The sequence below is a fragment of the Megascapheus bottae genome, chromosome 1, assembly GCF_031878675.1.
Source record: "Megascapheus bottae isolate mThoBot1 chromosome 1, mThoBot2.hap1, whole genome shotgun sequence".
In the NCBI taxonomy this organism is placed as follows: Eukaryota; Metazoa; Chordata; class Mammalia; order Rodentia; family Geomyidae; genus Megascapheus; species Megascapheus bottae.
The window spans coordinates 30,022,093-30,094,181 of record NC_143509.1 but is presented as its reverse complement, the minus strand read 5'-3'; the positions used below and the strand labels follow the sequence as shown (position 1 = coordinate 30,094,181).

Below are 72,089 nucleotides of genomic sequence, written 5' to 3'. Positions count from 1 at the left end.
GATATCGTTTGTATTCAGACTGTACCCAGAGCTTTCACTATGTTTCCAGGAACAACCACAGTGACAGAGGGATTCAGGAAAGGAAAGAAAAAAAATAGAAAAGAAAAGAATTATAACATTGAAAAAAAAGGTGTAGGTAAAATCGTAAAGAGAAAATAAGAACATATAAAAATGCAAATAAAAAAGGGGTTGGAGAAAATAAGAAAAAATACAAAGAAAAAGAACAACAATAAAAAGGGGTTTTGTTGGGGGGGAGCAGGGCAGGATAGGAAACTTGTGTCTCCACTAAATTCGGGATCTGAACACTTCAGAAAATCCTTTTCTCTTGTGATTTGGCTTTGAGGTTTTTCGGATCCAATTGCTTGTTTGGGAAAACAAAGCTGAAAGATCCTTGGGTGGGTTTTGTGTACCAGGGCTGTGGCCTGGCGCAGGGGAAGGACTTCAGCAGCACTCGGGCCAGATTTCCAGCTAAGGGATCTCTGGGAAATCCTTTGCCCTATAGATTGATGGCGCTGTCAGCAACACCTCTCAGGCTCCAATTGCTTTGGCCAGGTCGTTGCCAGCAGTCAAGATGGAGCTGCTCTCAGCTGGAGGGGGAGGGGCTCCCTCCCAATGCCCATCCGTGAGCAGAAGTGGAAACTTCTCCTCGGAGCTACTCACAAATTGCTGGATTCTCCGGTTCCGGTTCCGTGAAGCTGGCAGGTCCGTGCACAGCCAGGTGTCAGCTCTGGGTTCCCGCAGGCTCTGTGTGGCTCTGTCTGCAAGCGGGTCTGAGGCGCTGTCTTCTTTGTGCTGGATCCGCCTTTTTCCTCTGTGACTGAGGTCTTTGTATCACTAAAGCTTACTTAGGATTGATTTGAAGTATGTACTGTCCCCTGTGCTGCCCAAACTGGTATCTTGGTGAGAGCTCAGAAAGACTCAAACTGAACTGCTGCCATCTTCTGGCGCCTCCCCTTAATATGATCCTTAGAAATTGTTTTGTTCAATACTTCCAGGTTTTCTTTTGCATTAACCCTGAGTCTTTTTTTTTTTTTTTGCAGCCCTTCTCTATGTGTCTATCTGGATCTCTCTTTCTGTTTGGCACTCTTCATTTACATCTCCCTCTTCCTCCCCACCCCACACTCTGATTTCCTGATATAGCTGTATGAATGGCTTCCATACATTCCAAAAATTCTTTTCAATGTAGGAACATAATATATAAGATCTTTTGAGTTCCTCTTCAGATTAAAGTCTGTAATTCATCATACTTTGATCCTCCATACCTGAGTATAACTTTTAATTTGTTATTTAATTGCTTTATTAATTTGGTTTATAGAAATGTTTCCATTATTTCTTGTAATGGTATTACATTTTACAATGTTGATGCATGGGCATATTTTTTGAGGGTTGATTTTTTTCATATATTGTTATTGTAATTAATAGAAGGGTTACATTATGTTCACCACATAGAAAGTGCATTACTTCATAAACATTGATACCCTTTCTTATGTCTTGGTCCCCATTTCCCTCCCCACACTCCTACCCCTCATCTTGTTTTCCCCCCCTTCCCTATCCTATTTCAAATAACCATATAAACATATATATACTATATCAGATAACAAGGTAAAATACTGTAACAATATGAGATAACCAAGAGATGAGAGATAACATAGTACATTAAGGACAATAATCACTCATTTATTTCTATATCCTGGAGGTCCTTTCATTTAGCATCATACTATATGGCCTTATGTATCTAGGTTGCATAGGCATTTTTATCTGTCACCTTTCAAACTCATAATTTGATTACTTATTTTTTGAAATACATCAACTTAGCAGTTCATTCTATTTCTACACAATCAAATATTGAAGACATATGGACATAATTGCAATTGTTTATTTTCTGTTAGAAATTTCATACCATAATTCTTCTGATATTAGTTAAATTTATTCCTAAAGTAAGTACCTACACTGTCCCTTAGCTTTTTCACTCAAGGCTCCTTTACCACTTGAACCACAGCTCCAATTCTAGCTTTTCATCATTATATGGAAATAAGTGTCTCATGTCTTCATCCTGACAATGCATTTTTAAAAAAGAGAGTCTCAGGAACTTTACTGGCTTGACTGACTTTGAACCTCTTCTCACATTTACATTTCTAATAAAATGCCAGCTATAGATTTAAATTAATTAAGTATTTCATAGAAAATATAACACTTTATTGCAAAAATACTGAGTGCATGTTCCTCTTTGGAGGAGCATACGAAAGTGTAATTATACTGTATATCCCACGTTCTCAGTGTGTTACTCAAGATATGATCTATGATCTACTCATTAGTTTCTCTTTTTTTGCAATTTTTATTGTAATTAATAGAAGAGTTACATTATATTCACTAGATAGAAGGCACATTACTTCACAAGCATTGATATCCTTTCTCATATTTTGTCTCGATTTCTATCCCCCCACCTTGTTTCCCCTTGTCTATTCTATTTCAAATAAACAAATAAACATATATACAATATACAAGATAACTCTACTCATTAGTTTCTATTGAGTTTTTTCTTTCAAATTTATTTGAGGAATTTCATTATTAGGGTTGTGTTCATTTTATTCAGTAAAATACTGAATCCTCCTTGTGTGATATGAAGATATTGGGAGAATATTTGATTTTAATGCTTTGCATAACATTTGTTATTCCTTGCTCATTTCTTCTTCATTGAGATTTCAGTGAACTTACACAACACTCTTCCTTTCAGTGAAGGAATGAAGAGAATGTACACATGGATGGATAATGGTTTGAAGCAGAGGGGAAAGTATGGCAGACAGAGAGAGAACTAATGGCACATAAAAGAGAAGTTCCTGGATAAATAGAAGGACAGGAGTTAGAAGAGAGAACATGGAAAATGTAGCCTCATAAAATTATTATTTTTTGTATTACAATAAAACTATTCATCAAAATAGGCTGGATTTTGCCTCTGAATCATAATTAGGGAAATAAAAAGAATAATAGAATTAGTGGGCCAAAAATGAATCAATTTGAGGGTCACACTAGAAATGAACTTTACAAGTCAAAGTCAAGAGAGAAGCCTCAGAACTGACAATTGTATTGACCAACTAGACCAAACAGACATCTGCAGAATATTCTACCCAGGAACAGCAGAATATATGTTTTTTTCTCAGGATCACATGGAACATTTTCCAAAATAGATCATGTTTTAGGACAAAAACAATTCTGTGTGTATTGGGGAGGGGGAATACAGGAGAAAAACATGGGAGAAAAACAATATTCAACAAGAAATTTACTCACTACCTTTTGTTTGTAACTGTAATCTCTCTGTTTATAAATGCTCTGTACCCTGACCATAAAATTAAATTTAAAAAATCCATAGAGTGGCTTATCTCAGAAAGAAAACTATGCCCTCCATTTTTTAATGAATACCAGCACAAAAGTTCTCAGTAAAATTCTGGGCAAGCAAATACAAAATTTCATCAAATAAAATTCCGTAAGCTGGGGCTGGGAGTTTGGCCTAGTGGTTAAAGTGCTTGCCTAGCATGCACGAAGACCCAGGTTCGATTCCTTGGTACCACATATATAGAAAAAAAAAGCCGAAAGTGGTGCTGAGGCTCAAGTGGTAGAGTTCTAGCCTTGAGAAAGTCCAAGGACAGTGCTCAGGCCCTGAGCTCAAGCCCAGGACTGGCAACAACAAAAAAAAATTCCATAAGGTGTGATTAAACAGGATTGATTCCAGGCATGCAATATATGCAAGACTATTAATGTAATTCTATACATCAACAACAACAAAAAAGCATTGACAAGGTCCAGCAGCCCTTGATGATAAAAGCTCTGGAGAAGCTAGGAATCCATGGACCATTCTTCAATATAGTGAAGTCTGTATATGACAAACCCACAGGCAGCATGATTCTTAGTGGCGAAAAGTTAAAGCTATTTCCTCTAAAATCAGGAACAAGATAAGGTTGTACACTCTCTCCACTTCGCTTAAGTCTAGTATTGGAATTCCTACCCAGAGTACCAAGGGAAAAGACAGCCATTCAGGGGATCCGAAATGAAAAGAAGTAAAATTTTCCATCTTTGCAGATGACATGATCCTGTACTTAAAGAACCCAGTAGACTAGCAATCATCTGAAACTTGGGGACTCGAGAGTCAGGAAGACAGTTATGGGGAAGCAGTGCATAAAATTAACCTACATAACTCGGTGGCTTTTTTGTATGCCAACAATGAGATGAATGAAACTGAAATCAGGAAAGCAACTCCATTTGTAGTAGCCTCAAAATATAAAATAAGATATTTATGGATTACCTTAACCAACATCAGGAAGAATTTGTCTGATGAAAACGTGCAAAACCTGAACCAAGAAATTAAAGCAGATATAAGGAAGTAAAAAAAAAACCTCCCATACTCCTGGATTAGGGAGATTAAAATCTTGAAAATGACAATACTGTCCAAAGGTGGCTATAAAAAAAACCTATGCAATACCCATCAAAATTCCAAGAACTTTCTTCAATGATATAAATGAAGCAATCCCAAAATTTATATGGAATAACAAAAGACTCTGAGCTTGGTACTGTCTGAGGAACATGCAGAAGGACTAACAGTACTTGGTTATTTGAAACTGGATAGGGAAGGGGGAAAAACAAGATGAGGGGTAGGGTGAGGGGAGGGAAATGTGGACCAAGACATGAGAAAGGGTATCAATGTATGTGAATTAATGCACCTATATCTGGTGAATATAATGTAACCCTTCTATTAATTACAATAAAAAAATATATGAAAAAAAAGAATAGAAGAACCAGAAATCAACCCACAGAACTATGGCCACCTAAACTTTCATAAGGGAACTAAAAACACCCAGGATGAAAGAAAGACAGGCTCTTCAACAGGTAATGCTGAAAAAACTGGCTAAACACGTGCAGCAAACTGAAGATAGATCCTCATTTGTTTTCATCATTTGTAGTAACTAGAATCTATCCAGGATATTCTTAACAGAGGATCCCAAATAGCACAATAGCTATGTGCAGATGACTATATAAAATGATTTTCATCAAAATCAACTCCAAGAAATGGAAACAAGAGAGTGTTTTATTGTAATTTTTATAGATATTTCTGTTTTCTTTTGTTGTTTTCACTTGGTTTATTCCATGTTTATCTGATTTGGTGAAAGAAAGGAGAAATCACAGAAACAGCAAGAAAAGGGTGAACCTATGCAAGAGTGATACTAGATGCTATGTTAGAAATGAACTTTACACTTGGGAGTAGGGGACTCAGGGCACAGGGGGAGAAACAGAAGGAAGGGGTAGAAGGAATTAACTACAGCTAACATAGCAAATCTAATAAGTCTTTCTTGAAATTTGACATCATGTGACACATTTGATTGAGGTCTACATCCATTGATGTTGCTGTAATGTTTCTTAACTTTAATAAAAATAATAGTGCTTCGGCTGGGAGTTTGGCTTGTGGTAGAGTGCTTGCCTAGCATGCACAAAGACCCAGGTTCAATTCCTTGGTAGCACATATATAGAAAATGCTGGAAGTGGTACTTTATGAAGTTAAATATTTCTGGTGGATTTCCAACTGCCAGCAAATAATTTTTGTTTCAATGTCTCTGAGTTACTGTAAACTTATGATTAAATCCTTCCAGATAAAAAGATATCAAGTAAAAAAGATAAAATGTATTCCATGTTTGTATACATTGCTATTATTTTTGCTGGTCCAGGGGCTTGAAGTCTGGGCTTAGGTGCTGTCTCCTGGACTATTTGTGCTCAAGTCTAGCACTATATCACTTGAACCCCAGTACTTCCTGCAGCTTTTTCTCAGTACTTTAGTAGAGATCAGATTCTCACATACATTTTTGCCTGGGCTGGATTTGAACCACAGTCCTTAGATCTCAGTCTCCTAAATAGCAAGGACTTAAGGTGTGAGTCACCCAAACGCAGGTTAGAAATTTGTGTAATTACAATCTACACATACTCATAGCTAATTTTTCAATACAGTAAATTTAGCATTGCCTTATATATCTCTTCAGTATTAGCAAAAAATGACCTACTGAACAGCATTATGCATATTTTCCTGTCATCTAGTTTCATTCAACTTTGCTATTAATATTTTAGCAGGATGAGGGGCCAGTAGTTTTGCCTAGAGGTAGAGTGCTTCTCCAGCATGCATGAAGACCTTGGTTCGATTCCTTGGTACCACATGTATAGAAAAGCCAGAACTGCTGCTGTGGCTCAAGTGGTAGAGCACTAACCTTAAGGAAAGCCCAACGACACTGCTCAGGCCCCTAGTTCAGTCCCCAGGACTGGTAAAAAATTAACAGGATTGATCTATGTTCATAAATGTAGTGGTGGTGATAAGCCAGAGCTAGGCAACTCAGAACTGTCTCATTCACTGCTATTTAGCTGGTATTAGTTTCTCTTCCTTTTCTGAGTGACAAAAATTAGAAATGATAATTTTTATTTTTTCTTGTGGGATATTTCATTAGGTACCTGACCTAGCTTTGAATTCTAAATCAGAAGTTAAAGGCAATAAGGACTTTTTCTTAGTTTAGGTTCTGGAATGTAATTCACCATAAGATGTATCTCAAAAATGAAAGGACCTCCAGGATATTGAAACAAAAGCCGTATAACGAATGATTGTTGTCCTTAATGTACTATGTTGTCTCTTATCTCCTTTGCTGTCCCTTGGGTATCTCATATTGTTACAGTATCTCACTTTGTTATCTGATATATTGAATTTATTTGTATTTGGTTATTTGAAATTTGATAGGGAAGGGGGGAAAACCAAGACGGGTGGGAGGGTGGGGGGAGGGTAATGGGTACCAAGACATGTGAAAGTGTATCAATATATGTGAATTAATGCACCTTCTATCTGGCAAATATCATGTAACTCTTTTATTAATTACAATAAAAAATTTAAAAAAAGATGTATCTCTATTAGTTGCACACTTTTCTGAAGAATATCCAAGTTTACAATCCTGCTCGAGGTCAAGTGATTTTGAATGAGAGAAGGAAATTAGAGCCAGAGTATGACATTTTGAACATTTGCAATTTTCCAGAAGGTCTTGAACTTAGGGTGGAAGCAGGAATGTTTTCTTCAAATGTTCTCCATGGTTATCAACTGTCTTTATCTGAAGATATGGTAGACTGGGCCATAGAAACTACAGAGGTGGGTTGAATCTAATTATAATGATTTTAAAGACATATATGTGAGCAAACATCTACATTTAAATGTACACCTGACTGGTTCCCAGCAACTTTCTCCTATGTTGCTAGATACAAAGAGAGCTGAGATAAGAATGGCCATGATCAAGAAATCTAATGACAACAGATGTTGGAGGGAATGTGGCCAGGAGGGATTACTACTACACTGCTGGTGGGAGTGCAAACTCATTTAACCACCCTGGAAAGCGGTATGGCGTTTCCTCAAAAGAATAAACACAGAGCTCCCCTATGATCCAGCAATTCCACTACTTGGCATTTACCCAGTGGCCCAGAAACAAGGACATACTAAGCCACTAGCACAATGATGTTCATTGCAGCACTATTTACCATAGCAAAGATATGGAACCAACCCAGATGTCCCTCAGTTGATGAGTGGATCAACAAGATGTGGTATTTATACACAATGGAATTCTATGCTGCTGTCAAAAAGAAAGACATTGCCCCATTTGTAAGTAAATGGAACGACTTTGACAAAATTTTATTAAGTGAAATAAGCCAGACTCAAAAGAACACAGGCTCAATGGTTTCCCTGATTTGTCATAATCAATAGAAACCTTGGGGTCTCATAGCAGAGATTTACAGTAGAGCCAAAACTAGATACATAAGGCCATATAATATGACGCTAAATGAAAGGACCTCCAGGATATAGAAACAAAAGCCATATAATGAGTGATTGTTGTCCTTAATATACTATGTTATTTCTCATCTCTTTTGTGGTAGCTTGGTTATTCTCATATTGTTATAGTATCTGATCTTGTTATCTAGTATAGTGTATATACGTTTATTTGTTTATTAGAAATGGGATGGGAAGAGGGAAAACAGATGAGGGTAGAAAGTAGGGGGAAGAAAATAGGGACAAAAATATGAGAAGGGGTATCAATGTTTGCATCCTCTATCTGGAGAATATAATGCAACCCTTCTATTAATTAAAATAAAAATATTGAAAAAACTAAGTTTGGATTTTTATTAGAAATCTAACTGTGAAAAGAGTTTCAAAGTGAGCCTAGCCTGGAAAGTTCATGGGACTTTGATTTCCACTTAAAGAACAAACTAGAATTGGAGTTGTGGTTCAAGTGGTAAAGGAGCCTAGGCTGAAAAGGCTCCATGCCTGTGCACGCACTTAGTTCAAGAATCCATGAACAACTAATATCAGGTGAATCATGTTTCAAAAATCAAACGGACAAGAAATGAGTGAAATTATGTCCATGTGTCTTAAACATGTAGCTTTGTAGAAACTGGATGAACCAACTTAGCTAATGTAGTAAAAGAATAGTTAATGCTGTTCTTATCAAATTAAGAGTTTGAAATAAGACAGATAAAAATTGTTCTTCCATCAAGAGATTGTAAAATGTGATACCATTACAAGATATAATGTTATGTATAATTAATGCAGACACTTTGATATACCGAGTAAATAAAGATTAAAAAGAAATACGTGGAGAGGTATATGCCAGTATGGAGGGGAAAAGTGTGATACATTAAAGGCTTTAAATTAAGAGAAACTCCAAAGATCTTGACCTTGTAATCCTACCTTGAAGAGAACTTTTTGGAGTGTATGGATGTCATTCCTAATGCTGTATCAGGAAAGCAGAATGAGAGGGAGGAAGAAGAGAGAGGAGATGGACAGTGGAAAGCAGAAGGACTGACTGAGACAGACACATAAATGTGCCACAAAAGAGAATCAGGAATAATGGGAAAAAGCAACGCTGTACCGAGAAATACACAAGTATTAAACAAAACCATCAGCAAATATCCTATTAAAGGGTGAAACTTTGTGAAGAAGAAAATGCTTATGAAATGTATTAGAGGTGTACACAGCATGGAAATGTATGAAGGGGATTTCAATCTTCAAAAATCTAGAAAAATGGACAGACGAGGAAGGAAGATGGCGCCGAGACAATAGGGACGCTGCTTAGCTTTCTCTGACAAAAAGAGAGAACCAGGGAGTCCCACGAGCCAACTTTCTAAAGAAATCCACGACAACAAACTCAAAAAGCAACGGAGAAAGACTCAAACCGGAAAAGAAATCCAGATAAAGCTCACATCCAACTTTCTCAAAGAATTCGGAATGCGAGGACCCCTCCCCCACCTCTCGCCCAAAGCCACGGAAAGCCGCGCCAGACCAAGCTGCGAAAAGCGGCTTGAGCTGGCACCGGCTCCACGCGGGGAAAGCGGGGGCGGGCACGGGCTCTAATCCACGAAAAGCGGCAGCAGTGGAGGGCACCAGGCTGGGAACCCAACGGCTGCAGAAACCAGCACAGAACCGGGCCAGCGAACGGCGGAAACAGCGGAACCCCGACGCGGAACCCCTACGCGGAACCAGACAGCAAGCAGCGGGACCCAGACGCAGAACACAGGCGGCGGCAGAGACCCGAGGGGAGTGAAAGACTCCCCACCACAGACGGACGCAGAGGCGTGAGTAATACAGCGCGTCCCCAAACACATCGGGAAAGCGGAGCGGGTGCCAAGCAATAGAACTTAACTCAGACCCCAATACCCCGCCCCGAGAAAGACTGGCGGGAGCAGGGGGGCAAGGAATTTAGAATCCTGTCCCTCCCCTCAACAGCCCCCTCCCTCAGGCCATTGACTGGAGATTGACAGGCGGGCTACCCATAAGACCCAGCATCCCATCAAGGGAGGCGGGGCTGTCCCAACTCCCACCCGCCCAACAGGCTCAACCCCCAGCCCTCTGACTGGAGACTGACAAGCGGGCGGACCCTAAGACTCAGCACCCCACCAGGGGAGGCGGAGCTGTCCCAGCTCCCACCCGCCCACCAGGCTCCTCACCCAGGCCACTGGATCTGGAGAGTGGAGGGCTTTGAGACCCTGCCTTACAAAAGTGGGTAGGGGGTGCGGGTAAATAGGAGCCAGCATCTGCCCCCCCTCAATTCTCGAGCGGGGCATCCTCCAACTGGAAACCCTGAGCAAGACACCACCTAGGGCCGCCCCCACAGTCACAGACTCTGACAAAGCAGTGGAAACACAGCAGGGATCTGAAGGGCCTACCAGCAGCCAAGCTCCCCTTCTGAGAACCAAAAAGGCGCGGCTCCGCCCTTGGAGCCCACGCCCCCAGCTGGGCCCCGCCCCTGGGAACAGAGGGGCCTCCTGCTGGTCCTGCTGAGAGCTCCTGAAACTCTCAATCCCCAGACCCTTGGCTTGGGGCCGCCCCTGGAAGCAGCACAGGAAAACGTCCGCCAACCGCGCTCAGACAGAAGCTCGCAGATCCATCCCATGGTCCACAGTGAGGCCACTGGTTGGGCTAAGAGCTAGTCGCGCAGCAACACATAAGTTTTATTCTAATACTTTCCAAATACTCTACCTACTTACCCCCTGACCTCTCTCATTCTATTTTTCTATCTCTGGACCTCTGCTCCTCTTTCAACCCTTATACTGCATGGATCTACACTTGATAGCTGTTGAGCAACATTGTATATCTAGGTGTTTAATTATCCTCTAGGCTCAGAGGGACTTAAAGACAATAGAGATTGGATTGAGAGGCTTATTGTTCTGAATATAAATTGCTTATCAGTGAAAAATTAGACTAGTCGGTAATTGCACGAAAAGAGTGATAACACCAATCAAAACTCGTGAACATCTAGAGTCTGCCAGCTACAGAGGTCTAGGTTGGTTATATCTGAAAAACTATAATCGTGTTTAGTATTAATCTTGCTCCCATTTTCAAATGGGCAGAACAAGAAACTCAAGAAAAATGTCAAATCAAGAAACAACACCTCCCACCTCCCCCACCCAATGGAACAGTCACTGGCAAGCCTAGAGGAGAGTCTTCCAAGTGCTGTACAAATGCAATTGATAAACATCATTAATGAAAAATGTGAAAATATAAAGAAAGAGATAAGGGAGGAAGCCATAGCTGAACAAGAGGAAACCATAAACAAGGTGATAAGTGAAAAAGAAGGAGCCATAAAGGAAGCCATAATAAAGGCTGTTCAAAGAAAGATGGATGAATTCATAGAATCCACAACTAAAAAGGTGACCGAACTCCAGCAAATGTTCAAAGAAAATAAAGCTACTGAGCTAACCACTCAAATGGAAATCAAGGAGCTAAAGAAATCCATACATGATCTAAAAGAAGAGATGCAAGGCATCAAAAATGAGCAATTAGTAGCAAGGGAGATGAAAAATAAAGTAGATAGCTTTGATAGCAGGTTAGACAATGCAGAGGAGAGAATTTCCAGGGCTGAAGATAATTTAGTTATTATAGAGAAAGAACAGAAAATGAGTCAATCCAAATCTAGGAAAAATGAGAGAGCGCTTCAGGAGGTCCAAGATACAATTAGGAATCCTAATTTAAGGTTAATTGGTATTGAGGAGCGTCTGGAGAAAGAGGTCAATGGTATTGGAAATATACTTCAGGGAATCATCTCAGAGAATTTCCCAAATATCCAGAAGGGCATACCCATCCAGATACAAGAAGCTTTTAGAACCCCAAACAGACCTGACCAGAAAAGAACATCTCACCGCCACATCGTAATCCGAATTGGATCAGTAGAAACCAAAAAAAGGATCCTAAAGGCAGCCAGGGAAAAGGGTTCAGTAACCTATAAAGGAAAACCAATCAGAATCACACCAGATTACTCAGCAGAGACCATGCAAGCAAGAAGTGACTGGAAGCATATATGTCATGCCCTTAAGTCAAACAACTACCAACCAAGAATACTGTACCCAGCTAAGCTCTCATTCATAAGTGAGGGAACAATAAAAACATTCCATTACAGGGAAAAGCTGCAACAATATGTCGCAACAAAACCAACACTACAGAGAATTCTGCAAGATGTTCTATACATAGAAAACCAAAATAAAGGCAATATAGGGAAAGAAATGGCACCTAAACAGCATACCACATAAGGACCACAAGAACTGTCAAGACACAGGCCCAAATAAAAGCTTTTAGAAATGGTAGGACCTAATAAATATCTCTCAATCCTAACTCTCAATATCAATGGACTCAACTCTCCAATTATGTGGCATAGGCTGTCTAGTTGGATCAAAAAGCAAGAGCCATCGTTCTGCTGTCTTCAAGAGACACATCTTACCCAAAAAAACAAGCATCTTTTGAAAGTGAGAGGTTGGAATAAACTCTATCAAGCTAACGGCCCCCATAAACAGGCTGGAGTTGCCATCCTCATATCAGATAAAATAGACTTCAAACCAAAATTAGTAAGAAAAGACAAAGAAGGTTACTACATACTACTAAAGGGATCTTTCCTCCAGGAAGACATAACGATCCTAAATATTTACACACCCAATCCCGAAGCTCCAAACTTCATCAAGCAAACTTTACTTACACTGAAACCATACGTAGATGGAAACACAGTGCTTGTCGGGACTTCAACACACCACTCTGACCTATGGACAGATCAACAAGGCAAAAATTCAACAGAGAAACCTTAGAACTGAACAACTATATAGACCAACTAGATCTAACAGACATCTGCAGAATATTCCACCCAACAACAACTCACTATACGTTTTTCTCAGCAGCACATGGAACATTTTCCAAAATAGATCACATCTTAGGCCATAAAACAAACCTGGACAGATTCAGAAACACAGAAATTATTCCATGCACACTCTCAGACCACAAAGGCATCAAACTTGAACTGAACACACACCTCCACCAACGAAAACCCTGTAACTCATGGAGACTGAACAACACATTGTTGAACCACCAATGGGTCATTGAAGAGATCAGAACATAAATCCAACAGTTTATGAAATTTAACAGTAAGGAGCACACAAAATACCAACTCCTTTGGGACACAGCAAAGGCAGTACTCAGAGGAAAATTTATAGCGCTGAGTGCCTACAACAACAAGTTGGAAAAATTACAAACCAACAAGTTAATGTCCCACCTTACGCTCCTTGAAAAAGAGCAACAAACCAACCCTAATCCCAGTAGAAGAAAGCAAATAATTAAAATCAAAGCAGAATTAAATGATTTGGAATCCAAAAAAACTATAGAAAGAATCAACAAAACAAGGAGTTGGTTCTTTGAAAGAATTAACAAAATTGACAAGCCCTTAGCAAATCTTACCAAAAAAAGAAGAGAGCATATCGAAATAAACAAAATCGCAGATGAAAATGGTAATATCACGACAGAAATTACCAAGATCCAGAATATCATGAGGGAATACTTCTCAAACCTTTATGCCAACAAATTTGAGAACCTAGATGAAATGGATGAATTCCTAGCCAATATTAACATACCCACACTGAACCAAGAAGAACTAAGCCAACTCAACAGGCCTATTTCAAGCTCTGAAATAGAAATGGCAATTAGAGAACTTCCACCTAAGAAAAGCCCAGGGCCAGATGGATTCACAGCTGAATTCTATAAGGTCTTCAAAGCAGAGCTCACACCAATACTCCTCAAGCTCTTCAACGAAATTGAAAATGAAGGTTCCTTACCAAACTCATTCTATGAAGCCAGTATAACCCTCATCACCAAACCAGACAGAGATTCATCAAAGAAAGAGAACTATAGACCTATATCTTTGATGAACATCGATGCAAAACTTCTCAACAAAATACTGGCCAACCGTCTACAACAACTCATCAAAAAAATTATACACTATGAACAAACTGGATTCATCACAGGGAGGCAAAGCTGGTTCAACATACGCAAATCAATTAATATAATTCAACACATCAACAGGAGCAAAGACAAAAATCACATGATTGTCTCAATAGACGCGGAAAAGGCATTTGACAAGATCCAACACCCCTTCATGTTAAAAGCTCTGGAGAAACTAGGAATCCATGGAACATTCCTTAATGTAATAAAGGCTGTGTATGAGAAACCTACTGCTAGTATTACACTTAATGGTGAAAATCTAAAGCCATTCCCTCTAAAATCAGGAATGAGACAAGGATGCCCACTCTCTCCACTCCTCTTTAACATAGTACCAGAATTCCTAGCCAGTGCAATAAGGCAAGAAGCAAGCATAAAGGGGATCCAAGTAGGGAAAGAGGAAATAAAACTATCCCTCTTTGCAGATGACATGATTCTGTATTTAAAGAATCCTATAGGCTCTACTCCCAAGCTCCTTGAGCTGGTTCAAAACTTTGGAACGGTAGCAGGCTATAAAATCAACCCTCAAAAATCAACTGCCTTCCTTTATGCCAACAGTGAGAGGAACGAGGCAATAATCAGGAAAGAAACTCCTTTCACAATAGCCTCAAAGAAAATAAAGTACCTAGGAATTAGCTTAACTAAGAATGTAAAGGACCTTTTTGACGAAAACTTCAAAACCCTAAAAAAGGTAATTAAAGCAGAACTAAGGAAATGGAAAAACCTCCCATGCTCCTGGATTGGAAGAATCAACATTGTGAAAATGACAATCTTGCCAAGAGCTATCTACAAATTCAATGCAATACCCATCAACATACCAATGTCATTCTTTAAAGAAATAGAAGAGGCAATCCAAAATTTCATATGGAATAATAAAAGACCCCGTATAGCAAAAACACTTCTTAGCAGAAAGAACAGCGCTGGAGGAATTTCAATTCCAAACTTTAGACTCTATTACAGAGCTATAATCCTCAAAACAGCTTGGTACTGGCACAGGAACAGGCCTGAACACCAATGGAATAGAACTGAGGACCCAGATATTAAACCACAGACCTATGGCCACCTAATCTTTGACAAGGGAGCCAAAAAAATAGAATGGAAGAAAGACAGCCTCTTCACCAAGTTGTGCTGGCAGAACTGGTTAAGCACCTGCAGAAAACTAAAGCTGGATCCTTCTTTGTCACCTTGCACTAGAATTAACTCCAAATGGATCAAAGACCTGGAGGTAAAAGCTGACACACTGAAAACTCTACAGGAAGGAATAGGAGATACAGTAGGCCTCCTTGTCACAGGTCGAAACTTTCTTAATAAGGACCAAGAATCACAACAAATAAGAGAAAGGCTGGATAAGTGGGACTGCATTAAACTGCAGAGCTTTTGTATGGCAAAGGACATAGCTAGTAAACTAATCAGGAAGTCTACAGAGTGGGAGAAGATCTTCACCAACCAAACAACGGACAAAGGCCTCATATCTAAAATATATCAACAACTCAAAAAATTGAATCACTCCAAAACTAACCTCCAAAGTAACAACCATCCCATTAAAAAATGGGCCAAAGACTTAAAGAGAGTCTTCTCTGAAGAAGAAACAAAAATGGCCTATAGACACATGAAGAAATGCTCAACATCTCTGGTCATAAAAGAAATGCAAATCAAAACAACTCTAATATTCCACCTCACTCCAGCTAGAATGGCCAGGATTAGGAAAACGAATGACAACAGATGCTGGAGGGGATGTGGCCAGGAGGGATCACTACTACACTGTTGGTGGGAGTGCAAACTTGTCCAACCACTATGGAAAGCAGTGTGGCAGTGCCTCAAAAGGCTAAACATAGAACTCCCCTATGACCCAGCAATTCCACTACTTGGCATTTACCCAACCATCCAGAAACAAGGACATACTAAACCCACTAGCACAACAATGTTCATTGCAGCACTATTCACCATAGCAAAGATAGGGAACCAACCTAGATGTCCCTCAGTTGATGAGTGGATCAACAAGTTGTGGTATTTGTACAGAATGGAATTCTATGCTGCTGTCAGAAAGAATGACATCGCCCCATTTGTTAGGAAATGGAAAGACTTAGAAAAAAATCATATTAAGTGAAGTAAGCCAGACTCAAAGGAACTTAGGCTCAATGGTTTCCCTCATTCGTCATAATCAGTAGAAACCTTGGGCTCTACTAGCAGAGATTTGCAATAGAGCAAAATCTTGATACATAAGGACATATAATGTGAAGCTAATTGAAAGGACCTCCAGGATAGTGAAACAAAAGCCATATAATGAATGATTGTTGTCCTTAATGTACTATGTTGTCTCTCATCTCCTTTGCTGTCCCTTGTTATCTCATATTGGTATAGTATCTCATTTTGTTATCTAATATATTGAATTTATTTGTATTTGGATATTTGAAATTTGATAGGGAAGGGGGGAAAACCAAGTCGGGTGGGGCTGTGGGGGGGAGGGAAATGGGTACCAAGACATGTGAAAGGGTATCAATGTATGTGAATTAACGCACCTTCTATCTGGCAAATATCATGTAACCCTTTTACTAATTACAATAAAAAATTAAAAAAAATCTAGAAAAATGATTGAGAAATCCAACGGTGAAAGCTAACTGAAGAAGATTAAGTGCAGATTACACAGGAGAAGAAAAACTATACAAACTATTGGAATTCAAATGGTTATCAATATGACTTATGATTACCAATACTAGAAAAATAGTAATAGAATCTAACTCATTGAAGTACATATTCCACAGTACAAACTAATATATCAATGGAAAATTCCTGTAGATTTACATCACATATTCTTTTTTCTGAGAGAAATTTGTAGTCTTTTTTAAATTTTTTATTGTGAATAATAGAAGGGTTACATTATAATAACCAGATACTTCCAGTTGTTTTTTAATTTTTTTTTACATATTCTGTTTTATTATAATTAATAGAAAGGTTACATTATATTCGGCAGTCAGAAGTAATTCGCTAGAATTACTACACAAATATTAATACCCATTCTCATGTTTTTGTCCTAATTTCTCTCTCCCCACTCCCACTCCTCATCTTGATTCCCCTCTTCCATATTCTATTTCAAATAAACAAATAAATATATATATAATGTACCAGATAACAATATACCACATACTCTATCACAAACCTATCACTTTAAGCATAAGAGAGCTAACTCCTTTGTCTAAGTCTTTTATTTTTGACTCTATGCAGAGATTTTCTGTTGGGCATTAACATAACGATATAACACTTTGGGGCAAAAATGCAGCCCAGGAGCCCTGCCCCAGAGGCCAAGATGGAGAAGACCTCCACAGCCACCATCACCTTCCCCTTGGCACTGTGGTAGACAGGCAGGAAGGTGAGCCACACACTGCAGAACACCAGCATGCTGAAGGTCAGGAACTTGACCTCATTGAGGGTGTCAGGCAGGTTCCTGGCCAGAAAAGCCACCGTGAAGCTGGCCAGGGACAGGGAGCCCAGGTAGCCCAGGACACAGTAGAAGGCAGTGAGGGAGCCCTTGTTGCACAGGATGATGATGTGGCCATGTTCAGAGTGTGCATCTGTGTCCACAAAGGGAGGAGAGCTTCCCAGCCAGAGGCCACACAGACTCACCTGGATGAGGGTGCAGATGGGGATGAGGAGGTTAGGAGCCCCGGACGCCAGCAGCCACCTCATCCTCCTCCCTGGACAAGTGGCCTTGAAGGCCAGGACCACAGTCACTGTTTTGGCCAACACTGTGGAGACAGCCACTGTGAACACAACTCCAAATGTGATCTGCTGCAGGATGCAGGTGGCAGTGTAGGGACGGCCGATAAAGAGCAAGACACAGAGGAAGCAGAAAATGAGGGAGATGAGCAGGATGTAGCTGAGAGCCCGGTTATTGGCCTTGACAATGGCAGTGTCTTGGTGTTTCACAAATAATCCCAGCACAGCAGCAGTGAGCATAGAGCAGCAAAGAGCCATGCAGGCCAGAGCCATGCCCAAGGGATCTCCAAAAGCCAGGAAACTTGCAGCTCTCAGGAGGCACTCATCTCTCTTGTGTTGGCATATTGATGATCTACACACCTCACACACTGCTCCATATCTGGAGAGAAGTGTAAGCTACCATTAGTTCTTGTTATGAACTTGTTGTTCTTTAGAAATTTGGAAAGTGATCATTTAGATGTCCTGAAAACTATTTTCTACACTTTCTCATGGACTTATTAAGAGCTAGAACTAGGCCCCGTTCTGCTATTCAATTGGAAATTATTAATAATCCAGCTTAAATTTTCCTACATATTTTTATCCCTGTGGAATATCCTTGTGTTCATCTCGTATTTTCTCCCCTATTCACATGTGAATCAGGATAAACAAAGGAATCACTCTTGGACACTCTATATTTATTATCACTTCATAAACTTATCCACTTTTGAACTTTTGCCCTGTGGCATTAGCTGTTCTAGGCAAATAGCCATGTTTTATTTGGGGACAAAAGGTAGCTTTTTTAGATAAGCAATGCCCTAATAATATTTGTGCTTAATTTCATGTTAGCATTTACATTTGTACTTAATGATTAGGGATAAGTGGATACTGCAGATAATTTATCCAGATAACTAGACTAGAAAATGTTAGTAAGATGTAACTCAAATGCATGATATGTCATCTTCCAACTAACAATACCATCTGTTATAAAAATTAAGTTATTAACCGAGAGAGGGAGAAAGGGCTCTGTACTCATAATATACAACTTTAGCTTTGACTTGTTTTGATTGAGGAAAACTAGGGAAAGATGCAGAATTTCTTCATAAACTATGGACTTACCTGAGTCATTAGCGATCTCATTCTTAGGACAATGGGTGCAATCAAAGCAAAAAGCTGCCTTTCCTTCCTGAGGAGATTCCCTATATCCAGGAGCACAGATCTCAGTGCAGACATAGTGAGGAGTCTGAGGAAATTGAGGGATATGTTGGTAACTGTTTAGACTTATATTTAACACTCCAAAAAGTTGTAAAGAATCAGATTTCGAAGCATGGTATTTCTATGCAGGTAAGTGCAGTCGATTAATTGAATTGTGTCATAGCTTGCAAACTCCACGATACCCAAAGTTTTCTGTGCTACAGCCTGGGTTTCCTGCTGGTGGAATTATTGAAAAGTATGGGATCCTAGCAGGTGGAAACTAGTGGTGAGAAAGTCCTGGCCAGTGTGCAGCCCATGGAATTTCCTGAATTCATGTCATTGGATGTTGTCTCCTTGTCATCTGTGACACGGAGAAGAGCCAGGAGGAAGACCTCACTTTCACAGTGTTACCTGAACTCTAGGCCCATTGTCTCTTCCTCCTTGTTTTCACAGTAGGCACTGGGTGAGAATCTTCTCACAGATGCCTATATGGCAGGTCAGCTAACCACTGAATGAACCTCCACAGAAGGGAGCAAAATAAACCTCTCAGCCACATAAAGCCAACCATCAGGTACTTTCTTACAGTGTCAGAAATCTACTAAGAATGATGTAATTCATATTTTATGAGATTTGGAAGCATATTTACTTTTTGTGTTCTATCTGGGGCCTTGAATTCAAGGTCTAGTCACTCACCATTAGCTTTTTTTTCTCCCTCTCTCAATTATAATACTTCTACTTGAATGACAGTTCCACTGCCAGATTTTTGATGGTTATTTGGAGATAACAGTCTCACAGACTTTCCTGTTTGGGTCAATTTTAAATGAAGATATTCAGATATCAGCTATTCTAGTGGCCAGGATTATAGGAGAAAGTTGCTTCCACTTAGCCAGGTATAAAGGTAGAGGTTGATTACTGGTATTTAGTATGTACTTAAGATGATTATGATTAGATCCAATGTACCTCTGTAGTTTCTATGGCCCATTCTACCATATTTTCAGATAAAGACGGTTGATTACCATGGAGAGCATATGGAGAAAACTTTCCCAATTTCAAATTGTCAGAAGGTTGTACTCTGGCTCCAATCTCCTTGTCTCATTCCAAATTACGTGATCTTTTTAAGTTGTGTGTGTGTATATATATATATATACATATATATATGTATATATATATACATATATATATATTGATATGAGGCCTTTGTTGTACGGATAGCGAAGATCTTCTCCCACTCTGTGGGCTTTCTATTTAACTTACTAGCCATGTCCATACATAAGCTTTGCAGTTTAATGCAGTCCCATTTGTCCAAATATTCTTTAATTTGTTATGGTTCTGTGCCTTTATTATGAAAGTTTCAATCTGTGTCTAGGAGTCTTAGTGTATCTCCAATCTCCTTTGTTTTCTTTAATCTGCTGATTCCAAGTGCCATGTCGGTGAGCTAGATTGTATTTGTATCCAAGTTTACTTTGTCTATGTGACACATTGAGTTCAGATTGCTTCATCACATACAACAGATTTGTTCACTCATCACAATAATTTATAAATCCTCCGCTGAACCATAATATCACCCAAACAAGGACCAAGATGTAATAAATACAGAATCTCACATGTTCAACTAAACCTCTATGTAAAATAGAACAATTAAAAATAAAACTATAGCCAGATGAGGTGGCTCACGACTGTAATCCTAGCTACTTAGGAGGCTGAGATCTGAGGATCTCAGTTCAAAGCCAGCCTGGGCACTAAAGTTTGTGAGCTTCTTTTCTCCAATTAATTAACAGAAAACCAGAAGTGGCACTGTGGCTCAAGGAGTAGGGTGATAGCCTTGAGCTGAAGAGCTCGGGGATAATGCCCAGGCCCAGAGTTCAAGCCCCTGACCGACAAAATAAATAAATAAACAAACAAACTACAAAAGTAATAAAAGCACACAAAGCACAATACAGCTTTTATAATTAGTGATCTAATAGGGAACTTTTGGGAGTGCTGGCAAAAGTCTGAACAATTTCCAACAAATATCTTATTTTCCTCAGATTTTTCTCTCTGTCTGCAATTAGATTCCTGTTTCTGGTTTCAGGAAATCCCTTCATGAAGGAAAGGTTGCCTGTTAATTTGATTGTACCTCTTCCCTGTGGAATTAGAAAGTTAATGGCACAGGCAAGCCCATGATTTAAAAGGAAAGTCTCCATCTCTCCCTAATATTCCTCAAGACAACCAAATTAATAGAAAAGTTATGTGGGATTGCAGAATTCCCTTTTCACAATTATTTTGAGGTAATAAAAATGTAAAAAAAGTATCCATCCTATTAGCTATGTAAATTTCAGTGTAGCAAACCATTACAAAAAAGCAGCACGGCTCATTCAAAACTTTACAACAATTCAACAAATAAATATAAGCAAATACAAAGATATGAAAAAAAACCGACATGCTAGACAAATAAGTCAAAATGTTACATTTTGAAATGATAAATTGCTTTAAGAAAAGGTACACTTTGATGAAAGAATTAAATAAATAAATTCAAGATCTGGATGAAACTTTCAGCAGAGATAAACACTTTAAAAAAAGAACTAGAGTGAAATGGAACAGAAATATCAACAAACAAAATTGTGCAATGAAAACCTACACAGAAATATGAATATTCAAATATAGAGGACTTGGCCACACCCAAGTTGACCTGACATAAACAAGAGCTTTCCCAGGTATGTTACAGATAAGACACCAAGATTGTAATACAAATAAAACCAAAAGCAAGCTGTAAAAGAGAAACACCAAGATTATTTTAAAAGTCATCTTTATCAGGCCTCAGAAGAAACCCTAAATGCAAGAAAGGGATAGAATCATACATTCCAAGCCAGTGAAGACCTTCTCTTACTCTCTGGGCTTTCTTTTTATCATGCTACCTGTGTCTTTTGTCATAAAGAAGCTCTATAGTTTAATGCAGGCCCATTTGTCTACTTTTCTTTGATTTTTTTGTGTGTTTCTGGCTCTGTATTAAGAAAGTTTTCATATATGCTATTCACTAAAGACCGATAACTACCAACCAAGCATACTATGCTTAGCTAAGTTCTCATTCATGCCTGAGGGACAAACAAAAATTTTCTACTGCAAGGAAAAATTGATACAATTTATCTCTACCATACCTGCATTACAGAAAACTCTCCATGACATTCTACACATTGAAAACCAACACAAACATGATACTGACAGAGAAATGGCACCTATGCAGAGTACCAGGCAAATATAGCAAGAATCAACAAGGCACAATCCCTTAAAAATGGAGAAATGACAGGAACGATCACCTTTCAGTCCTTACTCTCAATATTAATAGACTTAACACTCTAATTAAATGATGTAGACTGACTAGGTAGATTGAAAAGCAAGACCTACCTTTCTGCCATATTCAAGATGACACATCTTCCTCAGAAACATTCTTAAAAGGAAAGGCTGGTATACAATCTATCAAGCAAAGGGTGCCCATAAACAGGCCAGAGATGAAAATCTAATATCAGTAAGAAGAGATAAAGAAGGTTATTTCATACTAATGAAAAGATCTCTCCTACAGTACGAGATAAGCATTCTAAATATCTATATGCCTAAAGCTGGAGCACCCAACTTCATCAAATATTTCTTACACTATAAACACACCTAGATCCAAACACAGTGAGCGACCCTTGGTGACTTTAACACATCACTGTCACCTCTGGATAAATCAACAAGGAAAAAACTCAACAGAGAAACTTCAGAACTGCATACACCAAGTAGGCCTAATAGACATCTGCAGAATATTCCACCCAGCAACACCAGAATTTATGTTCTTCTCAGCAGCATATGGAACATTTTCTAAAATAGATCACATTTTAGGGCGCAAAGAAAATCTGTGTAAATCTGAGTGCATTGCGCAGCAGAGAGTGTGAGAGTAAATTATGGGAGGAGTTAATAATGTCCAACAAGACATGTACAGTGCTTGACTAGCATGCACGAAGACCGGAGTTCCATTCCTGGGTACCATATACATAGAAAAAGCTGGAAGTGGTACTGTGGTTCCAGTGTTAGAGCTCTAATCTTGAGAAAACCCAAAGACAGGGCTCAGGCCCTGGGTTCAAGCCTCAGGACTGGCAAAGAAAGAAAGAAAGAAAGAAAGAAAGAAAGAAAGAAAGAGAGAGAGAGAGAGAGAGAGAGAGAGAGAGAGAGAGAGAGAGAGAAGGACGAAAGGAAGCAAGGAAGCAAGGAAGGAAGGAAGGAAGGAAGGAAGGAAGGAAGGAAGGAAGGAAGGAAGGAAGGAAGGAAGGAAAGAAAGAAAGAAAGAAAGAAAGAAAGAAAGAAAGAAAGAAAGAAAGAGACTCATCACCTTGCATGTGTAACTGTATTTCTTCTGTATGTGAACCCTCTGTACCCTGGGAATAAAATTGAATTTAAACACACACACACACACACACACACACACACACACACACACACACACACCTTGCCCCAATTAAAATGGCCAATATTCTGTACTTAGACAATGGTAAATTCTGGTTGGCTTGCGGAGAAAGAGGAACCTTATTGCACTGTTGGTGGGAATGTAAACTAGTTCAGCCACTCTGGAAGGCAGTTTGGAGGTTTCTTAAAAACTGAAAATAGACCTTTCCTATGATCCTGACATACCATTCCTGGGAATCTGACCTGAGCATCATAACTTAGGATATAAGAACACCTGCCCAACCATGTTCATCCCTGCACTATTCACAATAGCCAGGCAATGGAAACAACCCAGATGCCCTACTGCAGATGAATGGATACAAAAAATGTGATAGATACATAGTTACATAGATATACAATGGAATTCTACATAAACAACAGACAAGATAAAATAATGACATTCGCTGGGAAGTGGATGAATCTAGAGCAAATTATGTTGAGTGAGATAAGTCAAGACCAAATGAACAAAAGGGATATGGTATCCTTAATATGTGGATATTAGATCCAAACATTCCAAGAGTGATGACTCAATATTTGCATACCCAATGTTATGGACATGGTCTTGCGAATATAAACATAACTACATACACATAAAAATCTATTTTGGGCTATATACTCTATAGACATAATGCTTTATTACATACATTCATATGTACTTATGACATACAAACCCTCAGCCTAATTTTAATGATGTTCTAAAATCTAAGTGCCAGTGATTGTATATAGAGATTCCCTTCTTGAATACTTGTTTGTTAAACACGACATTTGAAATATGATGTAAAAATCAATGTTAAATGCTTTAATTAAACACACACACACACATACACACACACACACACACACACACACACACGGGACAGATGTATAGCCTAGAGATAGAGTGCTGTCATAGCATTCACAAAGCCCCAGATTTGATTCATTTGTACCACATAAACACAAAAAGCTGGAAGTGATGCTGTGGCTGAACTGGTAGTATGGTAGCCTTAAGAAAGCTCAAGGATTTAGTATGCCTTAGTTTCTGGATGGTTGGGTAAATGCCAAGTAGTGGAATTGCTGGGTCATAGGGGAGCTCTATGTTTAGCCTTTTGAGGCACTGTTATATTGCTTTCCATAGTGGTTGAACGAGTTTGCATTCCCACCAACAGTGTAGTAGTGATCCCTCCTGGCCACATCCCCTCCAGCATCTGTTGTCATTCGTTTTCCTGATCCTGGCCATTCTAACTGGAGTGAGGTGGAATCTTAGAGGTGTTTTGATTTGCATTTCTTTTATGACCAGAGATGTTGAGCATTTCTTCATGTGTCTATAGGCCATTTTTGTTTCTTCTTCAGAGAAGACTCTCTTTGGCCCATTTTTTAATGGGATGGTTGTTACTTTGGAGGTTAGTGTTGGAGTGACTCAATTTTTTGAGCTGTTGATATATTTTAGATATGAGGCCTTTGTCCGTTGTTTGGTTGGTGAAGATCTTCTCCCACTCTGTAGGCTTCCTAATTAATTTACTAGCTATGTCCTTTGCCATATAAAAGCTCTGCAGTTGAATGCAGTCCCACTTATCGAGCCTTTCTCTTATTTGCTGTGATTCTTGGTCCTTGTTAAGAAAGTTTCCACCTGTGCCAAGGAGGCCTAGTGTATCTCCTATTCCTTCTTCTAAAGTATTCAGTGTGTCAGCTTTTACCTCCAGGTCTTTGATCCATTTGGAGTTAATTCTAGTTCAAGTTGACAAAGAAGGATCCAGCTTTAGTTTTCTGCAGGTGCTTAACCAGTTCTGCCAGCAGAACTTGTTGAAGAGGCTGTCTTTCTTCCAGTCTATTTTTTTGGCTCCCTTGTCAAAGATTAGGTGGCTATAGGTCTGTGGTTTAATATCTGGGTCCTCAGTTCTATTCCATTGGTGTTCAGGCCTGTTCTTGTGCCAGTACCAAGCTGTTTTGAGAATTATAGCTCTGTAATAGAGTCTAAAGTTTGGAATTAAAATTCCTCCAGTGCTGTTCTTTCTGCTAAGAAGTGTTTTTGCTATACGGGGTCTTTTATTATTCCATATGAAATTTTGGAAACTAGGGCATACTAAATCCACTACCACAACAATGTTCATTGCAGCATTATTCACTACAGCAAAAATATGGAACCAACCTAGATGCCCCTCAGTTGATGAGTGGATCAACAAGTTGTGGTATTTGTACACAATGGAATTCTATGCTGCTGTCAGAAAGAATGACATCGTCCCACTTGTTAGGAAATGGAAAGACTCAGAAAAAATCATATTAAGTGAAGTAAGCCAGACTCAAAGGAACTTAGGCTCAATGGTTCCCCTCATTTGTCATAATCAGTAGAAACCTTGGGCTCTACTAGCAGAGATCTGCAATAGAGCAAAACCTTGATACATAAGGCCATATAGTATGAAGCTAATTGAAAGGACCTCCAGGATATTGAAACAAATGCCATACAATTGATGATTGTTGTCCTTAATGTACTATGTTATCTCTCATCTCCTTTGCTGTCCCTTGGTTATCTCATATTGTTACAGTATCTCACTTTGTTATCTGATATATTGGATTTATTTGTATTTGGTTATTTGAAATTGGATAGGGAAGGGGGAAAACCAAGACGGGGGGGGGGGGGTGGGGAGGGTAATGGGGACCAAGACATGTGAAAGAGCATCAATATATGTGAATTAATGCACCTTCTATCTGGCAAACATCATGTAACCCTTTTATTAATTACAATAAAAAAAGAAAGTAAAAAAAAAAGAAAGCTCAAGGAGAGTGTCCAGGAATTCAAGCTTCAGGACTCAAACACACACACACACACACACACACACACACACACACACACACACGCAGTGCCCAGAAAGAAATCTGTACACCCATTTCTTTAATGAACATGGATGTAAAAGTTCTCAATAAAGTTCTGGCTACTGAATTCAAAAACTCATTAAAAAATTCATACAGGTTGATTAAACAGGATTGATTCCAGGCTTGCAAAGCTGGCTCAATGTATGCAAACCCATGAATGTAATTCAATGCGTTAACAGGAGTAAGACACACATAATCATCTCAATACATGAAAAAAAATCCTTGGAAAAGATCTTGAAGGCCCTTTATGATAAAAGCTCTGGAGGTGCTAGCAATTCATGGAATATTCCTCAATATATTATAGTCTATGTATGAGAAATCCACAGCCAGCATGATAATAGTGAGAAGCAAAAGCCATTTCCGCTAAAATCAGGAACAAGATAACATTGTTCACTCTCTCCATTCCTCTTAAGTCTAGTATTGGAATTCCTAGCCAGAGCACTAAGGGAAGAGAGAGCCATCAAGGGGATAAAAATACAAAAAGGAAAAGTAAAATGCTCCATCTTTTCAGATGACATGACTGAGGATTTAAAGAACCCCATAAAGTTCCAATTACTTGAGCTCATTTGAAACTTTGGCAGGGGATCAGTGTATAAAATTAATCTGCACTTTCAGCAGAGGATCACAATGGCTCAAAAGTGATGTACATATGGCCATACAGAATGAGGCTAAGCAAAATTAACTCCAGGATATGGAAACAAGAGTTTTCTCTTTGTGATTGTTGTTCTTACTATACTATGTGAAGTTATGTCTTTTTATGTCATTATATTGTTACTGTATCTAACTTTGGTATGCATGGTGTATTGTGCATATGTTTATTTCTTTGTTTGAAATAGGGAAGGAAGGGGGAACACAAGATGATTGGGAGGGAATGGGAAGAGGGAAAGGGGAAAGAAAACATGGGAAGGGGTATCAATGTTTGAGAAGTAATGTACCCATTACCTGATGAATATTACTGTCACTCCTCTTATCCTGATAATAAAATACAATAAAAAAAGAAAAGAACTGGCTCTTTATGAACAGCAATGTGAAGTTAGATCTATGTGTTTTCCCTCCTTTGTAATAACTAAACTATATCTAGGATATTCTTAGCAGAGATCACAGTGGCTCAGTAGCTATGTAGATATTACTATATAAAACGATGGCTATCGAAATGAAATCCAAGAAATGGAAACAATTGGATCTTTATTGTAATTTGTGCGGGTATTTCTTTTTTAATTTTTATTTTTTTCCTTTGGTTTATTCCCTGTTGTCACTGTTTTATTTCTATTCCCTTTGTCTTATAAATAGGTTTATCTTAATTAGGGAAGGCAAAGGAATCCCAGAACAGTGGGACAAAGAGTAAGCCAATTCTACAGTGAAATTCACTGGACACTATGTTAAAAATGAATTTAATACTTTGGATTGGAGAGTCCGGGCACACAGGGAGAAAGTGAGGGAAGGGCTAATGCTGTGAAAAAGAAAACCTAATGTACTCGTTGCCTTACTTATGTAAATGTAACCTCTATGTTCATTACATTCACAAAAAATGTACATTACAAAAACAGAATTCCAGCCATGGCTGGTTATATTCCACAAAAACATCTCCTAAATTCAGTCTCACAATTAAATTAATTTATAAAATACTATTTGATTAAATTTATAGAAGCAATATAATACTAATATGCTCAACTATGATTGGAAACACTGTTCAATTTATACTTCCAAAAATACCCTTTATTATATTATAAGTATTATACTATTTATATATAGGTTTATAGAAATTCCTTATTACATTATCAATGAATATTTTAGCACATGCAAATAACCTGAAAATGTTTATCTACAAAAAATCAAATAACTTTTTAAGAAAAATATTATTACAAACAAATTCATTGGATGCTATATCATAAGATTATCACACATGTTCACATAATGGAAATTATTTTTATTTTCTTCTATTCATTATTTTGTCTAATTCTGTTTCATATCACCAATATTATGATTGATCCAATATCCATGATTGAATTATGGGTTTCTATTAATTGTTTCTTGTGGGATTATAGCAATGTTTTAGGGAAAATATAAGAATATTGCCTTTTAGGGTGGTATGATTTAGCACATGAAAATGTATTCTATTATTTGCAATATCCTCAATATGTTTATCAAATTAGGAGAAAATTTTGCTTCTAATGATCTTATTCTTCATATTGCTTCTTTGTTTTAGAGAATCCTCATTTCTGTGACATACTTGATGAGGGTATTGGGAGAATATTTGGATTTAATCCCTTGTATAATATTTGGGTCAGTCTTGAAGGTGGAACAATGGGATTCACCTGTCCTCGATCTTTGAGCTCAAGACTTGTGCTCTGCCACTGAGCCACAGCTCCACTTCCAAAGTTCTAGTGGTTAATTGGAGATGAGAATACCCTGCACTTTCCTGCTCAGACTGAGGCAATCCAGTTGCATCATTCCAAATGCCTTTCAGGCCAAGTTTCCTGACAAAGGCGGTGAACAACAAAATCATCCACGCTAACTCCATCTCTGGGGCCTCACTCTCTGCGGTCTTGGATGAACTCATAACACCTGAGGTGAAAATCCACAAACATGTTTTCTAGCTCATGTTTTCTCCTGGATGAAGGCCACAGATGTAGGACCTCAGGAAATAGTTTTACACATAACTTTGGGGACCCATAGGTAGCTGTGATGAAATGTGGGCTATAGTACAGGTCTCTATCAATAAAAGGATGCTTATACACATGGAAGGAGATATATGAATATACACACCTGAAACACTGGGTCTCAGTCCCAGACAGACTTGCAGCTTGGCAGATGCTTCAGGGATGTGCCTTTTGACTTGCACACTCCTTCTCCTCCAGCTTCCCCTCTTTGTCAGGTCCTTGGATGGCACCAGCTGCTTTTCTACCATGAAGCACCTAGCACACATGGATGGAGATGTGATGATTGCTGGGTTTTTCCCTCTCTATGCTTTGGGAACAGATCGTAGCAACAGCGATGCTTCCAGTCAAGCAGAGCACAAGCCGTAAGTAACTCATCATTTTCTTCCCATTTCCTGTTTTGTTCTGAGTGTGGTGGAGGGCTGAGGGAAATCTGAGTGCACACATCAATATTCTCTGTCTCCTCTACACTGACCTCCATCCTTATTGCACCAGAAATAGCTCAGTTTCATTATTTTGTCTTGCATCTAATGTGGAGTGATTTTTTTTTCTGCCTCCTACAAGTTCATTACACTGATTAGTTAGCCAAACTTGCCAGATGACACATAACACATAACTGATGATTTAAGTGAAGGATTAATTTTTCCACAGATCAAGCTAGTTTTCCTCAGACAAAGGTAACAGTATGTTTTGTGTCTTTTGAAATCCTAATCTGTGAATGGACAGCACCTTTTTGTTTTGTGCATTGGGGCAGTAAAGAACAGCAGTTGTGAATCTCATTCAAGACATATTCCCTTCATGTCTTTACCTGACCTATATACCAGATTAGGCCAATACACTCTCATTCCATCCCAAATGGGGGGAATGTTATAGCATACTCATTGGCAAAGAAGTAAATATTTATCAAAGTCATGAGTTTTGAAATACCTGTCCTCAGTATCTGCGTTCATTATGCAGGTTTATCTTCAAGAACTATCAGTTGATTTTGGCCTTGGCTTTTGCTGTTGAAGAAATCAACAAAAACCGTGATCTTTTACATAACCTCACTCTGGGATTTGATATTTATGATGTACACTTTGGAGCTTGGACAATATTGAAGAATCCCTTCATTTGGCTCTTTGGGAAGGACAAGATTCCAAACTACTCCTGCATGAGAGACAGCAGATCTATAGCAGCACTTACAGGATCTTTAGGAATCACGTCTGCTGAGATTGGAACAGTGATGGAACTCTACAGATTTCCACAGGTGAACATTGGAGGGGGGAATGATATAAAAATATCTCATTTGATGCCATTTTGTGTGTTAGAATGATAGAAGAATGAATTCATGAACCTATCAAATTTTGTGACATCAACAAGTAAGTACTCAAATATAATGGGATACATAAATTCCCACTGTCTAGAAAACAAGATGGAAACAAGAGTCAGGCAAATGCAATATTTATTATTTCAAAGTTTGTCAATAATTTTCTTCAGCACAAATGCAGAAATGGAAAATGACTTTCAAACGTGAAGATATGGTACGGGTGGGTGACAGGGGTAATCTTAGTCACTCAGGAAACTTATCTCCAATTAAACAGCAAAAGGCAAGACCTGAATGTCTGGCTCAAGAGGTAGAGCCCCATTCTTGATGGAAAAAGCCAACCAAGTGCACGAGGCTCTGAGTTTGTGCACATGTACAGGCATGCACATACTTATACACACATACACACATGAATGCAAGATGTTATGATGCATAAAGTAATGAAGGTTCAGAAAGAGAAAGGGGCAAGAGAGTTAAATCTAAACTAGGAAAATGTAGTATAAAATCAATAGGCAACACTACACAAGTGTTTACATATATACATAATCAATCAGACTGAGGTATGTACATACTTACACATGTGTTGCCTAGCAATTTTATACTGTTTCCCTAGTTTGGATTTAACATATACATGGGGTAGAACTTCATAGTGCCCCATTGCTGATCTACAGACAGTCCTCAACAATACACATCACAAGGCTGAAGCATACATGAGAAGAATGGATGTTAAGGAAAATTTGCAGAGGAACAAGAGATGGATGCATGTGAAAAACAACATAAAATTCAATATGCATATGTGAAAAATGGAATTGGGAACTCAGGGAGTGGGTGAGGTGGATGTAGATGGGAGGACTTGATGCAACAAGGAGAAAGATCAAGAGGTAGTTTAGGAGCTAGATGTGGTGGCTCTCACCTGTTATCCTACTTACTCAGGATGCTGAGATCTGAGGATTAAGGTTCAAAGCCAGCCTAGGCCCAAAAGGACCTGAGACTCTTATCTCCAATTAACCTCTAAAAAATGGGAAATGGGGCTTGGCTCAAGGGTAGGGCGGTAGCCTTGAGCTGAGAGCTCAGGGACAGTGCCCAGGCCAAGGTCAAGCTCCATGACCCGCAAAAATAAAAGAGGCACTTTAGGAATAACTTGATATATTGTACAACTATTAAAAATGAATTCTTGTTTTCAAAAACAGAATAAAAATTACCTCCAACAACTTTAATTGGTTCTTAATACTTCAAGACTGACTATAATGTATGAAAATTTTTATTACAGAACATACAATTTTTTTCCCTTTAGCTAACCTTTGGGCCTTTTGATGATGCCCTGAGTGACCACAAGAAGTTTCCTGCTCTCTATCAGATGTCCAAGAAGGACACATCAATAGCTGCCGCCATGGTCTCCTTACTGCTTCACTTCAGCTGGAACTGGGTGGGACTGCTGACCTCCCAAGATGAGAATGGTTTGTGGATTCTTTCTGAACTGAAAGAAGAGATGATCAAGAACAGAGTTTGTGTGGCTTACGAACTACTGATCTTAAGCCAAGGTTTGCAACAAACATTCAAATTAATGGCAGTATATAATGAGATAAATAAGTCTTCAGCAAATGTTCTCATCATATATGGTGATAATGAGTCCCTACTATCTTTACTGATATGTATTGAGCAACTTTTAATAAAAGGCAAAATTTGTATCACAAACTCATCATGGGATTTAACCATAAGGAAGAGATACTTCATGCTAGGCTCATTGCACGTGCCTCTCATTTTTTCACACCATCACGCAGATGTTTCTGGATTCACAGATTTTGTCAAGGCAGCTAACCCTTCCAAATACCCAGAGGACTTTTTCCTTGCCAAGCTGTGGTTTCTCTCTTTTAATTGCTCAGCTTCTGAGTCTGACTGTGTGACATGGGACAGTTGTCCTCATGACTCCTCCTTGGATTGGTTGCCGGCGTACATGTTTGACACAACCATGTCTGCAGACAGTTACACTATCTACAACTCTGTGTATGCGCTGGCCCAGGCTCTCCATGAGATGCTTCTTCATCAAACACAAGAACAAGCAATGGGAAATGGAGAAGGGACAGTGCCTTTTGCTGCACAGGTAATTTGTCTATGTTACAAGGTGCACACTATGAGCAAAGACACTTCACTGGGTGAAATTAAATATTTGAGATGTTTTTCCTTATCCCAGGAAATTATTTTGATTAAATGTCTGTGAGGTATGGTATATATGAGAGTAACTTCTCTCACATGAAATAAATGGTTTGTACAAAGGATAAAATATATTCTATCTTGTATAAATTACTTATTTTTTTGCCAGTCCTGAGGAGTGAAGTTATGCCCTGGGTGCTGTCTCTAGGATGCTCTGTGCTTTAGGATAGCCCTCTATCACTTGAGTCACAGCACTACTTCTGGCTTTTACTCAGTATTAAACCACAAATAAGAGTATCACATGTGAACCTGGTCTGGATTTGAACTGCAATCCTCAGATCTCAGTCTCCTGAATACTTAGGAATACAGGTAGGAATCACCCACACAGGGTTTGAAACTGTTTATTTGCAAATATTCTGTATGTAGTCATAACTAAATTTTTCAAAACTGTAAATTCAGCTTTTCCCTCTATGCCTCATCAATACTAGCAAAGGATGACCTGATGAACAGCATTATACATACTTTTTATGTCTTCTAGTGGCATTCAACTTTGGTATTAACAATTTAGCTGGATCAGTCAATAGATATTCATGAATGTATTGATTGTGACAAGCTATAGGTAGACAACTCAGAATTGATTCGCTGACTGGCATTCACCTGGTATTGGTTTCTCTTCAAAAAAGGCCTTATAATCTCCTTGAGTGACAGCGCAAAAAGATTCTTTTTATTACTCCAGAGATTTCTATCTGCAGGATTTCTTTAGGTATTTGACTGATCTTTGAATTCTAAATCAGAAATTAAGAGCTATCAGAAGCTTTTCTTAGTTCAGGTTTTCTGTCTCGGTTCTGGAATGTTTTTCATCCATGTTTTGTATCCATTTTAGCTGCACCCTTTTCTGAAGAACATCCAATTTTACAATCCTGCAGGAGATCAAGTGATTTTGGATGAGAAAAAGAAATTGGAGCCAGAGTATGACATTCTGAATATTTGGAATTTTCCAGAAGGTCTTGAGCTTGGCGTGAAAGTAGGAAAGTTTTCTCCTTATGCTCTGCATGGTAACCAACTGTCTTTATCTGAAGATATGGTAGAATGGACCATAGGAACTACAAAGGTGGGTTGATCTAACCATAATGATTTTAAAGACATATGTGTGACTGGTTGAGTCCCAGAAACTTTCTTCTATCTCCCTAGATACTCATAGAGATGAGATTTAAATACCATTGTGTAAGGTCAGCCAAAAGAGAGAATTTTATGAGGTTCTTTCCTCCAAAGAACCATCAAAAAAATATTTCGAAGTAGACCTGTGAATCAAGTAGTAGATGCTAACCTTGAGGAAAAAAATAAAGCTAAGCCACTGCCCAGACCTTGAAGTTCAACTCTAGGATTAGCAATGAAAAATTAAATGTGTTTCTAAATACTGATTCAGAATATTGTTATAAACAATAAATTACATCATTGCAGGAGGTTTCCTGCACTGTGATCAATTCCCTGAGGATCCTTTTAGGTGCTTGAAAGGTTTACTTTGTTCCCTTCTATGGAAGGTTCATTCCATGCTTAGTTGACTTCCAACTTTGGCACCTTTGGGGACAGGAAACATTAAAGGCAGTTCTGAGAAGATGCTTACTGCTTGGCCACTGGAAAACTAAGAGGAAGACACGATGGGCCTGGGGGTTTCAAAATGCTGTAAAGAGGAGGACTTCCTCCTTGCTCTTCTCCACTTCACAGATGTGTAGTGACTACAGATAGTGACGGGAATATAAGAAATTCTTTAGTTCTTTACACTAGGACTGACTTCCTCACCATTAGTTTCCACCTTTTAAAATTTCCATACTGTTCAATATTTCAATAGGCTAGAAATCCAGGTTGTAATACATATGCCTATGGTCAGTGTGGGATATGTAATCTATAACAGAATTCAATTCACTGACTGCACATAGCTACATAAAATCATAAAGCTTACTAACCCAATTTTTTCTAACAATAGATCTCTGGATTGTTAGCTCTGTAAACCTGCACAATTACTGACAAACCCCAAATTTCCCCAGACTCCTCACTCTGTCTGCAGTGAGAGTTGTGGTGTTGGATTCAGGAAATCTCCTCAGGAGGAAAAGCCTGCCTGTTGCTTTGATTGTACCCCCTGCCCACAAAATGAGATTGCTAATGAGACAGGTAAATCCGTGACTTATGAAAATAAAGATGCATTACTCCCCTAGTTTTTCTCAATCCAACCAAGTCAATGCAAAATTTGTACATTATGATTGCACAGCCTGTTTTCTTTTTCTCTGTTAGTAATTCAGTATTGACAAGTGTTGCTATTGCTATTTGAAATATGGTACATCATGAGCTTTAATTACCTATTTTAGTATATTTTCTTTTTTTGACAGTCCTGGGCTTGATCTCAGGGCCTGAGCCATGTCCTTAGACTTTCTCAAGGCTAGAGCTCTACCACTTGAGCCTCAGCACCCCTTCCGGCTTTTTTTTTCTATGTACGTGGAACCAAGGAATCCAACCCAGGTTTTCATGCATGCTATGCAAGCACTCTACCATTAGGCCAAACTAACTGCCTATTTTCTTTTTTTTAATATAAGAACTTTTATTCCTTTTCATACTGGCAAATAGTTTAAGGATTGATGATCTTCAGTGCTTATATGGAGAAAGCATATCCTGTACATGGAAGTACATTACTATTCATTATTATTGATTTGGAATTAAATTTAATGCTATGCATTAAATCTGAAAATGTGGGTGCTCTGAAAAAATTACATAGACTTCTTCAATATCTTCATAGGATTCTCTGACTGGTACACTGTGTGCCTGCATGGGGTGAGAGTGCAGGAATACAACTCATACACAAGAGTGCAATAAATTGACCATTAGCCAGGGTAGAAATAGAGTGGTAAAAGGTCGAGTTGATTTGTAGGAATTGGACGAAGTCTTTTATCCTGGCAGTGCTGAGCTTGGAAGTCCACTGTTACAATGAAGGTGATCTATTGTCATTCAGTTTTATTGTTTGTAAAGTTTCTTGTTAGCAGAGACAGTGAAATGCTGGTACTTAAGTGGACTTGTCTGTGATGGGACAGATATTACCTATTCTTTTGTTTGTTTGTTTGTTTGTTTGTTTGTTTGTTTGTTTTGCCAGTCCTGGGCTTGAACTCAGGGACTGAGCTCTGTCCTTGGGATTTCTCAAGGCTAGAGCTCTACCACTTGAGCCTCGGCACCACTTCTGGCTTTTTCCTATGCATGTGGTACGGAGGAATCGAACCCAGGTCTTTATGCATGCTAGGCAGGCACTTTAACCACTAGGCCAAACTCCCAGCCCCACACTACCTATTCTTGATTCCAGCTTATATTCTTCTATTCTTGCTTCTTTATGATCCCTGATGACAATCATAGGGCCATCTTACAAGGAAGTAATTTTTACTTAGGTTGGCTGACACAAAGAACTGTCATTAGGAAAATGGACTCTTGATTCAGCATAAGAAAATATTGTCTTTAAGTAATCATAAAAAAGGGTTTCAATTCAACATAGCAATCTGTGATTACAATGCATCTTGATCACTTTCACATCTTCATGATTTTCTCAGTCTCTCCCTACCCCACCCATTCCCTTAAAGTACCTACTTCCATTCTCCCACACGTACATTAAATATTATGACTGCATTAGCCCACTCTTTCATTTGTCTGCCAGCACTTCCCTTGATCTTCCTCTTCTTGATCACACCTTTCATCTTTCTGATAATTAGTGTGTAAATGGATGCATTAGTTATAAAGGTGTAACACCATTCCATATGCAACACAGCACACAGTATGCTTATGTATATCTGTATATGTTTTCATATCTGTTTATAATTTGGATATAACTTCAACATATGAAAGAAAACAAGTTCCCTGGCTTCACTTAATATAACTTGCTTCACTTAATATAACTTTTCCTAGGTAATTGCCATGATAATATTCTCATTGATGAGTGAGTAAAACTCGATTGTGTGGGGGGTTTTTTGTATACTTTTATTGTAATTAATACAAGGGTTACATTGTATTAACCAGATAGAAGGTGTATTTCTTCACGTACATTGATACCCTTTCTCAAATCTTGGTCCCCATTTCCATCTCCCTACCTCCATCCCTCATCTTGTCTTCCTCCCTTCCCTACAAATAACCAAACACATATATCCAATACATCAGATAACCAGGTGAAATACCGTAATAATATGAGATAACGAAGAGACAGCAAAAGAGATGAAAGATAATGTAGTATGTTAAGGACAACAATCACTCATTATATGGCTTTTTTCTATATCCTGGAGGTCCTTTCATTTAGCGTCATTCTATATGGCCTTAAGTATCTAGGTTTTGTTTTATTGCAAATCTCTGCTAGGAGAACCCAAGGTTTCTACTGATTATGACAAATGAGGGAAACCATGGAGCCTCTGTTCCTTTTTTTATAATTTATTTTTTATTGTAATTAATAGAAGGGTTACATTATATTCACCAGATAGAAGGTGCATAACTTCACAAACATTGATACCCTTTCTCATGATATGGTCCCCTTCCCCTGCTCTTTTTAATTTCCCCCCTTCCCTATCCAATTTCAAATAACCAATTAAGCACATTTAAATATATCAGATAACAAGGTGAAAATTGTAACAATATGAGATAACCAAGGAATGGAAAAAGAGATGAGAGATAACATAGTACCTTAAGGACAATAGTCACTCATTATTTGGCTTTTGTTTCCTTATCCTGGAGTTGCTTACATTCAGTGTCATACTATTTGGCCTAATGTCTCTAGATTTTGTTCTATTGTAAATCTCTGCTAGGAGAGCCCAAGGTTTCTACTGATTATGACAAATGAGGGAGACTATTGGGCCTATGTTCCTTTGAGACTGGCCTACTTCACTTAATACGATTTTTTCTAAGTCTTGCCATTTCCTTACAAATGGGGAGATGTCGTTTTTTCTGACAGCAGCATAGAATTCCATTGTGTATAAATACCACATCTTGTTGATCCACTAATCAACTGAGTGACATCTGGGTTGGTTCCATATGTTTGCTATGGTAAATAGTGCTGCAATGAACATCATTGTGCTAGTGGATGTAGTATGCCCTTGTTTCTGGATGGTTGGGTAAATGCCAAGTAGTGGAATTGCTGGGCCATAGGGGAGCTCTATGTTTAGTCTTTTGAGGAACTGCTGTACTGCTTTCCATAGTGGTTGAACAAGTTTGCACTCCCACCAACAGTGTAGTAGTGATCCCTCCTGGCCACATTCCTTCCAGCATTAGTAATTAGTTTTCTTGATCCTGGCCATTCTAACTGGAGTGGGGTAGAATCTTAGAGTTGTTTTGATTTGCATTTTTTTATGACCAGAAATGTCAAGCATTTGTTCATATGTCTATAGGCCATTTTTATTTCTTCTTCAGAGAAGACTCTCTTTAAGTCTTTAGCCCATCTTTTAATGGGATAGCTGTTTCTTTGGAGATTAATTTCGGGGTGATGCAATTTTGGGGGTGTTGATATATTTTAGATGAGTCCTTTGTCTGTTGTATGGTCAGTGAAAATCTTCTCCCACTCTGTAGGCTTTCTAGTTAATTTGCTAGACAGAAGCTCTGCAGTTTAATGTAGTCTCACTTATCCAAACTTTCTCTGATTTGTTGTGTTTCTGGTTCCTTATTAAGAAAATTTTGAGCTGTGCCAAGGAGACCTAGTGTATCTTCTCTTCCTTCTTGTAAAGTTTTCACTGTATCTGCTTTTACCTCTTAGTTTTTGGTTCATTTGGAGTTAATTCTGGTTCAGAGTGACAAAGCAGGTCCAACTTTATTTTTCTGCAGATGCTTAACCATTTCTGCTAGCACAAATTCTTGAAAACGCTGTCTTTCTTCCATTCTATTTTTTGGCTCCCATATCAAAGATTAGATGGCCATAGGTCTGTGGGTTAATATCTGGGTCTTCAGTTCTATTCCATTGGTATTCAGGCCTGTTCTTGTGCCAGTACCAAGCTGTTTTGGTCCCTATATCTCTGTAATAGAGTCTAAAGTTTGGTATTGAAATTCCTCCTGTGCTGTTCTTTCTGTTAAGAAGTGTTTTTGCTATACGAGGTCTTTTATTATTCCATATGAAATTTTGGATTGCCTCTTCTATTTCTTTAAAGAATTACATTGGGATATTGATGAGTATTGCGTTGTTTGTAGATAGTCCTTCATACTTTTTTTCTATGTCTGGTCCTCTGTTCATCCTTCAACTTTTATAATGTGCAGATCTACAGTCGATGGTTGTTGAGTAATACTGTATATCTAGGTGTTCAAAGAACAAACTGCTTTTATGGTAGTCAGTGCTCACATATCAGGACTATATCTAAATGAATACTTTCCAAATGTCTTTGAAGAAAATGGAGTTCACAATGTTGACTGATGACAAATTACCTCTCTCTCCAGATATGGAGCAGTGTGTGAGGTGTGCAGATCACCAGTATGCCAACACACAGAGAGACGAGTGCCTCCTGAGAGCTCAAAGTTTCCTGGCTTTTGGAGAGTCCTTGGGCATGGTTCTGACCTGCATGGCTCTTTGCTTCTCTGTGCTCACTGCTGCTGTGCTGGGATTATTTGTGAAACACCAAGACACTGCCATTGTCAAGGCCAATAACCGGACTCTCAGCTATATCCTGCTCATCTCCCTCATCTTCTGTTTCCTCTGTGCCTTGCTCTTTATTGGCCGTCCCAACACAGCCACCTGCATCCTGCAGCAGATCACCTTTGGAGTTGTGTTCACAGTGGCTGTCTCCACAGTGTTAGCCAAAACGGTGACTGTAGTCCTGGCCTTCAAGGCCACTAGTCCAGGGAGAAGGATGAGGTGGCTGCTGGTCTCTGGGGCTCCTAATCTCCTCATCCCCATCTGCACCCTCATCCAGGTGAGTCTGTGTGGCCTCTGGCTGGGAAGCTCTCCTCCCTTTGTGGACACAGATGCACACTCTGAACATGGCCACATCATCATCCTGTGCAACAAGGGCTCCCTCACTGCCTTCTACTGTGTCCTGGGCTACCTGGGCTCCCTGGCCCTGGCCAGCTTCACGGTGGCTTTTCTGGCCAGGAACCTGCCTGACACCTTCAATGAGGCCAAGTTCCTGACCTTCAGCATGCTGGTGTTCTGCAGTGTGTGGCTCACCTTCCTGCCTGTCTACCACAGTGCCAAGGGGAAGGTGATGGTGGCTGTGGAGGTCTTCTCCATCTTGGCCTCTGGGGCAGGGCTCCTGGGCTGCATTTTTGCCCCAAAGTGTTATATCATCATGTTAATACCGCATAAAATTTCTCTACATGGCTTCAGGGATAAAAAACACAGTAGTAGACATTAGTATTCTTATGATTAAACTCATATTTTTGATTTGTGTATAGAATATTTCATGTATGTAAATCTAAGGACTTTTTCATACATTTTATTGTAATTAATAGAGGGATTACAGTTATATTTGTCAGAAAGAAGGTTCATTACCTCACACACATTGATACCCGTTCTCATGTTTTTGTATCTATATCCCTCCCTCTAATCCCTCCTCTTATCTTGTGTTCCCTCTTCCTATTTCAAATAAACAAATAAACATATTTACAATATACAAAATAAAAGGTAAGAAAAAAAACAAAATAAAAGGTAAGGTTCTGTAACAATATATGAATAACCAAGGGACAACAAAAGAGATGAGAAATAACATAGTACATTAAGAACAAGAATCACCCACTATACAGCTCTTGTTTCTATAGCCCAGAGGTCCCTTTATTTAGCCTCATCCTATATGGCCGTATGTGTCTAGGTTTTGAGCTATTGTAATATTCTGCTAGGAGTGTCAATTTTGGCCTAGTGGCACAGTGTTTGCCTAGCATGCATGAAGGCCCAGGTTTGAGTCCCTGGAACCACATACTTAGAAAAAGCCAGAAGTGGTACCGTGGCTCAAGACCTAGAGCTCTAGTCTTGAGAAAGCCCAAGGACAGTGTTCAGGCTCTGAGTTCAAATACGGTTCATTACCACTAAGCCAACATAGCAGGAGATATTGAAAGGAATTCAACCCAACGTAAGGAAGAGTTGCAGTCATGACAGCTCAGGAGAACAAGTCCTGTGAAGAAACAAGAAACATAAGAGAATTATTAAAGAAACAAATATGCTTAATGTGGTAAAGCAAAAGACTCCTCCTATGAATAAAGACCAAAGAAAAGAACAGGCACTCCCTGAGAGGAAAATCAGGATGACAAGAACCAGCACTGTGTCCCTTCATGGTGGATCCACAGCATCAACAAGGTGAAAAGGAACATGGTTCTGGAGATCAAATGTAGTTATTGCAAACTTGTAAAAGTTCCTAGCACTTTTATCACAGGAGTAAACAAGCCTAATACTAATGTGGAAATAAAAATCTCCAGCTTGCCAGGTTATGGTGGCTTGTGTCTGTAATCCTAGCTTCTCAGGAGGTTGAGAACTGAGGATCATGAGTTGAAGACAGCCCACAGAGGGAAAGTTTGGGAGACTCTTATCTCAAATAAATTACTCAGAATGCAGCCCTGTTGATCAAGTTGCAGATTGCTAGTCTTGAGACCAGGAATCTCAGAGAAATAGTCCAGGTCCCCAGTTGAAGCACACAGACAAAAATACACACACACCACACACACACACACACACACACACACACACCTAATATGAAAACAAAAGGACAATGCAGTATAATAGTGGTTTACATCAATTATACGACATAGCCAGTTTAACATTAAAATCCTGCTGGCAAGAAATTATACTGATGGACTGGTGGGAGAGAATAGGAAATAGAAACCCAGAATCAATCCCAGACAACTATATGCATCTGGTTCATGGACAAGTTGTCACAGCATAATACTCTGCAAGATGGCTCACAAACTTGGATGGAAGCGAGGGCCAAACAAGATATCTGTATGCTGATCAGTGATGCTAAGAAGTTCTATGCAGAAAGTGAATTACCCATTTGTACTCTGAACATTGGACTTCTTTAATTCTCATAAATTCTCATAATTTTACTAGGCACATTGAATATATAGTTCCATATAGCGTCATGATGCTTGAGTCACTGCAGTTTTTTGTTTATGTGATTTTGATAACTATGGGCAATCCTTCTCTCTTCCCAAAAATCTGAGACCATGCGAAAGAACCAACTTCTTCCTACTACTCACAATCTATTAGGCATAGAATCCATGAGAAAGTTATGGGAAATGCAGTTATTCTGCACAAGGCTGGAGGATCAGATGCAGTCTATGGCATACAGATCCATAATCATGCAGTATGAAGCAGAAAATATGTTACAAGTCGGGGACTGAATACCAACATAAGTTGTGGATGTTTCCTCACATACTGCGGCACAACATGTTATTCGAGAGTTTGCCGAGGTGAAGCGTGAGGGATGCACAGCAACATTTTGTGTTTTCTGCTCAGCTTTTAGGTAAACTTGATATGGCTCTGAAAACTCCGATAGTTTTAAGGGAAACACTTTCTAATGAGTTTACCATTCATCTAAATTTATGTCTTGATATTTATTACATAATATTTTATCCACTGCTTTTAGGCATTTTAACAGCAAGCATTAGTTGTAGTAGAAGATGTCATTTGGAGACATCCATCTGTGTGTGGATTCGCTCCAGTCACACTCACGCACTCCCTATCACTCATCCATTTTCCCCTTCTGAAAACAGTTTCAGCAGGTTTCTTGGCTCTGCTTTCCTTCATGTCCATTGAGCACGTTGATCATGGTCGGCCACAATAAGCATCTACCTTCATCTTGGTGTCTCCCAATGACAGCACCTCACTTCTACTCATGTCATTCATTTTAAGTGTGGAATGGCTGACAGAAGAGGCCTCGCTGTGATAAAGTCATTCATGGATACATTAAACTTTCACTACTCTCTTTTCCCATCCCTGCTACCTTCTGTTATTCAATAGCTTTTATTGAGTTATCCAATATTCATACACTTATATAATGTAGTGGGATCTCATTTCATTTTTACAATTCTACTTTTCTCTCTCTTCTCCCCATCCCCTTTTAAATGGTCCCATGATTACAAGCAAGCTGTGTGTACTAATGTGCATCTTTATGTCTAGCTATCAAATATTAGGAAAATCTGTGCCTTTGATCTTTGGAGCTAGCCCTCCCAGGAAATAAGCCTTTGCAGATCCATTCATTTCTCTACCTATAACATAATTTCATTCTTCCTGATGGCAAAGTAAAAAGGATGATCTGATCAAGACATAAAAAGACGCATTAAATCGAAAGATCCTTGTAGAGTCAGTTAATATAATGAAAAATAAGTGAAATAATGTTTTTGCTCTACATTAAGATTACATTAATACAGAATGAGAGAGAGATAGTGACCTATTTAACATCTTCCACATGTAGATATGCAGTTTTGTGATTTTTATCCACCCATGAGTGTGCAACATGTGCAAGTGCAGGAAGGGGGCTCTGTTGTGAACTTCATCTTGATGTCATCTGATCTATTTGCTTCATCTTCTGGTCTGACTTTGAGTAAGTACAATGCTGTGTTGGTTACTAGGGCTCTTTAGTATAATTTGAAGTTCAGCGTTGTATTCCCTCCCATATTATTCTTTTTGATTATGATTGCTTTGACTTTGAGGGTCTTTTGTGCTTCTGTATGAGTTTTAGGATTAAAATCTCTATTTCTGTGAAGAGGGATTACATTACTTGTTGAACATTGTTACCCGTTCCCATCTTCTCCTCTACTTTCTCTCCCCATCACCACTCCCAAGTTGTAAAGTTCATTTCCAACATATTGTTTTGTGAATATTGCTGTTACATTGGTTTACCCCTTATTCTTTGTCTCATCATCTTGTTTTCCCTCCTTTCTCACTTATTTCAAGTAAACAAATAAACATATATACAATACACCAAGTGCCTTAGTGAAATGTAGTAACAACAGGGGATAAACCATAAGGAGAAAAAAAAAGAAAAGAAGAAATAGCTTCACATTGTACATTGAAAACAGTAACTAGAAGGATAAACCTCTTGTTTCCATATCCTGTGGTTCATTTCACTTAGCCTCATCTTATCTGGCCACATGCACACAGGTTTTCAGCTATTATGATCCTCTGCTAGGAAAATCCTAGACATATACCAATTATTACAAATGAAGGAAACCATGGAGGGCACCAATGAGGGAAATCACTTACTATGATTTTTCCCGTCTTTCCATTTCTTTACAAATGGGGTGATTCCATGCAGTGTGGTGGCAGCATAGAATCCATTGTGTACAAACGCCACATATTCTTGATCCATTCATCTACTGATAGAATCTGGGTTTTGGCCATATCTTAGCTATGGTAAATAATGATGCAGTGAAAATGGTTGTGCTTGTAGCTTCAGTATGTCCTTGTTTATGGATATTTGGGCAAATGTTCAGGAGTAGGGTTTCTGTGTCATAGAGGAGCCACATGTTTAGTTATTCTTTTAAGAAACCTCCATACTGCCTTGCAGAGTAGTTGAACTAGTTTACAATCCCACCAACAGTGTTGTATTGATTCCTTCTGACTTCATCCCTGCCAGCATCTGCTGGTATTAGATTTCTTGATAATAACCATTGTAACTGTGTGAGGTGGAATCTCAAAGCTGATTTGATTTTCATTACTTTTATATCCAGAAATATCGAGAATTGCTTCATATGTCTATTGCCATTCTTATTTTCTCTTCAGAGAAGTCTCTCCTTAAGTCTTTAGCACACCTTTTCATGGGCTTTTTATTTCTTTGATGATTTGTTTTTGAGAAATTTAGTTTCTTGAGCTGTAGGCATATTTTAGATATTTTAGATACACTCATCTGTTGTATGGAAGGGAAGATCTTCACGCACTCTGTGGGCTTTTGTTTTTCTTTCTTTCTTTCTTTCTTTCTTTCTTTCTTTCTTTCTTTCTTTCTTCCTTTCTTTCCCAGTCCTGGAGCTTGAACTCGGGCCTGAGCACTGTCCTTAGGTTTTCTCAAGGCTGGAGCTCTACCACTTGAGCCACAGCATCACTTCCAGCTTTTTTCTATGTATGTGGAACCGAGAAATCAAACCCGGGTCTTCATGCATGCTAAGCAAGCACTCTATCACTAGGCCAAACTCGCAACCCATCTCAGTTGCCTTTCTATTTAACTTGCTAGCTGTGTTTTTTGCCATAAAGAAGTCCTACAGTTTAATGCAGTCCCATTTGTCTAACTTTTCTTTGATTTTTTTTGTTTCTTGACCTATATTAAGAAAGCTTCAAAAAAAAAAAGAAAGCTTCAATGTATACCAGCTTAAAGACATATAAATTACCAACCAAGAATACTGTACCCAGCTAAGTTCCCATTCATACCTGAGGACAAATGAAAATTTTTTGCAGGAAAAATTGATACAATTTACCTCCACACAGCCAGCATTAAAGAAAATTCTCCAAGTAGTTCTACACATTGAAAACCAACACAAATATGACACTGACAGGGAAATGACACCTATACAGAGTACCAGCACGAATCTATAAGGCACAGTTTCTTTTTTTCACTTTTTTAAATATATTTTTATTGCAATTAATAGAAGTGTTACATTATATTCACCAGATAGAAGGTGCATTACTTCACATACATTGACACCCTTTCTTGGTCCCTATTTCCTTCCCTCACCCCACATCTCATCTTGTTTTCCTCCCCTCCCTATCTGACTTCAAATAACCAAATACGAATATATACAATATATCAGATAACCAGGTGAAAAACTGTAACAATATGAGATAACCAAGGACAGCAAAAGAGATGAGAGATAACATAATACATTAAGGACAAAAAATTACTTTATCGTAATTGATAGAAGCATTACAGTTATATTTGCCAGATAGAAGGTGAATTACTTCACAAACATTGAGCCCCTTCTCATGTTTTGATCCCCATTTCCTTTCACCCACCCCTCCCCTCATCTTGTTTCCCCCCTTCCCTATCCTATTTCAGATAAACAAATAAATGTATATACAATATACCAGATAACAAGAAGGCACAGTCTCTTAAAAAATAACGAAAATAACATGTATTAGATATCCCCTTTTAGTCCTGATCTCAACATTAGTACACTTAACTCTCCAATTAAATGACATAAAAAAGAAAATCTAAAAAAAATCCAATAAATAAAAGAAGAATATTTTTCAAAGAAACACAACACGTATTTTATGCATGCAATTAAATGCTATGGCAATAAGGCAAATAAAGATGTTGAATTTTATCCTGATGTGATGCTTGCATGCCTCTCTGCCTCCCTTCGATTATCAGATCTTTTTCTGTGTAGTGATCCTTGGTTTCTCTCACATGGTGCTTGCTAAGGTCATATAGCATGCAGCCTTGGAATAGTAACTGTTCTTGTTTTCACAGGAGAGGTACCAAGTCAACAAACTCTTCAACAGTGCAATTGCCAGGAGCCATCCCTAGAATTACATCCCTCACTCTAAGCCACCCTACTCTATTAAAGACTTCCAAAAGAGAAAAAGAATGACATAGACTGACTAGCCAGAAGGCCTTTATGATAAAATCTCTGGAGAATTTAGGAATCTATAAGAACATTCCTTAATATAGTACAGTCTACATAAGACAAACCCACAGCCAGCATGATACTTAATGAGAAGTAAACAACATTTCTGCTAAAATCAGGAATAAGATAAGTTTGTTCAATCTCCCCAAGCCTATTAAGACTAGTATTGGAATTCCTAGCCAGAGCACTAAGGGAAGAGACATCCATAAAGGAAATCAAAATACAAAAAGAAGTAAAATGCTCTGCCTTTGCAGGTGACATGACTGGCTGAAGATTTAAAGGACCCAAAGATCCCTCTCCAAATTACTTGTGCTCATCTGTAACTTTGGCAAGGGAGTAATGTATAAAATTAATCTACAATCTCAGTAGAGGATCACAATAGCTCAAAAGCTATATGTACATATGGCCATATAGGATGAAGCTAAGAAAACTGAACTCCAGGATATGGGAACAAGAGGGTTATCTTTGTGGTTGTTCTTTTTAATGTACTATGTGACTATGTACTATGTGATTGTTCTAGTTTATAGGATCCTAAGATGATCACACATGTTCACATAATAGAAATTCTTTCCATTCTCTTCTATTCATTATATTCTCTCTTTTCGGCTACATATTCTCTTTTTTCCCCTTATGATTTAGCTCATGTTGTTGCTGTATGTACTTTGTTATCTGGTATATTTTGCATATATTTATTTGTTTATTTGAAATAGGAAAAGGAAGAGGGAAACAAGGTGGGAGGGGGGAGAGAAAGTGGGAGGAAAACATGGGAAAGGGTAACAATGTTCAAGTAGTAATGAACCCACTACCTGACGAATGTAACTGTAACACCTCTATATGTCACCCCAGCAGTAAAATACAATTAAAAAATGAATAAAATTATTCTACAGAACTCAGTAGCTTTTCTTATGCCAATAACGAGACAAATTAAGTTGAAATCAGGAAAGCAATTCCATTGTGGTGGCCTAAAAATAACTATCTGTAACCATTCTATACATTAACCTGATAATAAAATACAATTAAAAATTAGCTATACATGCATACCAATGTGAAGTTAGATCTACATGGTTCCTCTCATTTGAAATGACTAAAATGTGTCTAGGATATTCTTAGCAGAGATCACAACAGGTCTATGGCTATGTACATACGATGATATAAAATGATGCCTATTGAAATGAAATCCAAGAAATCGAAACAGGAGAGTTTTTTTAATTGTAATTTGTGCAGATATTTCTTTTTTTTAAAAATTCACACTTTTTATTTATTTATTTATTTATTTATTTATTTATTTATTTATTTTTTACCAGTCCTGGGCTTGAGCTCAGGGCCTGAGCACTGTCCTTGGGCTTTCTCAAGGCTAGAGCTCTACCACTTGAGCCTCAGCACCACTTCCGGCTTTTTTTTTTCTATGTATGTGGTGCCGAGGAATCGAACCCAGGTCTTCATGCATGCTAGGCAAGCACTTTAACAACTAGGCCAAACTCCCAGCCCATAGATATTTCTTTTTTTAACTTTCATTTCTTTCCTCTGGTTTATTCCCTGTGGTCACTTTTTTTATTTCTATTCCTTTTGGCATGTAAAGAGGTTTATCTTAATTAGAGAAGGCAAAGAAATCCCAGAAACAGTGGGACAAAGAGTGAACCAATTCCACAGTGAAAGACACTGGACACTATATTAGAAATGAATTTGACACTTGGGGTTAGGGGAGACAGGGCACATGGGGAGAAACTGAGGGAAGGGCTAACGCTGTTAAAAAAGGAATGTACTCATTGCCTTATGTAAACTCCATGTTCATCACGTTTACAATAAAACATACATTATGAAAACAGAATCGCACAATTAAATGAATTTATGGGCTACTATTCGATGAAAGTTGTACAAGCAAGATAGTGCTACTTTGCTCAACTATGATGGGAAACACTTTTTAATTTATACTTCCAAAATTACCCATTATTACATCATAAATGTACTTGATAAACATGCATTTTTAGAAATTTCTTATTATCAATTAACATTTTATTTTATTTATTTTTTTTGCCAGTCCTGTGCTTGAGCTCAGGGCCTGAGCACTGTCCTTGGACTTTTCTCAAGGCTAGAGCTTTACCACTTGAGCCTCAGCACCATTTCTGGCTTTTTTCTATGTATATGGTACTGAGGAATCGAACCCGGGTCTTCATGCATGCTAGGCAAGCACTCTACCACTACGCCAAATTCCCAGCCCCAATTAACATTTTAATATAGGCTAATGACCTGGAAATTTTTATCTCCAACAATTCAAGTAACTAATTAAGGAAAATATTATTTCAAACAAATTCATTTCTAGTTTATAGAATACTAGGATTATCACACATGTTCACATACAGGAAATTCTTTCTCTGCTATTCATTATTTTCTCTCCTTACAGTTTCATGATAATAATATTATGATTGATTCAATATACAATTATGGGTTTCTAATAATTGATACTTGTCAGATTATAGGAATGTTTTAGGCAAAAATTTATGAACGCTGCCTTTTGAGATGGTATTATTAAGCACATGAATGAATTTTTAATTTGCAAACTCCTCAATATGTTTATGAAATTTTGGTGAATATATTCATTTCTAATGACTTTATTCTTGATATTCGTGCTTGGCTATAGAAATTTTGCTAAAGCTCATCAGCTTACAACCTGAGGGCCAAATGCTGTTCCATGTCTGATCATATTAATAAAGTTTTATTAGAACACACACAAAAAAAGAAATTTTGCTCCAGAATAATTATTGGAAAACAGTGAATCCTCATTTCTGTGATGTTCTTGATGAGGGTATTAGGAGAATATTTGGCTTTAGTCCCTTGTAAAATATTTGGGTCAGTCTTGAAGGTGGAACAATGGGATTCACCAGTCCTTCATCTTTTAGGCTCAAGTCTTGTGCTCTGCCACTGAGCCACAGCTCCACTTCCAAAGTTCTAGTGGTTAATTGGAGATGAGAATACCCTGCACTTTCCTGCTCCTGATCCAGTTGCATCATCCCAAATGCCTTTCAGGCCAAGTTTCCTGACAAAGGCGGTGAACAACAAAATCATCCACGCTAACTCCATCTCTGGGGCCTCACTCTCTGCGGTCTTGGATGAACTCATAACACCTGAGGTGCAAATCCACAAACATGTTTTCTAGCTCATGTTTTCTCCTGGATGAAGGCCACAGATGTAGGACCCCAGGAAATGGTTTTACATATAACTTCAGGGACCCATAAGTGGTTTTGATGAAATGTGGGCTATAGTACAGATCTCTATCAATAAAAAGACACTTACACACATGTAAGGAGATATATGAATACCTGAAACTCTGGGCCTCACTCCCAGTCAGACTTGCAGGTTGGCGAATGCTTCAGGGATGTGCCCTGTGATTTTTACACTCCTTCTCCTCCAGCTTCCCCACCTTGTCAGGTCCTTGGATGGCACCAGATGCTTTTCTACCGTGAAGCACAAAGCACACATAGATGGAGATGTGATGATTGCTGGGTTTTTCCCTCTCTATACTTTGGGAACAGATCGTGGTAACAGCGATGCTTCCAGTCAAGAAGAGAACAAGCTGTAAGTAACTCATCATTTTCGTCCCATTTCCTGTTTTGTTCTGAGAATGGTGGAGGGATGAGGGAAATCTGAGTGCACACATCAATGTTCTCTGTCTCCTCTACACTGACCTCCATCCTTATTGCAAAAGGGAGAGTTCAGTTTCATTATTTAGTCTTACATCTACTGTGCAGTGATTTTCTGTACGATTCTTCTCACCAGGTTGGTAAATTCTTCAACTTATTCCAACATCACTGTATCTCCTGAATCGCAGCTGTCATTGCTGAAAATGAAGTGATATTCTTAGGATCAATCTGAGTCACTGCTTCTTATTCTGTTCTAAAAGGCTTCAGCCACGTTCCTTTCACCCCTAGACAAAGTGTCAGAATGTTTTTTTTAGTAGCAGCTATACTTTCAAGACACTGATAGCATTTCTTTTTTTTTACTCATTATTTTTTATTTTTTTCATATATTTTTATTGTAATTAATAGAAGGGTTACATGATATTTGCCAGATAGAAGGTGCATTAATTCACATACATTGATACTCTTTCACATGTCTTGATACCCATTTCCCTCCCCCCACCCCCATCCCTCATCTTGTTTTCCCCCCTTCCCTATCCAATTTCAAATAACCAAATACAAATATATCAGATATATCAGGTAACAAAGTGAGATACTATAACAATATGAGATAACCAAGGGACAGCAAAAGAGATGAGAGATAACATAGTACATTAAGGAAAACAATCATTCATTATATGGCTTTTGTTTCTATATCCTAGAGGTCCTTTCATTTAGGGTCATACTATATGGCCTTATGTATCTAGGTTTTCCTCCACTGCAAATCTCTGCTAGGAGAGCCCAAGGTTTCTACTGATTATGACAAATGAGGGAAACCATTGAACCTATGTTCCTTTGAGTCTGGCTTACTTCACTTAATATGATTTTTTCTAAGTCTTTCCATTTCCTTACAAATGGGACGATGTCGTTCCTTCTGACAGCAGCATAGAATTCCATTGCGTACAAATACCACATCTTGTTGTCCCTAATCAACTGAGGGACATCCAGGTTGGTTCCATATCTTTGCTATGGTAAATAGTGCTGCAATGAACATCATTGTGCTAGTGGGTTTAGTATGTCTTTGTTTCTGGATGATTGGGTAAATGCCAAGTAGTGGAATTGCTGGGTCGTAGGGGAACTCTATGTTTAGTCTTTTGAGGAACTGCCAAACTGCTTTCCATAGTGGTTGAAGGAGTTTTCACTCCCACCAACAGTGTAGTAGTGATCCCTCCTGGCCACATCCCTTCCAGCATCTGTTGTTATTAGTTTTCTTGATTCTGGCCATTCTAAATGGAGTGAGGTGGAATTTCAGAGATGTTGAGCATTTCTTCATATGTCAATAGGCCATTTTTGTTTCTTCTTCAGAGAAGACTCTCTTTTAAGTCTTTGGCCCATCTTTTAATGGGATGGTTGTTACTTTGGAGATTAGTTTTGGAGTGATTCAATTTTTTGAGCTGTTGATATATTTTAGATATGAGGCCTTTGTCCGTTGTATCGTTGGTGAAGATCTTCTCCCACTCTGTAGGCTTCCTAAATAATTTATTGAATGTTTGTGGCTCATTCTGTATTACTACTCATTAGATTTAAATCTGAGTATCAAGGTTTGAAACTAGCCAAGTTAGGAAAATCAGTGCACATCTGATTATATACAAGAATATTTATGGACATGAACTCACTGAAATGGAAAGAACAGATTTTATTTTATGTTGTTTCTTCTTTCTTTTTCTTGCTGTTCATTCATGTGCCATTAGGAAGTTTGGGGGGCAGAGAAATTGTGGGACAAAGGATGAAAAAAATGTAGCAGTGTTAATCACTCAACAATATATTTAAAATGAACTCTACAGTTGTGGGTAGGGATGTGTGAGAAATACAGAAAGCAAGGGAAGGAGTGATATTTTTCAAAAAGTTAAGTATTTTTTTGTTTGCCAGTACTGGGCTTGAGCTCAGGGTCTGAAACTGTCTTTGGGTTTTCTCAAGGCTAGAGCTCAGCACCTCTGCCTTTTTTCTACCGAGGAATCGAACCTGGGTCTTCGTGCATGCTAGGCAAGCACTGTACCACTAGGCCAAACTCCCGGCCCTTGTTAATAACTTTTATGGATTGATTTGCTACCTGACTCTTTCCCCACAGTTCTTGATCAAACCTAGTAGTTTTCAGGAGGAGACTTTGCTGATATTTATACACAGGATCACATTATCTGTTAAAAAAAAAGAGAGAGGGAGAGAGACAGATGTTTTTAATTTTATTTTATCATAGGGATAATTATAGAGGTGATTCAGTTACATTTGTCAGGTAGTAGGTACATTACTTCTCAAATATTGATACCCCTTCTCATGTTTTTGTTCTGATTTCCCCCCAGCCCCTCCCAATCATCTTGTTTCCCCCTTCAATTCCCTATTTCAAATAAACAAACAAACAGATATGCAAAATACCAGGAAACAAAATCAGGTGCAATAACCACATGAGATTAACCATATGGGGAAAAAAGAGATAAGAAATAACTTCACATAGTATATTAAGATCAATATACATAAAAATAAACATCTTGTTTCCATATCCTTGAGTTCATGTTGTTTAGCCTCATCCTGTATGACCATATGCACATAGCTCTGATCTATTGTGATCCTCTGCCAGGAGAGTCCTAGATGTGTACTAATTATTGCAGATGAGGGAAACCATGGAGCCTATATCCTTTGGGTCTGGCTTACTTCACTTAATGTGATTTTTTCCAAGTCTTTCCATTTCCTTAATAATGGGGCAAAGCCATTCTTTCTGATGGTAGCATAGAATTCCATGGTGTATAAGTACCACATCTTCTTGATCCAATCAACTACTGAGGGGCATCTGGTTTGGTTCTATATCTTTGCTATGGTAATAGTGCTGCAATGAACAGCGTTGGACTAGTGGATTTAGTATGTCCTTGTTTCTGGACATTTGGATAAATGCCAAGGAGTGGAATTGCTGGGTCATAGGGGAGCTCTATGTTAAGTCAGAAAGAAAGAGTGTTAAATGTTCCTTCCCTACTTTGATCATCTAAATGCCTTTCCCCTTGCCAACTGCTCTTGCTAGGAATTCCAGTACTATGCTGAAGAGGAGTGGAGAGAGTGGACATCCTGATCATGTTGCTGATTTTGGGGGGAGATGACTTTAGACTGTCACTATTAAATACCATGCTGATTGTAGGTTTTTCATGTAGGTTTGTACATGATCATGAACTTGCTTCTGTTGAAGGGTTGTAATAGAGTCATTGACTTCCATATGTAAAGCCGGGTTTGCATCCCTGGAATGAATGCCATTTGATCCTTGTGTAAGATTCTCTCCATAAGTTGCTGTGTTCCTTCCACTTGTCAGCATTTTGATGAGAAATGATGAATCAGTGTTCAGAAGGGAAATAGTTCCAATGTTCTCTTTTTCTCAATATGTCCTTCAGGAGTTGAAATAAATGTATTGTTTGCTTAACAGAGTTTGGTGGTATTTCCTCCTTTTCTATTTTATTAAAGAGTTTGAGAAGCAGTTGCATGATAATTCTCCCTTAAAAGTCTCAAAGAGTTTGGCTGGACTTGTTCACCGTAGCTAAGATACAGAACCAACCCAGATGCCCTTCAGTAGATGATTGGATCAAGAAGATGTGGTACTTTTTTTATTTTATTTTTTTATTGTAATTAGTAAAAGGGTTACATGATATTTGCCAGATAGAAGGTTCATTAATTCACATACATTGATACCCTTTCACATGTCTTGGTACCCGTTTCCCTCCCCCCCCACACCCCCCACCCGTCTTGGTTTTCCCCCCTTCCCTATCAAATTTCAAATATCCAAATACAAATAAATTCAATATATCAGATAACAAAGTGAGATGTGGTACTTTTATATAATGGGATTTTATGCTGCCATCAGAAAGAATGGCATTGCCGCATTTGGAAGGAAATGGAAAGACTTGGAAAAAAAAAACACATTAAGTGAAGTAAGCCAGACCCAAACGAACATGTGCAGTAAGTAATAAACCTCCAGGATTCTCCCAGCAGAGGATCACAATAGTAAAGAGTACATGTGGCCATAGAGGATGAGGATAAGCAAAATGAACTCCAGGATATGGAAACAAAAGCTTTATTTTTATATTTGCTGTTCTTAATTCTACTATATGAGGTTACTTGTTTCGATACTCTCCTTATGGTTTGTCTCTTGTTGTCATGTTGCCACTATACCTGACTTTGGTACCTGATATATTATACATACATTTATTTGTTTATTTTAAATAAGGGAGGAAGATGAAAAACAAGATGACTGAGACGTATGTGGGGGAGGGAAAATGGGAGAAAAACATCGGAAGAGGTATCAATGTTGAGGAAGAATTTTACTCACTACCTGACAAATGTAACTGAAACCTCTCTTCACATCACCCTAACAATATAATACAATTAAAATAAGAAGAGTTTGGCTGTAAGGGACGTTTATTATTGGCAATTTGATGCCATGGCTTGTGATGGGTCTTCCTGTCTGTTTGGGTATTGTTATTTTCTCTAGTAATATACCCATCTCTGTCAGATTAGTATATCATAATTGTTGTCACAGATGCTTATAAAGTATTCCCATTTAATAATCTTCCATTTTACTTGAGTCTATGGTCACGTTTCCTATTTCATATAGAGTTTTATTTATTTGGGTGGCTTCCTTTTTTTCTTATTTATGTCACTAAAGTCCTACCATTTTTTTCAAAGTACCACCTTTTCATTTTGCCTATTCTCTGCATGGTTTTTTATTTAGTCTCTCATTCTTTAAATTTTACTCTAATTTTAATTATTTCCTTTCATGTGCTGGTTTTGCTGTGTCTTGTTTTTCTATATGTAGAACATTTCTAATTCCATCATGCCTACATTCCTTCTTTGTTCTTGGAAAGAATTTATTTGCACTGATTTTTATATCATATTTCAAATGTCATGTTTAACAAACAAGTATTCAAGAAGGAAATCTCTATATGTAATCACTGCCATATAGATTTTAGAACATAATTAAAATTAAGCTAAGAGTTTGTATGTCATAGACACTTGTCAATCTATATAACATTATATCTATAGAATATACATCCAATCATAGATTTTTATGTCTGTATAGTTATGCTTATTGACAATGTCAATAACCTTGGATACATGAATATAGAGTCATTGCTCTTGTACTGTTTGGATCTAAAATCCACATGTCAAGGAAACCATGTGCCTTTTGCTCCTTTGGGCTTGACTTATCTTGCTCAACATGATTTGCTCTAGTTTCATCCACTTCCCAGAGACTATTATTTTATCTTGTTGGCTATGTAGAATTCCACCGTATATATGTACCACATTTGTTGTATCCACTCATCTGTACTGGGGAATCTGCGGTGTTTCCATCACTTGGCTATTGTGAATAGTGCAAAGTTGAACATGGCTGAGCAGGTGTCCTTATCATATCCTGGGTTATGATGCTCGGGGTAGATGCCCAGGAGTGGTATGGCTGGGTCGTAGGGAAGGTCTATTTTTAGGTTTTTGCATTTTCTATTTTTTAATGTAGGTTGATTTCATTTTATTAATTTCTTAAAATGCTCTTATACACATTTGCACACACACAAGAAAGAAAGAAAGAAAGAAAGAAAGAAAGAAAGAAAGAAAGAAAGAAAGAAAGAAGGAAAGTTACTTTGATCATTTTTAGTCCTTAATATTAGTTCTTTTCAGCATCTTTTTACCATGTGTGGGCCTTGGCGCTGAAATTCCCATGTATAGCTTGCTGACAATGTTTCTTCCTCATCCCAGTTGGAGGCTCTCTCTTCAGGATGAAGTTCTTTGACTTGGATGCATCCCTTTGATTTTGTTACAGAAATATGAGTGAAATTCAGCAACTTGTGTTTGAGCTCTTCTTCTAATAGATATTGCTGGAACAGTTGTTGCATATGCTGGGTCTGTGAGCAGATCTTGCTATAGAATCTTCCTTACATAAACTTTTGCTTCTGAAGTTGCTCTTAAGTCGTACGTTCATTAGTTAGCCTGACTTGCCAGATGACACATAATACATGCCTGCTGATTTAAGTGAAGGATTAATTTTTCCACAGGTTGATCTGGTTTTCCTCAGATAAAGGTAACAGCATGTTTGATATCTGCTGAAATGCTAATCTAATTAATGGACAGCGACTTTTTGTTTGGTGAATTGGGAAGTAAGGAAAAGCAAGCTTTCCCTCAGCTTAAATAAGTTTCTGAATCTCATGCAAGACATATTCCCTTCAAGTCTGTCCCTGACCCTATAAACCAGCATAAAACACTACACTTTCATTCCATCCCAAATGAGGGGAATGTCCTAGAAAATTCACTGGCAAAGAAGTAAATATTCATCCATGTCATGAGCTTAGAAATACTCATTCTCAGTGTTTATGTTCACTATGTAGGGTTATCTTCAAGAACTACCAGTTGGTTTTGGCCTTGGCTTTTGCTATGGAGGAGATCAACAAAAACCCTGATCTTTTACATAACCTCACTCTCGGATTTGATGTCTACGATGTTCACCATGCATATTGGGGTGTATTTCAGAATCACTTCATTTGGCTCTTTGGGAAATATACATTTCCAAACTACTCCTGTATGAGAGAGAGAAAGTCTGTTGCAGCTCTTACAGGACCATTAGGAATAACGTCTGCTGAGATTGGAACAGTGATGGAACTCTACAGGTTTCCACAGGTGAATGTTGGAGGGGTGGATGGTTATAAAAATCCAATTGGGGAATTACATTGATAGAAAGAGAATGAATTTACCATCCTCTGAATTTTTGTGATACTAATAAGTAAGTATTCAAATGTATTGGGATCTGTATATTACCTCTGTCTGGAATCAAGATGGAAACATTAGTCAGGCAAATGGATTATTCAATAATTTTCTTCAACAGAAACAAGGAAATGGAAAATGACTTTCAAATATCAAGATATGTTGAGTATGGTACTGGTGGCTGACAGGGGTAATCAGCTACTCAAGAAACTTATCTCCAATTAAGTAGCAAAACACAAGAGGAGAATGTCTGGCTGAATGTGTAGAGTACCACTCTTGGTGGAAAAAGCCAAGCAAGTACAGGAGTCTCTGAGTTTGTACAGGCATGGACATGTATATCCACACAAGAACACAAGATATTATATTGTATAATGTTATTTAGGCTGAGTAAAAGAAAGAGGCAAGTGTTCTATCACTATGAAAGTGAAATCTAAAACAGGAAAAATAGTTTTGATTGAAGGGGAAACTTTCATGTAAGTATGGACATATACGCATGCTCAATCTGACTTCAGTATGGTATACATAGGGGTCAAACTGCATAGTGCAACCTTACTGATCTATACACAGTCTTCATGATGCACACCACAATGCTGAAGCATACACGTCAAGGGTAGAACATAAGGGAAATTTGCAGAGGAACAAGGGATGGATGTATGGGTAAAACAACACAAAATTGCATATACATATGTGAAAATGGAATTGGGAAACTTGGAGTAGGTGAGGTTGATGTACATGGGAGGAGTTGATGGAACTGTGAAAAATTAAGAGGCACTTTAGGGATAAGGTGATATATTGTACAACTCTTAATATGATTCAAAAAGCAGAATAAAAATTACCACCATGTACTTCAACTGGTTCTTAATATTTCAAGACTGAGACTGTGATGGATGGCAATCTTTTCATTTATAAAGCATACAATTTTCTTTCCCTTTAGCTAACCTTTGGGCCTTTTGATAATGCCCTGGGTGACCATAAGAAGTTTCCTGCTCTCTATCAGGTGGCCAACAAGGACACATCAATAGCTGCCGCCATGGTCTCCTTACTGCTTCACTTCAGCTGGAACTGGGTGGGACTGCTGACCTCACAAGATGAGAATGGTTTGTGGATTATTTCTGAACTGAAAGAAGAGATGGTGAAGAACAGAGTTTGTGTGGCCTATGAGCTACTGATCTTAAGCCAAAGCTTGTCACAAATATTCAATTTAATGGCAGTATATAATGAGATAAATAAGTCTTCAGCAAATGTTCTCATCATATATGGTGATAATGAGTCCTTACTATCTTTACTGATATGTATTGAGCACCTTGTAATAAAAGGCAAAGTTTGTATCATGAACTCACAGTGGGATTTAACCATGAAAAGAAGCTATTTCATGCTAGGCTCATTGCATGTGCCTCTCATTTTTTCCCACCATCACTCAGATGTTTCTGGATTCACAGATTTTGTCAAGGCAGCTAACCCTTCCAAATACCCAGAGGACTTTTTCCTTGCCAAGCTGTGGTTTCTCTCTTTTAATTGCTCAGCTTCTGAGTCTGACTGTGTGACATGGGACAGTTGTCCTCCTGACGCCTCCTTGGATTGGTTGCCAGGGCATATGTTTGACACGACCATGTCTGCAGACAGTTACACTATCTACAACTCTGTGTATGCGCTGGCCCAGGCTCTCCATGAGATGCTTCTTCATCAAACACAAGAACAAGCAAGGGGAAATGGAGACGGGACAGTGCCTTTCGCTGCACAGGTAATTTGTCTATGTTACAAGGCGCACACTATATGCAAAGATACTTCCTAGATTGTGTCTCACTCTGTGAAAATAAATATTTAAGATGTTTTTCAAAATTCCAAAATTTATTTTGTTTAATCATGTGTGATACTATACACCTGTGGTTATATCTTCTCACATGAAATAGAAGGCTTGTAAAGAGGATGAAATGTCTACTACCTTTGCATAAATTCCTCCTTTTTGTATTTTTGCCAGTCCCGGGGTGTGAAGTCAGGACCTGGGTCTGTTTCTGGGACTCTGTGCTCACGGATAGCGCTGTGCTATCCGTCACAGCACTACTTCTGGCTGTTTCTCAGTACTTTACTACAGACAAGAGTATCACATATGAACCTGGGCTGGATTTGAACTTCAACTCTCAGATTTGAGCTCCTGAATACCTAGGATTACAGGTGTGAATCACCGATGGACAGATTTTGAATTTGTTTACTTGCAGATATTCTGCAATGCTTTCAAATCTGTAAATTTTGCTTTTCCCTACATATCTTCAGAACTAGCAAAGGAAGACTTGATGAACAGAATTATTCATGTCCTCTCATTAATCTTTTCACATCATCTAGTCACATTCAACTTTGGTATTAAGTATTTAGCAGGTTTAATCTATAGATATTCGACAAGCTGTAGTTAGACAACTCAGAATAGATTCATTGACTGATATTCTCTGGGTATTCATTTCTCTTCAAAGAATGCCTCTTAATCCCTTTATTTCTTTCATTTTATCTTTGTAGTCATGTACAGAGGGGTTACAGTTACATTCATATGGAAGTGGATTCATTATTTCTTAAACATTGTTACCCATTCCCATATCTTTATTGTCTATTTCTCAGTAACCAGGATTCAAAACATAATTTTCATTTCTCTGTAGATTTCCTTCTGGTATTCTTCATTAGCTATCTGAACTATCCTTGAATTCTAAATCAGAAGTTAAGGGCAAAAAGTAACCTACCTACTTTCTTTCTTTCTTTCTTCCTTTCTTTCTTTCTTTCTTTCTTTCTTTCTTTTTTCATTTTTGGTGGCCCATCAGTGGTGAGACTTGAAGTTGTCCTGGGTGCTGTCGCTGAGCTCTTCAGCTCAAGGCTACTGTCGTACACCTTGGGAAAACTTTCCACTTCTGGTTCTCTGGTGATTCATTGGAGGTAAGAGTCTCCTGGTCTTTACTTCCTGGGCTATCTTTGAATTGCCGGCCTCAGATCTCAGCCTCCTGAGTTGCTAGGATTACAGGTGTGAGCTACTCAGACTTGCAGGAACTTTTCTTAGTTCAGATATTCAGTCTTCATTGTGGAATATTCTTCACCATGATATTTTGCATCCATTTTAGCTGCACCCTTTTCTGAAAAACATCCAGTTTTACAATCCTGCTGGAGATCGAGTGATTTTGGATGAGAAAAAGAAATTAGAGCCAGAGTACGACATTCTGAACATCTGGAATTTTCCTGAAGGTCTAGAACTTGGAGTGAAAGTAGGACAGTTTTCTCCTTATGCTCTCCATGGTAATCAACTGTCTTTATCTGAAGATATGGTAGAGTGGGCCATAGGAACTACAGAGGTGGGTTGAATCTAATCATAATGATTTTAAAAACATATATATATATAGATATATATGGGCAAACATGTTCCTTTAAACTTATAGCTGGCTGAGTCCCAGCAACTTTCTCCTCTATCTCTAGATACTCAGAGAGCTAAGATATGAATACCATTGTGTAAGGTCAGGCAAAAGAGACACTTTTATGGGATTCATTTCTCCAATGAAGCATCAAAAAATATCTGGAAGTAGAACTGTGAATCAAGGAGTAGATACTAACCTTGAGAAAAAAAAACCTGAAGACCACTGCCCAGACCTTGAAATACAACCCCAGGATTAGCAAGGAAAGATTAAATGTGTTTCTAAATACTAATTTAGAGTTTTGCCATAAAATATTCATTATATCTTTCCAGGAGTTTCTTACAATGTTATCAATTACCTGAGGATCCATTATGTTCTTTAAAGATTTACTTTGTTCCCTTGTATGGAAGGTTCATTCCATGCTTAATTGACCTCCGACTTAGGCAGCTTTGGGGATAGGAAATGTGGAAGGCAGCTCTGAGAAGATGCTCACTTCATGGCCACTGAAAAACTAAAAGGAAGATACAATGGGCCTGGGCTTCTCAAAATGCTATGAAAAGGAGGATTTCCTCCTTGCTCATCTCCACTTCACAGATGAGCAGTGATGACAGATAATGACTGGAATACGAGAAAATTCTGTAGGGCTTTACACTAGGACTGACTTCCTCACCATTAGTTTCCACCTTTCAAAATGACCATACTGTTCAATATTACAATAAGCAATCTATTCAAGGTTTTAATACATAAGCCTAGGGTCACTGTGGGATATGTAATCTATAATAGAATTCAATTAACTGGCTGCACATAGCTACATAAAAACATTAACCTTACTAATTCAATGCTTTCTAACATTAGACCTCTGGATTGTTATCACTGTAAACCTGCACAATTACTGACAAACCCTGATCTTCCCCAGACTCCTCACTCTGTCTGCAGTGAGAGCTGTGGTCTTGGATTCAGGAAATCTCCTCAGGAGGGAAAGGCTGCCTGTTGCTTTGATTGTACCCCTTGCCCACACATTGAGATTGCTAATGAGACAGGTAAATCCATGACTTATGAAAAAATGATGCATTTCTCCTTAGTTTTCCTCAGTCCAATCAAGTCAATGCAAAATTGGTACATCATGATTGCACAGCCTCTTTTCTTTCCCTCTGTTAGTAATTCAAATTAACAACTGGTGCTATTGCTATTTGAAATGTGATACACCATGGATTTGAATTAACAATTTTAGTAATATTTTCTAGTCTATGGCACGCAGAGTTACATTCAGAAATGCTTCTTATTTCCTTTTTTGATTTACATTTTTAATAATTTTTGTTGTGATTAATAGAAGGGTTACATTATGTTCACCAGATAGAAGGTGCATAACTTCACAAACGTTGATACACTTTCTCATGACATGGTCCCATTTCCCTCCCACCCTCCCCCCACTTATCTTGATTTCCTCCCTTTCCTATCCAACTTCAAATAACCAATTGAGCACATATAAAATATATCAGTTAAGAAGTTGAAAAATTGTAACAATGAGATAACCTAGGGATGGCAAAAGGGATGAGCGATTGTTGTACATTAAGGACAACAATCACTCATTATATGGCTTTTGTTTCCTTATCCTGGAGGTCCTTATATTTAGTGTCACACTATTTGGCTAATGTATCTAGATTTTGTTCTATTGTAAATCTCTGCTAGGAGAGCCCAAGGTTTCTACTGATTATGACAAATGAGGGAGACTACTGGGTCTGTGTTCCTTTGAGTCTGGCTTACTTCACTTAATATGAGTTTTTCTAAGTCTTTCCATTTCCTTACAAATGGGGAAATATTGTTCTTTCTGACAGCAGCATAGAATTCCATTGTGTATAAATACCACATCTTGTTGATCCACTCGTCAACTGAGTGACATCTGGATTGGTTCCATATCTTTGGTATGGAAAATAGTGCTGCAATGAACATCATTGTGCTAGAGGATTTAGTATGCCCTTGTTTCTGAATGGTTGGGTAAATGCCAAGTAATGGAATTGCTGGGTCATAGGGGAACTCTATGTTTAGTCTTTTGAGGAACTGCCATACTGCTTTCCATAGTAGTTGAATGAGTTTGCACTCCTACCACGAATGTAGTACTGATCCCTCCTGGCCACATCCCCTCCAGCATCTGTTGTTATTACTTTTCTTGATTCTGGCCATTCTAACTGGAGTGAGGTGGATTCTTAGAATTGTTTTGATTTACATTTCTTTTATGACCAGAGATGTCAAGCATTTCTTCATGTGTCTATAGGCCATTCTTATTTATTCTTCAGAGAAGACTTTAAGTCTTTGGCCCATCTTTTAATGGGATGGTTGTTACTTTGGAGATTAGTTTTGGAGTGATTCAATTTTTTGAGCTGTTGATATATTTTAGATATGAGGCCATTGCCATTGTATGGTTAGTGAAAACCTCTCCCATTGTGTAGGCTTCCTAATTAATTTACTAGCTATGTCCTTTGCCCTACAGAAGCTCTGCGGTTTAATGCAGTCCCACTTATCTAGCCTTTCTCTGATTTGTTGTGTTTCTTGGTTCCTATTGAGAAAGTTTCTACCTGTGCCAAAGAGGCCTAGTGTATCTCCTATTCCTTCTTCTAAAATTTTCTGTGTGTTAGCTTTTACCTCGAGGTCTTTGATCCATTTGGAGTTAATTCTAGTGCAGGGTGACAAAGAAGGATCCAAGTTTAGTTTTCTGCAGGTGCTTAACCAGTTCTGCCAGCACCACTTGTTGAAGAGAATGCTTCTTATTTCTAATGGGTAAGACTTGCATTTCTTTTTTTATATATTTTTATTGTAATTAATAGAAGGGTTGCATTACATTCGCCAGATGGAAGGTGCATTACTTCACATACATTGATACCCTTTCTCATGTCTTGGTCCCCATTTCCCCCCCGCACCCCCATCCTCATCTTGTTTTCCCCCATTTCCTATTCAATTTCAAATAACCAAATATGCATTTATCCAATATATCAGGTAATAAACTGAAATACTGTAATAATATGAGATAACCAAGGGACAGCAAAAGAGATGAGAGATACCATAGTACATTAAGGACAACAATCACTCATTATATGGTGCATTTCTTTTATGGCCAGAGAAATCCAGCATTTCTTCATGTGCCTGTACATTCTGATCTTCACTTAAGGGAAGTCTGTAATTCTATACTCCACCTTTAAAAGAGATGGTTGCTTCGTTGAGGATGTGTTTTTGAGAGATTTAATTTTTTGAGCTCTGGCTGTATTTTAGATATGAGGCCCGTGTCTGTTGTATATCTTAGTGAAGCTCTTCTCCCATTCTGTGGGCTTTCTGTTTTTCTTCCTAGCTATGTCCTCAGCCTTTCACAAGATCAGCACAGTCTCATTTTCCCAAACTTCCTTTGATATCCTGTGTTTCTAGGCCTTCTTCAAGAACGTTGCAACCTTGGCTATGGAGCCCTAATGCATCTCCTATTCCTTCCTGTAAATTTGTGAGGTTTCTACTTTCCCTCCAGGTCTTTGATCAATTTGGAATTGATTCTGGTGCAGGGTGCCATATAAGGTTCCAAGTTTAGTTTTCTACAGGTGTTTATCCAATTCTGCCAAGCACCATTTGTTGAAGAGTATGTCTTTTTCCCATCCTATTGTTTTGTCTCCCTTATAGAAGTTAGGTGGCCATAGGTCTGTGGCTGATTTCTTGGTTTTCACAAATCATTGATCCATAAAAGGTATATTTCTCTCTGTACTTTCCACATAGCAAGTACACAAAAATGTGGATTCAGTTTTAGAAATGAAAATGTCTTAGAGTATCCAAGAGTACTTTTCTGTTTTTATAGCTTCATAAATGGGTGGGAAAGAAAAATATAATGAGAAGAATTCAAGTATGCACCTCAGGGATAAAATTAACATATTATATATACACATAAGCTGTATTACTTAAAATTTTCAATTAGATTTGTGAACAACAGAGTTAAACATGTTAAAGTATGTGAGAAAATGTGTAGAAAATAGCAGTTAGGAGATTACGATGTCGCAAAGGCACATTACCCATACAAGGAATAGTCAATGAAGGGAAAAAGAAGTTGAACAAAAAGCCTGAATAAAGAATATCAAAGGGGGAGGAGTTTATATTTTAGAAAAGAAACAAAATGCTTTTATGATAGGAAATGCTGACATATCAGGAATATATCTAAATGAATACTTTCAAAATTTCTTTGAAGTAAATGAAGTTCACAATATTGATTAATGGCAGATTACACTTCTCTCCAGATATGGAGCAGTGTGTGAGGTGTGCAGATCACCAGTATGCCAACACACAGAGAGATGAGTGCCTCCTGAGAGCTGCAAGTTTCCTGGCTTTTGGAGATCTCTTGGGCATGGCTCTGGCCTGCATGGCTCTTTGCTTCTCTATGCTCACTGCTGCTGTGCTTGGATTATTTGTGAAACACCAAGACACTGCCATTGTCAAGGCCAATAACCGGGCTCTCAGCTACATCCTGCTCATCTCCCTCATCTTCTGCTTCCTCTGTGCCTTGCTCTTTATTGGCCGTCCCAACACAGCCACCTGCATCCTGCAGCAGATCACATTTGGAGTTGTGTTCACAGTGGCTGTCTCCACAGTGTTGGCCAAAACAGTGACTGTGGTCCTGGCCTTCAAGGCCACTTGTCCAGGGAGGAGGATGAGGTGGCTGCTGGTGTCTGGGGCTCCTAAGCTCCTCATCCCCATCTGCACCCTCATCCAGGTGAGTCTGTGTGGCCTCTGGCTGGGAAGCTCTCCTCCCTTTGTGGACACAGATGCACACTCTGAACATGGCCACATCATCATCCTGTGCAACAAGGGCTCCCTCGCTGCCTTCTACTGTGTCCTGGGCTACCTGGGCTCCCTGGCCCTGGCCAGCTTCACAGTGGCTTTTCTGGCCAGGAACCTGCCTGACACCTTCAATGAGGCCAAGTTCCTGACCTTCAGCATGCTGGTGTTCTGCAGTGTGTGGCTCACCTTCCTGCCTGTCTACCACAGTGCCAAGGGGAAGGTGATGGTGGCTGTGGAGGTCTTCTCCATCTTGGCCTCTGGGGCAGGCCTCCTGGGCTGCATTTTTGCCCCAAAGTGTTACATTATCCTGTTAATGCCCAATAAAATGTCTTTTCATGGCTTCAGGGACAAAAGACATAGTAATAGACATTAGCTTTCTTATGATTACACTCATTGATTTTTGTATTGATTGTGTTTTAAAGATTCACGGTTTTCCATTGTTAATTTGTATTTCAGGATATTTCGTTCACTGAGTAAGAATATATTGCTCAATTTTCAGGCAGTTGTAGACACTTGTGGTGGTGATCACTATTTAAATTAAAATATTTTATATAATTTTTATTCCTCCTATTTAACCTGCACTTGATCTTCTCTTCCTTTTCTAAGTTAATTTTCAGTGTTGTCTATTCTCAGTTTTCTAAATCTTCCACTATGGCAAATTCCATTCTGCAGAGTTCCATGCTGTACAGATACATTTCCTTAACATTTTCTTCTTCACAAAGTTTTACCTTTCGGTATGGTTCTTAAGAGACTGTTTTGTTCATAATTTCTATATTTTTAGTCACAGATTTTCCTTTTGTATTAATCTTGAGTGTCTTTTCTGGGCCATTTTTCTGTATGTCTGTCTGAATTTCTCCTTCTGATTTTCCACTGTCCATCTCCTCCCTCTTCCTCATCCTTCTCATGGTGCTTTTCTGATTTAGCTTTAGGAAGACAGCCATACACTCCAAGAATACTCTTCAGTTCAGAATAACAGTGTATAAGATCTTTGAGTTTCTGTATGTAAAGTATGTAATACATCTGAGTAAAGTATGTAATACATCATAGATTGCTCCTCTTTACCTGGGCAAGCCTTCTAATTCATTGTTATTTAATAACTCCTCCTTAATTTGGTATATAGAAATGCATTCATTAAATATACATGATATCATGTCTTATAATGGTGTCACATTTTACAATTTGTTGAAGCATGCACATTTTTAACTGTCATATTCAAAATCTCTTAATTTGATATGGAAAACATTAGTTATTGTTTCAAATATGTTGACTTACTGAGTTCACCTTACTTCTACAAAATGACATATTTATGAAATATGGACACAATCGCAGTCATTTATTGTCTGTTGGATTTTGTTCCCATGATTCTTCTGATACTAGGTTAAAGTATTCATGTATCCTTGAACTTGGTGTCTTAGCTTTTTCACTCAAGGCTCCATTACCATGACTAGGACTCCATTTCTAGCTTGTTCGTGTTGAAGTAGAAATAATAGTCTCATGAACTTTCCAGGCTGGATTGACTCTTTTCACTTTTATAGATCCAATAAAAACAACTGTATATTTCTATTAAGTAAATATATCATAGAAAATATAAGAAATTGTGGCAAACATATTGTGTCCATATTATTTTTTGAGGGCATACATTTAACAAATGAAAATGTATTTATACTGCATGTATGTTTAATATCTCAGTATGTTAATCAAGATAGATCAAAATATTCATTAGTTTATATTGAGATTTTTTTCCATCTTATTTATTTGAGGAATTTCATTATTAGGACTGTTTACATATTATTCATTAAAATATAAGTCCTCATTTTGTGACAAATATTGGGAGACTATTAGATTGCAGTGCCTTTGCATACCATTTTGCATTCTTTGCTAATTTCTTCTCTGTTGAGATTTCAGTGAACTTAGACAACCCTCCTTTCTCTTCAGTGAAGGAATGAAGAGAATGTACACATGAATGAACTGATATGTTGAAATAAAACTGGAAGTATGGCAGGCAGGGAAAGAATTTATGGCATGTAAAAGAGAATATCCAGGATAAATAGACATACAGGAGGAAGAGAACAAGGAAAATGTAGCCATAAGAAATGATTATTTTTGTCTTATAGTAAAACTTTATTCATCAAAACAGGCTGGATTTTGCCTCTGAATCATGGTTTGGAGAAAGAATCAGAAACATTGGAATAAAGAGTGAACCACCAGAGTGACACTAGAAATGAACTTGACAAGTTGGGCTAGGGAGTCAGGAGGACAGTAATGGGTGAGGGGAGTCTGGGTAGGCACATCAACGTTCTCTGTGTCCTCTACACTGACCTCTATCCCTATTGCACCAGGCATAATTCAATTTTATTATTTTATCTTCTATGTACTGTTGACTGATTTTCTTCTGCCTGTTAGTAGGAGAGGACTCCATTTCCTTCTAGACAGCTTGTCCTTTCCAAGTTGGTGAATTCTTTACTCCAGCCTTCCCATATCTCCTCCATTTCAGCTGTCATTGCAGACAATGAAGTCATGTTATTAAAATCAGCAGGAGTCACTGTCATGAGAACTGCCCTAAAAGGCTGCAGTTACATTCCCTCCTCCCTAGGCCAGCAGTCTGACAGCTTTCTGCAGAAAAACCTATGTTTTGAGAACATTGATAAAATTCTATTTGTAAGCTGGGTGCTCATTTGTGTAATCCTAAGAACTTATGTGGCTGATCTCTGACAATCAAGGTTTGAAGCCAGCTCAGACAGGAAATTCTGTGAGACTTTTATTTGCAATTAACCAGCCAAAAGCTGGAAGAGAAGCTGTGACTCAACTGACATGGCACTAGCTTTGAGCAAAAAGAGCTCAAGGACAGTCTTCAGGCATTGATTTCATGCCCTAGGAATGGCACACACACACACACACACACACACACACACACACACACACACATACACACACACGCATTATTACTCTGGAGTACTAATTGCTGTTTCCAACTAAGACCTGTGTCATTCTTTTATGTGACATATTCACAACCCAGATATGTCCAGGCAGCTCAGCACTATCAAAGAGCCCATATGGCAGAAGATGATCTGCCCAGGAGACTTCTGTTTAGTTGTGCATTTGCATATTTGTGGCTTTTCGTCTGTAACAGAGTGTCTCACTAATACATGTGCATACCAAAGAAACATAAAGACTTACATAACTTCAAGATAATCTAGCAAATCCCTGATTCTTATTGCAAATGAAAATGTCCCCATCTCTATCACTGTCATTTGTTTTCAAGTGCTGGTATGACAATTCTAGCCTGGGGCAGATGCCCACAATTGAGAGCAGACATCACAGAATAGGAATTACCCTCTTCTTTCTTATGAAAGACACAAGTCCTTGGAAAAAACCTTACATGCTCCTGAATTGGGAAAAATTAAAATTGTGTAAATGGCAGTATTTCCTGCCCAACGTGGTCTATGAATCAACGTAATACCCATCAAAATCTCAAGAACATTCTTCTATGATATAGAATAAGCAATCCAAAAGTTAATGTGGAATTACAGAGGACTCAGAGTAAGAGAAACAATCCTTAGCAGGATAGAGCTGGAAGAATATTAATTAGAAGGCTGTTGTTATAAGAAGAACTTGGCACTGGCCCATGAACAGGACAGAGGAATAACAGAAAGAATAAAAAGAGCCAGAAATGAACCCAAAGACCTATGGCCACCTAAACTTTGCAAAGGGAGCAAAAAAAATGTAGGATAGAAGAGAGACAGCCATTTCAATAAATGATAGTGGCAAAATTGATTATAGATGTGCAGAAGTTAAATCTATGATTTCCCTCATTTATAAGAACAAAATTATGTCGAGGGTATTCTTAGCAGAGATCACAATAACTCAATAGCTATGTACATATGACAATATAAAATGATGCCTATCAAAATGAAATCCAAGAAAAGGAAACAAGAGGAGTTTTATTGTAATTTGTGCAGGTATTCCTTTTCTCTTTTAATTTTCATTTCTTTCCTTTGGTTTATTCCCTGTTGTCACTTTTTTCCAATATATTTTTATTGTAACTAATAGAAGGGTTACATTATATTTGCCAGATAGAAGGTGCATTAATTCACATACATTGATACCCTTTCTCATGCCTTGGTCCCCTTTTCCCTCTCCCCACCCCTACCCCTATCTTGTTTTCCCCCCTTCCCCATCCAATTTCAAATAACCAAATACAAATATATCCAATATATCAGATAAAGTGAGATATTGTTACAATATGAGATAACCAAGGGACAGAAAAAGAGATGAGAGATAGCATAGTACATTAAGGACATTATTTCTATTCCTTTTGCCATGTAAAGAGGTTCATCTTAATTAGGGAAGGCAAAGGAATCCCAGAAACAGTGGAACAAAGAGTGAACCAATTCCACAGTGAAAGTCAGTGAACACTATGTTAGAAATGAATGGGACACTTGGGGTTAGGGGAGACAGGGCACATGGGGAGAAACTGAGGGAAGGGCTAACGCTGTTAAAAAGTAATGTACTCATTGCCTTACTTATGCAACTGTAACCCCATGTTCGTCACATTTACAGTAAAACATACATTATGAAAACAGAATCACACAATTAAATGAATTTATTGACTACTATTCGATGAAAGTTATACAAGCAAGATAGTACTAATTTGCTCAACTATGATTGGAAACACTTTTCAATTTATACTTCCAAAATTAACCATTATTACATCATATATATATACTTGTTAAAATGCGTTTTTAGAAATTCCTTATTATCAATTAACATTTTAATTTAGGCTAATGACCTGAATTTTTTATTTTTTTAATAATTTTTTATTGTGCTTAATAGAAGGGTTACATTATATTCACTAGATAGAAGGTGCATAACTTCACAAACGTTGATACCCTTTCTCATGACATGGTCCCCATTTTCCTTCCACTCTCCCTCATTTATTTTTTTACATTTAAACACTTAAATCAACTATAATAAATAATCATTTAATCATATAAAAATTGATTCATGCATCAATTATGTAAATTATACATACAATTGCCACAGTATACAGTGCTTATATCTTGATTTCGTACCTGCAAAAACATATATGAGTTACTAGAGCATTTACTTAATGTTAGTGTAATACAATACTCTTTAGTTATAAATAATGCTTCTACCATTCAAATACACATCTGTAGATCTGAAGCATTTTTTGTACCATCTACAAGCTTCAGAGATGAATAGGCCCAGATGTATCATTCATTAACAGACTTCAATTCCATTGTGAGAGGATTTTTGACAGAGAAAGTAAATGAAATAAAACGTCAACTCAAGTTAGATGCTTGAAGAGCTCCTACACTTCTTATTGAATACATCAGAGAATTCTTCATACTCACATTAATTAGTTAAGGTGCTATCTATTGCATATTAAATACTTCCAATGATTGCATCTGGATTATTAATGTTATAAATCTGTGAAAATGGGGGCTTTCAATATGTGTTGACAGATCTACACATCTACCCCAGTGAGCCAGCAGTGATCCTTTCCCTCCTATTTCTAAGAGATCTAGTGAATGGGCATGCTTTCAATTCACTTACACACACAGGTGACACCTACTGTACACACAGGACATACAAGTCCATGAGCACAAAAAGTTTCAGCTAGCTATACAAATCCAAGCCAAACTGCTTTTCCTAAAAACCTATAGAGGAAAAGAAAAGCTCTAGTATTAACAACCACTATATACACATTAAAGACGGCAGTTCTCTCTCTTTTTTTTTTTAAAGATTCTCCTTGCTGAAAGATAAGCACCCTTATGGGAATAGGTAGACAGGGGAGGGATTGTGAGGGTGGGAGATGGTGAAGGGAAGGACATGAAAAAAGCAGGTCTGTCACTAATAAGCTTAGTTTTACTTAGGTTTTAATTCATGAAACCCTTTTAAAAACAAGGCAACTTTTTCACAGCTGGAAAATTACAACTAAGTCTTGATTTACTGCCAAAAGCAAGAGTTGTAGTTATGTATAATCTATGAATAACACAACCATCACGAAAGAAGGGCAAAACTAAGTTCATTGCAGAATATAGCAGCTAAAAGCAGTATGTAAAAACACTTATTGTATTTTATATACAATATGAACGGTATGATCCAAGCCTTCCATAGTGAAATGTGAAGCCTATGTAGTGTAGTGGTATTGTCAAGCTTTCAAAGCTGAACTTTAGAAATGAAAGGAGAAATGGTTTCAAAGCAATACTGGTTTTAAAATAAAGCAGAAAGAGTTTAATTACATAATAGAAGGAGTATATTAGTTTAAGATAGTCCTAAGTATCAATTCCATAATAGTTCATAATCTTCTTGTTTGTAGAAATGGTACTGAGAAAATATTTTTTAGGCATAAAGGCAGAAGTAAACCCTGCATATTGTGCATTATTTATGAACACATACATATATCATTTCCATTTCTTAGCTAAAACAATAAATCATTGGACTAGAGTTAAATTTTGGAAAAATAACTACTAAGGTGATCCTGTTGGCCTTTTCTCTAAAATGCCAGAAATAAAAACTATTTGCACTTTTGCTTAAACACTGGAATACTGGTATATTTACTTGAAAATCTGTTCTTGTTTTTCACTTTTACATAGACTGATCAGGAAAATATGTAGCAGGTTTAATCTGGGTCAAGAGTAAAAATTCAACACTGGAACAGAGTACTTTCAGGCAGCTGTAAGTGGAGTTTTCTAAACACAACACTTATCTCATATTTTAAAGTTAAAAATACTGGTTGAGCTTCAGCCAGTCACTCATGGATAAGTTAGTCTACTCCAGAAATTTTATTTTTATATATAGAGGCAAAAGAAATGCTCCTTAAAAATATATTCTCTCATAAAAAACAACAGCATACTTTTTAATGAGCTTTATTTAAGGCAAACATATTCTGTATGAAACTGCCATCTCGCTCACTCTAGAAGAATGAATCTGGCTGAAGCTCATTACACTATCTTGCCTAATACTGAAAACATGTGCACTGTGGTGTTTTGAAGTTTAAGAACAGTTTTAATAATAATATCAGAAATGCTAAGAATTTTAAAACATTTAATAAATGTTCACTTAAAATGGCATCAGGTTAAAAAATAGTAATTAATAAAATCACGAGTGGAAAAATTAAATCCTACAGCAGATCTTCAGCTTTGTTTTAGAACTTTAATTTTGCATAGAGGGAAAAACTGACAAGGCTATTTTTCCTTCTCCATTTAATTTTAGAGTAATATCTAATTTACTATATTTGGGAGGAAATTTCAGAGTTTCAAAATGCACATTCTCACAGGAAAACTAAACAAACAGAAAATATAGGCAACAAGAATCTACAGTCAGAGCTTGGTCAATGCTCTGATTTAAAATATTAGGATATGGGGGTGGGGGGAGGGAAATGGGGACCAAGATATGTGAAAGGGTATCAATGTATGTGAATTAAATGCACCTTCTATCTGGCAAATAGCATGTAACCCTTCTATTAATTACAATAAAAATATATGAAAAAAATAAAATATTAGGATAAAACTAACTGCTTTCCATTTCATTTACTGTGAAATCTTTCTTGAGAGAAACACTAGGGCATAAAACTTACTGTAGGTCTCAAGTTGATAAAAACTTCTCCCTTTCAATTTAGAAATACAGATAACACTGCTTCATAGAAAGTATACTAGATTTTTTTTCCAGTCCTGGGCTTGAGCTCAGGGCCTGAGCACTGTCCCTGGACTTTCTCAAGGCTAGAGCTCTACCACTTGAGCCTCAGCAGGGCTTCTGGCATTCTTTTTTTTTTTGTATGTATGTGGTACTGAGGAATCAAACCCGGGTCTTGGTGCATGGTAGGCAAGCACTCTACCACTA

At 38.1% G+C, this 72,089-nt stretch overlaps 2 protein-coding genes and 1 pseudogene across 2 annotated transcripts; 2 read left to right on the top strand and 1 right to left on the bottom strand.

Annotated features, from left to right (window-relative positions):
• Positions 1-16,987: 16,987 nt before the first annotated feature.
• LOC150068774 (vomeronasal type-2 receptor 116-like) lies at positions 16,988-28,901 on the bottom strand (annotated as a pseudogene).
• A 16-nt stretch (positions 28,902-28,917) lies between these two features.
• LOC150068773 (vomeronasal type-2 receptor 116-like) lies at positions 28,918-41,498 on the top strand. Its single transcript, XM_090329074.1, has 7 exons — positions 28,918-29,015; positions 29,608-29,896; positions 31,248-32,054; positions 32,988-33,215; positions 34,150-34,273; positions 38,537-39,386; positions 41,390-41,498. Exons 1-7 carry the CDS (start codon positions 28,918-28,920, stop codon positions 41,496-41,498), a joined length of 2,505 nt encoding a protein of 834 aa, XP_090185200.1.
• A 1,029-nt stretch (positions 41,499-42,527) lies between these two features.
• Positions 42,528-64,596, top strand: LOC150068772 (vomeronasal type-2 receptor 116-like). Its single transcript, XM_090329066.1, has 8 exons — positions 42,528-42,627; positions 48,643-48,770; positions 49,053-49,216; positions 55,665-55,953; positions 56,972-57,778; positions 59,136-59,363; positions 60,337-60,460; positions 63,683-64,596. The coding sequence occupies exons 1-8, from the start codon at positions 42,528-42,530 to the stop codon at positions 64,594-64,596; spliced, it is 2,754 nt and encodes a 917-aa protein (XP_090185192.1).
• Positions 64,597-72,089: the final 7,493 nt, after the last annotated feature.

Excerpts from the sequence above, each read along its gene's own strand:
- LOC150068772 (XM_090329066.1), top strand. The coding sequence starts at position 42,528 with ATGAGTGTGCAACATGTGCAAGTGCAGGAAGGGGGCTCTGTTGTGAAC. Across the intron at positions 48,771-49,052 it reads ATGAACTCATAACACCTGAG|CTTCCCCACCTTGTCAGGTC; the intron begins GTGCAAATCCAC and ends CTTCTCCTCCAG. Across the intron at positions 59,364-60,336 it reads GGGCCATAGGAACTACAGAG|ACTCCTCACTCTGTCTGCAG; the intron begins GTGGGTTGAATC and ends GATCTTCCCCAG.
- LOC150068773 (XM_090329074.1), top strand. The coding sequence starts at position 28,918 with ATGGATGGAGATGTGATGATTGCTGGGTTTTTCCCTCTCTATGCTTTG. Across the intron at positions 33,216-34,149 it reads GGACCATAGGAACTACAAAG|ACTCCTCACTCTGTCTGCAG; the intron begins GTGGGTTGATCT and ends AAATTTCCCCAG. Across the intron at positions 34,274-38,536 it reads TGAGATTGCTAATGAGACAG|ATATGGAGCAGTGTGTGAGG; the intron begins GTAAATCCGTGA and ends CTCTCTCTCCAG.